Below are 72,089 nucleotides of genomic sequence, written 5' to 3'. Positions count from 1 at the left end.
CTGCATGCAAAAGAAAAATCTGCTTTTTGAAGCCTGATCAGTGTGCTAAAATAAAGCTTATCTTTCCTGGTGCCCTATATGTTTGTCGATACTCCATCCTCAGCTCTGAAAAGCTCACATTAATCTGAATTATTTAAGCAGACTCCCACAAGGTGCCAGCCAGGTGGAAATTCCTACCAAGATAGACCTAGAGTCTGAGCTATTTGAGAAGGCTGTGAAAAGCAGAGATTCTGAAGGGTAGAGTAGAGGGAGTTTCCAAAATGTAAGTGACCTTGTTCCATGGCTGCTGCCGCAGGTGACACCATCACAGAGATTTCTTTCTGTTTATCGAGGACATTTTGCTGCCCAGATCCTCCTTATTTGGGAGAATCTCATGCTCAGGAAGGAGATGGTACAGCAGTGCTTGTACCTCTCAGATCTCAGTTTCAGAAGCCATGAGAAATACTCTGCTTGAGCATATTCACTCAACTGAGTCCCTCGCTCCATGTCTTCACACAGAAGCCAGGATGAGGGAGGAAGTTGTACATGGTCCAATCAGCACAATACCCAGGAGACTTCTGGCATTGGTGTTGCTATCTACCCTTTTCAGGTTTTTCCCTCATCTATTCAACAAGCCAAATGGCATAGGTGTAGGGCCTGCTTTTAAAGCAATGTCCTTCCTGACCCAACAGTGGCCATGGCTCATAAGCCACAGCAATGCTTCTGTACATCCTCCAGGGCTATGGCTCTTAGCCACAATCTTGAGACACACGGTGCCTATCAGGTCAGTGGGAGAAATAGGGTTATGGTCAGTACCCCAGAAACTGCACATATCCACAGCTTAGAATAACTAAACCATGGCTATGCTGTCAAAACATCTGGTTTCAGGCAGAGGAGTGTCACACACTTGAATGCCACCCACTAAGTATGTTCTGGCAGAAGAGAGACTGTTCCAGGCTGTCCCTTGGCCCAAAATCATTTACTAAAGGTCATGGCTGGCCCAGGGCATTCAGGGCACTGGGAGTTCTGAGGGTAAGAATGAAGGCAGATTTCATCACCGTCCTTGACATCCCTATGCTCAGTCCAAGGAGGAGGACTTCCAGTGTTTTCCAGCCTCTGACAAAAGGAACAGTAGGGTTCCAGAGAGGTTCTTCGGGGGTTCTTGAGATTTCTATTTGTATGTATATGTGTGTGTTTATGTGTGTTGACACGTTGGAGAATATTCAGAATGCCTGTTCAAAATGTTAAATAACAGGTGACAATGATAACACCTGGGAGATCACCCAGCTCTCCATGTTCATCTGGGCTGTTAGTCTAACTAGTTTACTATTAACTGATCTAAATAGTAGATTGCAGAGTAAAAATTGTGTAACATCTTTGTGTGTATTTTTAACTTTTTAATCATAGTTATTGATTTAAGGGGAAATGTTATTTTTATCCTTATTGTAGCCTCATCTTTAAAATAATATCTTCCATCTCACATTCACTCCTTTCCAATGGAGAGCAAGTGAGTTGTCTGAGAGGTGAAATAGCAAGAGTTCTGCCTTCCTTTGTCTCTGCTTTTCTACTGTGCTCACTCTGGTTGCTGGAAGGATGTCTCTCTGTGGACCAAGTTCTATCCCAATGCAGGCTCCAAGGTTTAGACTTTGAGATAAATATTATGAAGTTCATTTTGGCAGTGGTACAAGTTACATTTGCCGAAGCTCTGATTTATAAACTCTCTGTCTTAAACCATTCTCTTTCTCAATTGTTTAAGAGTTTGGGAAGGAAAGGCATATGATTAATTAATTCTCTCAAAAATCCCAATATTACAAAGAGTGTGACTGTGTACAGAATTCACCCCACCATTTATACATCTAGTTATGTAAAATTTTATTCACACGAAACTGTATTACAGCTCATTGTATTAAATACAATACCAGATAAGTCCAGGTGCACCAATGTCTCATGATAAATTATTTTAACAGCTATCCCCTAGTGACATGGTAATATCATAGTGCAAGGCATTACTCATGTGTTTGTGGTGATGCTGGTGCAAAAAAACCTACCTGGCTCTCAGTTGCATAAAGGTATAGCACATATAATTATGTATAGTACATAATTCTTGATAATGATAATAAATGACTATGTTGTTGGTTTTTATGTATTCACTGGATTTTTATCATTATTTTAGAGTATACTCCCCTACTTACATAAAAAGTTAACTGTAAGACAGCCTTAGGCAGGTCCTTCAGGAGATATCCAGAAGAAGGAAGGCACTGTTGTCATAGATGGCAGCTCCATGCATGTTATTGTCCCTGAAGACCTTCCAGTGGGACAAGGTGTGGAAGTGAAATACAGTGATACTGATGATCCTGACCTGTGTAGAACTAGGCTAATGTGTGTGCTTGGGTCTTAGTTGTTAACAAAAAAGTTTAATTTTTTTAATTAGGAAGAAAACTTTACAGAATAAGGATATAAGAAAGACAATATTTTTGTACAGTTGTACAATGTGTGTTTTAAGCTCCTATTACAAAAGAGTAAAAAAGTTAAAAAAATAAAAAGTTTATAAAGTTAAAAAGTTATAGTAAACAAAGATTAATTTATCATTGAAGAAATAGATTTTGTATAAATTTAGTGTCCCCTAACTGTATAGTGTCTTTTTTTTTTTTTTTTTTTGAGACGGAGTCTCGCTGTCGCCCAGGTTGGAGTGCAGTGGCGCGATCTCGGCTCACTGCAGGCTCCGCCCCCCGGGGTTCACGCCATTCTCCTGCCTCAGCCTCCCGAGTAGCTGGGACTACAGGCGCCCGCCACCTCGCCCGGCTAATTTTTTGTATTTTTAGTAGAGACGGAGTTTCACCGTGTTAGCCAGGATGGTCTCGATCTCCTGACCTCGTGATCCACCCGCCTCGGCCTCCCAAAGTGCTGGGATTACAGGTGTATAGTGTCTTTAAAGTCTGCAGTAGTGTAATTTCCTCGGCTGTCACATTCACCCTCCACTCACTCACTAACTCACGTAGAGCAACCTCCAGTCCTGCAAGCTCCATTCATGGTAAGTGCCCTATACAAGTGTACCATTTGTATCTTTTATACTATATTTTCCTGTAAATACACTGGTGTATATACAAACTATATATATATACTGTATATATATAATTTTTATATATGCTATATATTCCCTGTATATATAATTTATATATAGTGTATATATATATACTATATGTACTGTAGATATATTTACTGTACCGTTTCTATGTTTAGATACAAAAATACTTACCATTGTGTTACTACTGCCTAAAGTATTCAGTATAGTAACATGCTGTACAGGTTTATAGCCCATGAACAATAAGCCAGACCATACAGCCTAGGTGTGTAGTAGACTACACCATCTAGGTTTGTGGAACTATGCTCTATGATGTTCATACAACGACGAAATCACCTAAAGTTGCATTTCTCAAAATGTATCCCTGTCCTTAAGTAACACATGACACTACTACTAGAAAAAAAGCCTGTTAAAAATGACATGGTATTGGTACTGCAAGAAGGATATTAGATGACCAGCTGATTTAGAAGTACAGTTAGGAGCATTTGCTGATAAAGAACTTCAGAAAGACTGCAGCATGACAACAACCTCACTTCATGAATTATTCTAAGGTTGAGATCGTGAAATATTTATAATAAAACTGAACAGGAGTATGCCTATTGAGAATATTTCCATTTCGCTTATTTTTGTACAATATGGTTAAGCAAGTCAATGGAAAGATGACTGACACATGCGCAACAGAAGAAAACTTTAAATATTGAGATCAGCTTTTTAGCATATTATTGAATAAATCAGCACAATGGGATGTTTATACTGACATTGGAAAAGCAATGACAAGAAAAATTGTAGAAACTATGTTTTATATAGACATTATTGCTAAAGTGTGCTTAAGTAATTGTGTGTTGCATGAAAAACAAATGAATTTAAGAAGCTGCAGATATATTGCAAAATGATGTCTGACAAAGCCATTCATAAAAATTGGCTTTAAATTTTCAGCTTTTCAGTGTTATTTGTATGAAATGAGAAGACATGGGATAAGTCCTGGTCACCGGCAATAAGGAACAATGTCCTGGCAAAGATATTTCAAATGAGATAAGAAACAACCATTTTTTGTTGCTAAACATCATTATGTTGATAAATATCTCATAAACATATCATAGTTACAACAGCTGGAAATTTTTGTTGATTTGTTTAATAAACTGAAAAAGCTTGTCATGTGCAATATTGCAAGGTCAATATATTTAAAGCAGCAGATAAAGTGTAAATAATCAAATGAAAACTGACAACACAGAAAATAAATTCAGCTTTCTGAAACACTTAATCACTATTAATTCATTAAATAATTGTTTATCAAGTGCTTTTTATGGGCTAGACATTGATCTGAGAGCTGAGGATATGGCTATAAACAAAAACAGTTCCTACTGTCATGGAGTTTAGTTTCATGGAGGCAGCAGACAATAACTACACAATGGCTAAATATATAACATATTACATGGTACTAAATAGTATGGAAAAGAAATAAAGGAAGGCTGGGGGAACAGACAGTATGGGTGCAGGCCTGCTAGTTTATACAGGGTGGTTAGGGAAGGCTTGTGTGATCAAGTATTCTTTCGTAGGAAGTGAAGAAGCAAATCACATAGATATCTGGAGAAAGAGCACTGTTAGGCAGAGAGCACCAGGAACACTAAACTCAGTCAGGATTGTGCAAGATGCTTCGGAGGCACAGCAAAGAGGTCAGTGTGCCTGGAAGGAGGGAGTGGCTGCCTGGATTACAAGGATAAGTTGGATTCAATCTGTGAGGACCTTATGGGATTTGGGCTTTTACTGTGGATGACATGGGTATGCATTGGAGGGTTTGGAGCAGGGGTATGCCACTACCTAAGCTATGGGTTTTTCACTTTTATTATTTTTAATTGACACATAATAATTTCACCTATGTATGAGGTACAGTGTAATAATTTAATACATGTATACAATGTGTAATGATCAAATCAGGGTAATTAGCATATCCATCACCTCAAACATTTATCATTTCCTTTTATTGGAAACATTCAAAATCCTCTTCTAGCTATTTAAAATATACAGGGAATTATGAATTATAGTCACCCTATAGTGCTAGAACACTGGAATTTACTCCTCTTATCGAGGTCTGCTTTGCATCTGTTAACCCACCTTTGGCTACCTCCCCTTCTGCTTTGTTGAGGAAAGACTAGAAGTTAAGTGCAGACCAGGGTAACCACATAGGAGGCCACCACAGTAGTCAAGGCAAGAGCTAATGGTGGCTGGGACCAGGGAATTTGTGGTGGAAGAAAATTTCAGATTCTAGATATATTTTGAAGACTGAAGCAACAGGATGTATGGGTCTATAAGAAAAAGAGGACTCAAGGATTGCTTTCATCTGGGCAATGGGAAGGATACAGTTGCATTTTAAGAGATGAAGACTTTAGGAGTAATGAGTGTTTTTTGAGGCAGGAGGGAAGTTTTGTTTTATATGTGAGATACCTATTTCCTGTCCAAGTAGGAACTTTAAGAGACAAACTTGGATACTTAAGTCTGGAGAGAGAAGTTTGAGAATTATCAGCATATGTTTGAGACAGGATGATATCACCTAGAGAGGAAATACAGATAGAGAAGACAGGATATACAATGACTCAACCCTGGGACACTCCAATATTTGGAAATCAAAGATATGAGAAGTAAGCATCAAAGAAAGTTGGGTGGGGGGTAGTGATCAGTGAGGAAGGAGGCCATCTATCTACAAGGGAATAGGGGCCGAGCAGTCAGGTGAAGAAAGTACTGCAAGAAAGAGGTAGTGATTATGCCAGTCACGTGCTGCTGGTGGTGTCAATCACATCCATTATATCTGGCAAAAAGCAGATCAACAGTGACTTTGACAAGAGCATTTTAGGCAAACTGGTGGGACAAAAGCTTGACTGACGAGGTTTAAAGCAGGATTGGAGACAAGGAGTACCAACAACTTAAAAAAAACTTTTGAGGAATATAATGCTTTAAAAAAATAGATAATTGAGTGTTGACTTGAAGTGGTTGTGAGACCTAGGGAGAGAGAAAAGGAGAGAGAGACAGACACGGATTTTTTTTTAAGATGAGCATTATAAGTATTTTTTAGATGGAAAATATAACGTTTTATGTGCTGATGAAACAATCCAGTATAGAGAGGAAAAACAATTATGAAGGATGGAGAGGGGAGAATTGCTGGTATGATACTCTTGGGTAGATGAGAGGGATGGAATCCAGGTCACCAATGGAGGGTTGTCCCCAGATAGGAGCATGGACAGGTTACACATGGTAGCAAGAGGGACCACAGTAGAAAGGTAGGTGAGTAAACAAGACTATATGGATGTTCTCTTATAATTGCTTCTGTTTTCTCAGTAACATAATAAGTATGCTCATCATTGAAAGGGAGAAGAGTGATGGAAATGTTGGAGATTCGGGGAGAGAGACAGAGGGGCAAGAGAGACATGGATGATGCAAGCACATGATTTTAATGATAGTTTGTGGAGCTTATACTGGGTAAGAAGAGAAATGAAGACATGAAGGAGATATTGGCCAGATAAAACATTGTGGTATCAATGAATTGTAGTTTCCAGCATATTGAAAAACTTCTCAGAGTGGGATACCAGAGCAAGTAAGTTGGAAATACAGGAGGTTAGTTTTGGGAAATGGACTATTTGAAACTCATTTTACAGAAGGGTTGTAGTTGTTAATAATAATGACTGGTCTAGGCTGGTATGACATGGGAGTAGATGAACGTTAGGATGAAAGACAAACCAGTGAGAGGTGCAGAGTCAAAGAATTGTGAAGTAAATTATTAAATGAATCATTTTTGTGAATATTCAAACCACCAAAGACCATGACAGAAAGTCTTGGATTGAGCAACAGTGAACAGGGTGCCAGATACTTACCTGGGGATTTGCAATGAAGAGAAGCAGTGGTTGGTGTAATGGATGCCTAGCCCATTCCTCGGCCCAATGAGTACAAAGGCATAGGCAAGAAGAAAATGGCCAGACTATGAGAGGACTATGCGGAACTCAGGTTTCACTTAGGGCAAGAAGGTGGAGGTGGCTTTGTGAGAAGAGTTGGTTGATACAGCACATTTTTTCAATGTACAGCCTTGAGTCTTGAGGGCTTGTGGGGGGTTTGGAGCGCTGGAGAAGGATGGAAGATGGAGTCCCATTGGGGATTGTGCAGACCTATGGGGAAGGGAGGAATCCTGGTGATGGCAGGCAATTTGGGAGTCCTGAGCTTCTGCTGGTGACTGAGACAAACAGGCAGAGGGCATGACCAGTTAGTGCTGAGTGTCATCAAGGCAGAATGAGGGAGCAGGCTGTGAGTGCTGAGGAGGACCCAGGAGGATGAGCAGAGTCCTGTCCACTCCCACCCCCACTCCCATTCCTCACCACCTCCATTCCTACTGGCTGTGGCTGGATTGCTTTTAAAAAGTTCCAGTCAAGGACTGAGGAATCTTAAAATGTTAAGAATAGCATCAAGGATTGTCTCACATTATAGATGTGCAAGTAATACATTACATTGCTTTATATAATGTCATATATCTCATCAAGTCATAGCATATCAAATAGTTCTCTATTCAACACTTACATTATCTGACATAGTTGTTTTTTAAAAATTATTTTGTCATTAAACACTTTTCAGTCAAGGAATGTGAACAGTTCTTAGACATTTCTGCTGATTGTCTCCAAATCCTTTATAACTATTTTTTCAAATATTGAGGTTAATCTAATAGAAAAATATGCTGAAATTGTAAAGTAAGCTGTTGAAAACCAAAACAAAGCAAGAAACAAATCCTGACAACTGTCTAACAGCAGGTGCTGTGACTGGTGCTCCCTGAGTTGTGGACTGCACAATCCGGACAGCTCCAAGCAAAGGCCCCAAGGACCATTTGCGAAGTAACTATTATTTTACCATTACTGCCCAACCAGAAAGAAAAAATACAGAAAAACAGTGGATGCAGAGACTAATTAATAATACTACAACTATCATCTGCATTTCATGAATTGAGTTTTGTATGTTCATCAAAATAACCCAATTTTTCTTAATTAACTAATTGATATAAATTTTAATGTAAAAGATAAATTGAAATAAATAAGCTCTTATCTGTTTTATGTATAGTGGTCTCAATGTAAGTTGCTATTAGACAAATGTTTGCAGTTGTTAAAGTATTTGAAGGCTCTCAGAGACTATTAGAGATTCCATGCTTTGTTAATAGGTGTTCTGTGAAAATAATAATTGCAAGTGGTAATTATCTTCACAAATGTTGTAAACAATATAAGTATCGTTGTGATAAAAATAACACATACTAATTTTATTCTTAGCATACAATCTGCATTTAAGAAAACAACATGCCTAATCAGAGAAGGCCAGAAAGTCACTGACAAATTATCTGACCTGGGAATACATCACCTTTAACTTGGGCATGAATTCGCATGCAGAGTTTCTGGTTCATCCTTGCCTTGATGTATAGTGTCTAATGGATGGGAAAAACTCATCAATGCAATTTATCTTATTTTTCAATATCAGCATATACTTGAGATACTATTCAACGTTAGTAAATATAATTAACCTTACTACACACATGTATTCTGCTTTGATGTGTTACTGAGAAAATAAATTTGTGAGACCTTTGCATTTTTTTCTCAACCGTAATACAAAGGGGCCGTTATCTGTATTTCTCGAACAAAGTTAAATGTATTATTTCATTATTAAATTAAAAATATGACATATATTGTGTTCAAATAATTTTGGGAAATGTGGTTCTAGAGCAATGTTATTCAAGCCTCTATTAGTAAGCAATGTGTATACTTTTATTTATTAATGAATTATCTACACGTATTACCATATAAATTTTAAGTACAATATAACAGAAAACAAAAAATGAAAATTTTAAAAGTTGGGAAAATAATTAGAAATACTACTTTGAGTCATGGTGGACACCTTCCCGTGTCATGTAGAGTCTTCTTTGGGGACCAAAGTTGGCTTAAATGAAAACAGAGCAACAATTACCAGAGCTAAACCCTCTGCAGGGCTTGGGGCCAGCAACATGGTTTGCATAGTATGAGGTGTTGTTACACACCAGACCACAAGAGGGCAATCGCGGGAAGACCACAGGATCCACGGGGAGATGAGGCCCTCCAATCTACAAGCCAGCAGTGTGGCTTGGAACACCTACCTCTACGAGCCTCATCTTAGACGTTTGAAAATGGAAACAACATCAACAAAGACAACAGACACTAAGTTGATCTATTTTGAAGGTCAAATAAGGTAATATATTTGAATTTTTTCCTAAGTTGTAAAGTGCTGTATAAAATGTTTATTTTCAATAAATTAGAAGACCGATGAATATCTTGCCTACTAATCTTATTAATCTTATTGCCTATCGATTTCTTGGATTTTGCTTCATGTGTCTATGTTCACATTTCTTGCTACCTTTTGTTCTCTCTGGCATTTTCTTGGCTTATTTTTCTTTTCTGACCGTTTTTCTTTCCTCCCTTTCTTTCTGTCTCTGTCCCGAGTTGGTCCTATGTAACTGCTCGCAAACTCTACCAGCACTCTTCAAGGAGCTTAATATGTTCTATCTCATTTAATCCTCACACCGACTGCATAGAAAAGTACTGTGTCCATCCTCTTTTTATAGACCAAGAATCTGAAGTTAAGAAATGTGTTCAGGCCGGGCGCGGTGGCTCACGCCTGTAATCCCAGCACTTTGGGAGGCCGAGGTGGGCGGATCACGAGGTCAGGAGATCGAGACCACGGTGAAACCCCATCTCTACTAAAAATACAAAAAATTAGCCGGGCGCAGTGGCGGGCGCCTGTAGTCCCAGCTACTCGGGAGGCTGAGGCAGGAGAATGGCGTGAACCCGGGAGGCGGAGCTTGCAGTGAGCCGAGATTGCACTACTGCACTCCAGCCTGGGCGACAGAGCGAGACTCCGTCTCAAAAAAAAAAAAAAAAAAAAAAAGAAATGTGTTCAAAGACGCAGAGCTGGTAAATTATAGAACTAAGCTTTGAGTCTAAGTTATTCCACTGAAGCAGCAAGTCCAATCAGGAGACAGAAGCGATGGAGTAAGTTAGACAGAGGGAATTTAATATAAGAATTAGTAACAATAATAAAAGAAAGACTAAACTATAAGACGTAAGAAAAAAGCTCAGGGAGGGTACCCAAAGAAGGACAAAAGTAGAAGGGGTTCTTACCTATTGGGAAAGGTGTGGTTCAGCCACGAGTCAGCAGAGAAGTGCTCTGGCTTAGCTAGATGGGGTGGGTCTGGAGTTTAACCCTCCAATAGGTGGCAAACAATAGGTCGCCTTCCCAATGCAGGGCAAGGCTGACATTGGGAACCATGTGGCTTGGATATGTAGTGGGAGTCCAGGCTTACCTTCAGAGTACGTGGGCAGCAAGCAGGCTTGCAAAGGGGGCCGCAGCTCTGTGTGGACTGCCCCTCCCCCACCTCCATACAGCTGATATGGGCAGCTCAGGCCATGGAGGGGCTTTGGTTTCAGGATGAGAAGGCTGTGAAAAGGTCATCCTCACGCCAAGGCTGCAAGGAGGCAGAGGGATCTCGTTCTGGGCCCTTGTGGCGGGCACCACCGGACTGCCACACACTCCCCCCTGCCTGCCTCTTCCAACTGCAGTGTCCCTCCAGCGCCCCCTATGGAGAAAGTTTAGCATTGTTCTCACTTTAATGGAGAAAGGATTCGAGGGATTACATTGTTTGTCCCAGAGCACAAATCGAAGGGTGTGTTTGGAGCTGAGAGATAATAAATTGGTAACTGACACGCTGATTATCTCGCTTGCGCGCGCACACACTCACTCGCACATACACAGTACCATGGAGACTTTTGGAATTCATATGTAAGATAAATCAACTAAAGAGGAGTCATTGCTCATTCTTCAGGACTGTTACGGATGGCTGTGTTTTCCACCAGGAGGCAGCAAAGCCAAGACTTCACCCAGACTGCAGCAGCGATGTGCAGTCAGGAATTACCTGAAGGTTCTTATACTTATCACCTTGATGGGTATTCTTGTACTGATCACCTTGATCAGGCCTGAGGAGAAAAAAGAGGACCACAGTTACCTCCAGGAATAGTTATTTCTAATTGAAGTTGGGATCCAAGATGTAGAGTGTAGTTAGGAAAAGGCTGTGATACTTCAACCTCTTGAAAGCAGAAGCATGACAGAGAGGACCTACTCCCAGATCCCAAAGGAGGACAGTTTAGGGCTTAGTTGAAGCCTGCAGCTTTAATTTTCGTTCCAGTTCACCTGGTGGGACACAGGAGGTACTGCTGGTCACCTAGCTACTCTATTTCAGGCTTTTTACAGACCACAAGAAGCTAATGCAAATTCAGAAATTATTTACAGATTGTTCAGAATATTGAGGACCCGAGATGGCCCTGTGCTTGTTCAGATCTTGGTGGCAACTAGCCCCAGAGGTAAATAACTCACTAGATGGGCCCAGGGATGGCTCGAGAATATATGCACGACTTAGGGACAGCAATCAGAGCAGGCAAGGAGAGCAGCCGGGAGGCTTGCCTGAAAGCAAGCACCTTTGTTTTTCCTTAGATTATTCAGTGACAGTTCTGTAAAACAGCAAAGTTTGTTAGTCAGGTCAGTCTTCTTACAATATTGAGAATGTTGCAATTGCCCATAGTGAACACAAAGGTGCCTCAGCAGAGACACAATCTCTGATTTTAAATCCTTACCCTGAAGAGACAGCACCCGGGAAAACAAGTGTTCCTCAGGTCTAAGGCCCATGGGAAGGGACCGCGACAGATGTGGGAAGCGACCGCGACAGATGTGGGAAGCAAGGCAGCACTTCTGGAAGCATTGGAGATGAATCATATTCACTTCAGTGGGCAAAAGCCAAGCAGATGCAGGGACAACCAGACCATAAATGGAAGGAGGGTCTGAGTCTGACAAAGAGACAACGTGCACCCCTTTGTAGAAGTTCACTAAAACCTGACCAAGAGAAAGCTCAACTTCAGAGCCTTTCTGCTTTTATTGCCAGAGATAGCTGTAACTTTGCCAGTGCTACCCTTGCTAATTCAGTTCCTGGAGCTCTGTGGTGGAGAAGTTGTGCAGAGGGTTGTCATTCTATTTCCTGGCTTAGGTGGTAGTCACACAGATGTTTTACTTTGTTTAAATGCATTGGCTGAAATGCATTGGGCTGTATTCTCGATGCATGTATGTTACGGTTCAATAAAACCACATTAAAATAATACACACAAATGAATAAATATAAAAATATCCAGGACAATTCTTAAAAATAAAATTCATGTGTAGGAGCTAGTTCGACTAGATGTATAACATATTATAAAGCTATTATAGTTAGACAGTTTGTACTGGACCATGAATATACAGACAGATCAATAGAGCATGATAACAAGTTCAGAGCCGGGAGAAAATATACAGAAGAAGCTAGTACATGATAAGCACACCCTCAAATCTGTGAAAAAAGATCAGTTAATAAATGATGTTGCTACAACTGGGAGGCCATTAAGAAAATAAAAACTCTCATCTTATACTAGGATGAGTTCTTTAAGGGTTAAAACATTAAAAGTTAACTCTTTTTTCTTTATTATACTTTAAGTTTTAGGGTACATGTGCACATTGTGCAGGTTAGTTACATATGTATACATGTGCCATGCTGGTGCGCTGCACCCACTAACTCGTCATCTAGCATTAGGTATATCTCCCAATGCTATCCCTCCCCCCTCCCCCCACCCCACCACGGTCCCCAGAGTGTGATATTCCCCTTCCTGTGTCCATGTGATCTCATTGTTCAATTCCCACCTATGAGTGAGAATATGCAGTGTTTGGTTTTCTGTTCTTGCGATAGTTTACTGAGAATGATGATTTCCAATTTCATCCATGTCCCTACAAAGGACATGAACTCATCATTTTTTATGGCTGCATAGTATTCCATGGTGTATATGTGCCACATTTTCTTAATCCAGTCTATCATTGTTGGACATTTGGGTTGGTTCCAAGTCTTTGCTATCGTGAATAATGCCGCAATAAACATACGTGTGCATGTGTCTTTATAGCAGCAAGATTTATATTCCTTTGGGTATATACCCAGTAATGGGATGGCTGGGTCAAATGGTATTTCTAGTTCTAGATCCCTGAGGAATTGCCACACTGACTTCCACAATGGTTGAACTAGTTTACAGTTCCACCAACAGTGTAAAAGTGTTCCTATTTCTCCACATCCTCTTCAGCACCTGTTGTTACCTGACTTTTTAATGATTGCCATTCTAACTGGTGTGAGATGGTATCTCATTGTGGTTTTGATTTGCATTTCTCTGATGGCCAGTGATGATGAGCATTTTTTCATGTGTTTTTTGGCTGCATAAATGGAAGAATCAATATCGTGAAAATGGCCATACTGCCCAAGGTAATTTACAGATTCAATGCCATCCCCATCAAGCTACCAATGACTTTCTTCACAGAATTGGAAAAAACTACTTTAAAGTTCATATGGAACCAAAAAAGAGCCCGCATTGCCAAGGCAATCCTAAGCCAAAAGAACAAAGCTCGAGGCATCACACTACCTGACTTCAAACTATACTACAAGGCTACAGTAACCAAAACAGCATGGTACTGGTACCAAAACAGAGATATAGATCAATGGAACAGAACAGAGCCCTCAGAAATAATGCCGCATATCTACAACTATCTGATCTTTGACAAACCTGAGAAAAACAAGCAATGGGGAAAGGATTCCCTATTTAATAAATGGTGCTGGGAAAAATGGCTAGCCATATGTAGAAAGCTGAAACTGGATCCCTTCCTTACACCTTATACAAAAATCAATTCAAGATGGATTAAAGACTTAAATGTTAGACCTAAAACCATAAAAACCCTAGAAGAAAACCTAGGCATCACCATTCAGGGCATAGGCATGGGCAAGGACTTCATGTCCAAAACACCAAAAGCAATGGCAACAAAAGACGAAATTGACAAATGGGATCTAATTAAACCAAAGAGCTTCTGCACAGCAAAAGAAACTACCATCAGGGTGAACAGGCAACCTACAAAATGGGAGAAAATTTTCGCAACCTACTTATCTGACAAAGGGCTAATATCCAGAATCTACAATGAACTCCAACAAATTTACAAGAAAAAAACAAACAACCCCATCAAAAAGTGGGCGAAGGACATGAACAGACACTTCTCATAAAAGTTAACTCTTAAGAAAATCTGGGGGTATTCTTCTACACTTTCAAAATGGGGATCAGTTTTATAATTATAATACAACAAACAAGAACTACAAAATAAAAAAATTTTAAAACATGTTTACATAATTATCATTTTCTATATGGCTGAAATATAACAAAGTCAAAGATCAAAAAACACAGAGGAAGAAATTTAGTTTCTCAAGGCACAAAAATAACTTAATTTCTCCAATATTATATAAGTGCTACAAATCAATAATAAAGTCATCAAGAATACAATTAAGTATTAGGTAAGTTATGTCATCAGGCAGTTCCCAGAAAATGAATGTTGTGGTTCACTAAATGTAATAAAATATAGTTGAGCTTAGTTACTAAGAGCAACTCAAAACTACTCTGAGATCCCATTTTTAACCTACCAGATGGGCCAAGAACAATTAATTTAAAAATACATCATTTTGATGAGTTTGTGGGGAAAAAAATGCAGTCTTATACATTGTAGGGAGTGAAATAAATCAGTGAAACTCATATGGAAGAAACTGGAAATACTGATCAAATTACAAAAGTATTTAGCCTCTGAGTCAGCAATTGCACTTAAATAAATATATTCTATCTCCTGAGGAATGATGTATAAATAATGTGTTCACTGCAGCATTGTTTACAAGAGCCAAAATTGGGAACTGCTATATATACATAGGTTATTATCCAGACTGGGAAACAAAGAGAGAAAGTCTTAATGCACTGAAGTGGAATGCTCTCCAACAGATGCTGTTGTGAAAAAAGCAATGAGCAAAATGATGTGGAGTTACTCTTATTTCGTTAAAAGAAGAAAAAATATACATGTTTGTGTGGGGTTTTTTTTGTGCAGAAAATAACCCTGAAAGGATATTTCAGAAATTGATCTCTGTTAACTGAAGTAATTGGAGTCGCAAGTTGGGGATTTCACTGTGTATTCTTTGTAACTTCTGATTTTAAGCCCAAGTGAATGTGTGATAATGATCACTATTAATAATATTAAAGGAGATGGGCCATGCTCCGTGGTGCATGCCTATAATCCCAGCAGTTTGGGAGGCCAAGGCAGGAGTATCTCTTGAGCTCAGGAGTTCAAGACCAGCCTGGGCAATGTGGCAAAATCCCATCTCTACAAAAGATACAAAAATTAGCCAGGTGTAGTGGCACGCACCTGTAGTCCCAGCTACTTGGGAGACTGAGGTGGAAGGATCGCTTGAGCCCGGGAGGTCAAGGCTGCAGTGAGGCAAGATCACACCACTGCACTACAACCTGGGCAACAGGGTGAGACCCTGTCTCAAAAAAAAAAAAAAAAGGACCAAAAAAAAATTTCATTAAAGGAGACCTGCAGGAAGCAGAGCCTCAAATGCTGGAACCCAGGAAGACAGCACCATAAGAACTCGCTCCGCTCCGTTACTGGAGCTAATCACATCATTACATTAGCAAATTCCTGCAAACTGGCCTCAACTTTTCTCACCACCAATTAACATAGCCCATGCAGCAAAGAAAGATGGTAATAGTCTTCCCCACTTTTGATAACAGAGGCAGAAAAACATAAGGAGGTAGGAGTGGGGCTGCCGCAGGACACATTCTGCTAGTTTGGATGATGCATTGAAAACAGCCTTAAAAAATGAGTTCCCCAATTTGGACAAGCAAGTTGGGAGTTATCGGCAGAAAAAGTTTGATTTAAGAAAAAAAGACCAACAATCACCATTCATGCATTCAACTAATATTTTTTGAGTATTTACTATGTATTAGGAACTATTCTGACTGACAGCCTGAGATATATCAGTAAACAACATTTGCCTTTTTGGCAATGACATTCTAATGACAGAAGACAATACATAAAACTATAATAAATAAAAATTAGCTCATTTTAGTGTTATGAGATACTGGTCTTTATATTATACTTATATTATATTGTATGTGAAAAGTACTACCAAAGGAAAACAAAATAGGACTGTGTAAAGGTGACTGGAGTGAGGGCAAGTGTGGAAGATTGTCATTTTAATTAGGAAAATCCATGTGTACCTCACCGAGAAATTGATATTTAAGCAAAGACTTGAAATACAAACAAAAGACCCTTAGTGGCATGCTTGTGCATTCGTATGCATGTGCACATCTGCACACACCTGGCCTGCTGCAGGAACAGCAAGGAGGTGAGTGTGGCTGCAGCAGAGCAAGTGACAGAAGAACAGTAGGAGATGAGGTCCAAGGTGTGTGTGGAGTTGGGGGTCAATAATGCAGGGCCTTGTGAGCTATTGCGAGGACTTCAATTTACCCAGCAAGGCATGGAAAGCCACTTCAGGTTTTTGAGCAGGAGAATTACATGATATGACTTATGTTTTAAAGTCCACCCCAACTGCTCTGCTGAAAACAGACGATAGTGGACCAAGAATAGAGCAGAGATACCAGTTAAAAGCTGATTAGAAAAGTCAGCAAGAGATCATGGTGTCTCAGAGTAGGTTGGCCACAGTTACAGATGGATTCATTTTGAAGTTAACAGAATTTACTGATATTAACTGAGTGTGAGTTATACAAGACAGAAGCCAAGGAGGACTCAAAAGTCTTTAGCTTGAGCAAATGGAAGAATAGAGTTAGCATCTTCTGGGCTGAGATGTCTAGGGGTAGAGGATGTTTTCAGGAAAATATCAATAGCTCAGTTGTGAGCACATTAAATATGAGATGTCTATTAGATATCCATGTGAGAATACTAAATAAATAAGCAGTTGGATATGAAAGTCTGAAGTTCCGGAGAGATTTCTCAGCTGTTATTAACAAAATAGACACCATCATCATTGACATATAGATGGCCTTCATGGTCAGAAGACTGAATGTTCTAACCAAGAAAATAAGTATTGATGGAGAAGAAAAGAGAACCAAGGACTCCAGCAGGAAGTAGCCAGGCAGAAGAACAGGAACACAAAGAGTTCCAAGTTAATGTACTGGTTAAATTATTCTTCCATGTATTTATTTACTAAATGTGGACTTAGTACCTAGGATGTTCCATACATTGTGTTGGAAATAGAACTTAAATGGTGAGCAGAAAGTATATCTATCCTCACCTTCTAGATAGCCTTCATTAGCTTAATTTTAACAAACTAACATGCATCATGGTTAAAAATTCAAACAGTTTGTGTGTATTTGATTCTTCTAAGAAAATATTTATGTATACTAACATATATGTTTATGTTATTTTGTATATATCTCTATATATACATTCTTTTTATAAGAAAAGGAATATACTAACATATTGTTTACTGGATTGCTTTCTTTGATTACATAGTTGGGAGAATTTTTCATAGCATCATCTACAACTGGACTCTGTGTTTTTATTAGCTATATACTATCCTATTACATGATTGTAAAATGAAATCTCATTAACAGAATATGAAAATACCTGTTTCTCAACGTATTCATTAACAACTAATGTGATCAAAATATCATATTTGTTGCCAGACTGTCATAGAAAAGCCAGTGTCTCATTGATCTTCTGGTTTGCATTCCTTTAGTTGTGAATAAGCATTTCTTCATAGATTTGTTGGCCATTTCCACCTCTCTCTCTCACTCTACCTCTCTCTCCCTCTCTGTACTCTTCCTAGAAATAACTTAATTCTTATAGATTAAGGCTTTGGTCCCAACTACAATGTTAGAGACATTGGGAGATGTGAACGAGAGCAGACATTTTACTGAGAATAAACTTTAGAGATAACTATAAGCAGGAAGACCTGAAGAAGACAAGTAAAAGAGAAATACTTGAATAGGCTATTATAGAATGAAAAGCACAATTCACATACTTCCCAAGAGTGCTACCCTTTGGCCGAGCTGGTTCTGTCCTGGACTTCAGACTTTAAAGAGTCCTTCTCTGGCTCTCCTCCAGCCATGACCCACCCCCATAGGATGATTTGATAGGTCCAGGGTACAGGCCCAGAGCTGCTGTCTCCCTCACTCCAGCTATCCAGGACCCCAGAAATCTCTGTCAGATGGCCCTGAGATCACCTTTATGTGTCTATCCTCTTGAAGACTCAAACAGCCAATACTGTGCTCACTTCTAGGTCTCAATGACCAAGAGAGGGGCAGTTTGAGAGATCCATGTATGAAAAGAACATGGGCGGTATGGACTAGGATATTTACACTCATGCACGCCTGAGGTCCCTCGTGGCACAAGATGAAGCCAGGGAGTAGGAAGAGAACCAGGGGTGAACCACAGGGGTCAGAAGCCTCTGTTTGTGCTCTTGCCTGGTGTCCTACAAATGTTTATGGCAGGCGTGCTTCCCAGAAGAACAGAATTTCCTAGTCACTGTCCTCAAAGAGGCCATGCTACAGGAAGAAAAGGAAAGAGTAAACATAATGAAATGCTTCTCTCTTATCATTATTTTAGTCAATTCACTATTCAATTGATTCAGTTTCAGAATCTTTTATGTGCCAATTGCTCAGCCAGACACTGGGAATATCAAAGTGAATAAGATGGGTCCTGGCCCCTAAGGCATCCCAGTTTCTCCCCTGTTTAAAACCTTTCAGTGGTTCCCATTGTCCTCAGGATAAAGTCCAAACTCTTTTTCTTATGGCATAAAGGTCCTCACCAACACAGCCTTACCTGCCTAGGTAGGTGAATCTCCCCCTTCTCCTTACTCCCCACTCTGCTCCAGCCACACTGAGCTTTTCCACCAAATAGCCTATACTTTCACATTTCTGGATCTGAAAATGTCCTCCCAGACACACCCCTATGTCCAACTTCCTATTTCCAATTTCCAAGTCTCAGCTTAAATATCACTCCCTCCAGGAAGCATATTTGACCCCCAAACCTGACCCCTGTGCTTATCCTACCATCATTATTATCACATGGTATTGTTGGCTATTGACTTGCCTCCATATTGAATTAGATCTTTGAGAATGGGAACTACATCCCATTGAGCTACACTTCACTTTTTAGGACACAGCCTGGTAGATAGGAGACAATCAATACAGATTTGTGTTTTAGGTTATTGCATGCTTATGGGTTAGCTAGGGAGCTTTCTTTTTATCTTTCAGGAAAGAAACCAGAGACAGACTCTCAAGCAGGCAGGGGGCGCTAGTGAGTGAGCTAGGCACAGAGTCCTGTGGAGAGAATTATGGTGTCATAGAGGCTTAGAATCTTGGCATTAGCAGGGAAGGGAACCCATCTGGTTCAGGAGGCTTTGGCTTCTGATAGTCATGGACTCACTAGGCTGCTGAGGAAGATCAATAATATCTACTGGAATCAGTCATGAGAAGTCAAGCATGGAAATTGTGAATTGAGAAGGGTGTGGCCAGACCAGGTAACACAGAGAAACCTTGTCTTTTGGGTCCTCTCTCCATGGCTTTTTCATGTGTTCATTCGTTCATTACGTATTTACCTACTGAGACCCATGAAATGCCATTCAGTGTGTTGGATGAGAGGATTCCAGGATTCATCCTATCTTTCAGGAAAAAGCTCCTGCTTCTATTTAAGAGGAAGACATGGGAGCCACTGGGGGTGGGCATAGTGAGAATGTCTGTGCTCGTGGAACTAACAGACCACAAAAGTGAGACAATTGGGGAAATAATAACCACTATAAAAATGTAATGGGAAGTACAGGGGATCCAAGAAAGCCTTTCAGGGAGATGGAGGCTTTGGGTTAAGGAAGCTTTCCTCGAGGACTGATGTGTAAGCAGATACTTCAGGTTTGAACGATATTCAGTGAGCATGTGGGGACAGAGACCCAGGAAGGGTGGTTTAAGCTGGGAAAGAGCACATTCAAATACCTGGAAAGAGGTGAGAAAATTCAGCAGGTGTCTGCTCTGAGCCAGTCTGGTGCCTGAGGGAACAGTGGTTGGACATGAGGCTGGGCCGGTGGGCAGAGGGAGAAGGTGCCTTGCCAGGGCCCTCCTGGTGGTTTGGGCTCTGTATCAATCCTCTCTGAATAGAGCAATAAGAGCTAGCAAGATGGCCCTGGCCTTGGACCACAAGTGTTTGACATGATTAGGCAGATTTCCTGAGGCAGGCTGTGCACAGCATGGTTGGGAAGGAAGGGAAATGGAGCTTGGAAAGAATATTTATTTATTTGTTTATTTATTTTTATTTATTTATTGAGATGGAGTCTCACTCTGTCACCCAGGCTGGAGTGCAGTGGTGAGGTCTCGGCTCACTGTAACTTCTACCTCCTGGATTCAAGCGATTCTCCTGCCTCAGCTTCCCAAGTAGCTGGTATTACAGGTGCACGCCACCACATCCAGCTAATTTTTGTATTTTCAGTAGAGATGGAGTTTTGCCATGTTGGCCAGGCTGGTCTCAAACTCCTGACCTCAAGTGATTCACCCGTCTCAGCCTCCCAAAGCACTGGGACAACAGGTGTGAGCCATTGTGCCCGGCCAAGGAGAGAATCTTAAGAAGAAACTCTTGCAGGAGGCAGAGGGGTCCAGAAGGCGGGTTTATTGGACAGGAGCCAGGGTTCTGAAAGTGGAGGATATAGATACTATTCACCAGGCAGAAGAAAGACAGTGGAGACAGCACTGGCTCAGAGGGGCAGGACCTGCATCCACAGGGGTGAGGTTGCAGAAGGACTTGATGTTGCCCTCCCTATGCTACAGTCAACAAGACTGGTTTCTAACCTGCTGTCCTTCTCTGATATTGCACAACCTCCACATTCAGGACCTATTCCCAGGATCTGACTATGGGGGACATGCTTGGAGTGGGGACGTTGGTGGGACTGGTGAGGCAAGCCCCTGGACCTGGGCTCCAGGTGCCTCTGATGCCTCTGCACCTCTGATCACTGGAATGAGAATTGCTTCTGTAGAAACAGCTCAGTCTGGACTCGTAAAGATGGACACTAACAAACTGGACTTCCAAGTGGTGATGAGACTCTGCACTTTGGTCAATTCAGGGCACTGACCTTCAGAGTAGAGAAAGGTAAACCAGAGACAAAAGACAGAAAGATAGAGACAGGATGAAAGACCAGAGAATGATAGAGAGGAAGAGAGGAAAAAAAATAGCAAAAGGCAAAAATAAACACAGAGAGGAACAACAGAAAATAAAAACAGAAGGGGCTCACTCCTCCCTCGTCCCTCTCAAAACCTAGTCTTAGGTCTGACACCTAAGGGAGCAGATTCAAACAACAAGGAGATACGGACAGATACTGGGCTCCCTGCATACCCCGGCACACCCAAATTCACCACAGTACAGCTGCAGGGGCACCCAAGTGTGTGCTTGTGTGTGCGTGTGGACACACCCACACACTTCCTGTCAAACAGCTTTGAACACTGCAAAGGTGGTAGAGAACATGGCCCTGTACTCTCTCACCTCTTCCCTATTTTTATACTGGTCTGTCTCCGCCTTATTTCCATTTTTGGTGTGCCTCTCCATTGCTCACCTCTCTCCTTCCTGTTCTCTCGGGCAAGTCAAGGCATCGCAGGGCCTGTATCTGCCACCTCAGCCTCTTTGCAGCTTCCTCTGACCTAGAAGGAGCAATGGGGTGACTTGTCCCCACCCCCATCCTTTAGGAGTCTTTGCTCCAGTGTCTTCCTCTTAAATGGAAGCAGGGGACTTTTCCTGAAAGATAGGATGAATCCAGGAATAACTGGCAGAGATAGAGTCATGACTGAATTAAAGCCAACATCCTAACCCAAGTCACTCTCCCCTTTTTAGGTGGGAACTGCCCTTGCCCCAGTTCAGGCTGCAGCCATATAGCCAGGGACTTAGGATCATGAAAGGTTTATACCAGGTGGCAGGGCCTTAAGAGATAACTCTTCCTTCCCAATCTTCTCTCACCCTAATGCTCTAGTTCAGGAGATTCAAACATAGGGGTCCTTATAAGAGGTAGCACTGTGCTCCCCTCCTTCCCAGAGAAAGTCTCAGGATTTCTCTGTGGGAAGGAGGCCCCTGGCATATGCCCGAGCCTTCTCAGGCATATGCCAGGGGCCTCCTTCCCGCAGAGAAACCCTGAGATGAGGCTCCAACGGTTCAGAAAGTGGAAGTGAGGAGAGTCTGGGCTGGGGCTGGGTCCAATGTGTAAGTCTGAAAGTTACTGTTTCTAGTGGGTAGCGCTGTCGGCCACACCTGGCTCAATGGGACCCAGTTTGTACACTATGAACTGGATTTAGGTGAATCCCCAGATAAAAAAGGGTTGAGTCTAAGAGCATGTCACCCATCATTCAGAATAGCCACAGCCCTGGGTCTTCTATAAAGTCACAAGGGTGATTCAGATAGCAAAGTAGGTCATCTGACAGGTGTCCTTTAGCAACCACCTGACTGGAGAATCCTGCACACCTTCAGGAGAGGATGATACAGATTTTTGTCCTACTGGGGTGGATTAGTCCATTTCCACACTGCTATAAAGATACTACCCAAGACTGGATAATTTATAAAGGAAAGAAGTTTAATCGATTCACAGTTCCACATGTCTGAGGAGGCCTCAGGAAACACAATCATGGCAGAAGGCAAAGGGGAAGGACTTTCTTCACATGGTGGTGTGAGAGAGAAGTAAGAACAGGGGAAATGTCAGATGCTTATAAAACCATCAGATTTTGTGAGGTACATACACAGAGCCAAACCATATCATGGGGTAACCCCCAGAAATTATTTTATTTTATTTTATTTTTTTACTTTATTTTATTTTTTGAGATGGAGTTTTGCTCTTCTTGCCAAGGCTGGAGTGCAATGGCACGATCTCATCTCACTGTAACCTCCACCTCCTGGGTTCAAGCGATTCTCCTGCCTCAGTCTCCCACGTATCTGGGATTACAGGCACCCGCCACCATGCCCATTTTTGTATTTTTTGTAGAGACAGGGTTTCACCATGTTGGCCGGGCTGGTTCTGAACTCCCGACCTCAGGTGATCCGCCTGCCTCGGCCTCCCAAAGTGCTGGGATTACAGACGTGAGCCACCGCGTCCGGCCCTCCCCCAGAAAGACTTTAATGTGAGGAGAGATTTGTAGCTACTGTCCCCAGGAGTCCCTCTATCTACAGGACACAAAAGAAGAGGACAAGACAAGAGATGTGGCTTTCTAAACATCAGGGAGAGTGTTTGGAGCAGGGCTGTGGGGAAGCAGCCTGACAGTAGGTCAGGATAGGATGGAGGGCAAGTAGGGAGCACCCAGCAGGAGAGAGAAGGCCAGGACAGAGGCTGGCCCCTACTAGGAGCTATTCACACTGGCTCTAACTGTAAAGACTCATGAGAAAGTTCAAGCAATCTCAATTTGTTAAACAGCCATCATCACAAACCTCAAGTTCTTCTCTCCATGTACCTATAATTATGCATGGACACATGCCTACATGCACTTACGTGCACACACACATACACACACACACTCTCACAGAGATATGGGCATGTGTGTGCTTAGTGGAAAGCCCACAGCAGTAACTGGCTCAGTTTAAAAAACAAGTTTGGGGGCTGGGACATTGGCTCACACCTGTAATCCCAGCACTTTGAGAGGCTGAGGTGGTCGGATCACCAGAGGTCAGGAGTTCGAGACCAGCCTGGCTAACATGGCAAAACCCCATCTCTACTAAAAATACAAAAATTTGCTGGGCATGGTGGTAGGCATCTGTAATCTCAGGTACTCCGGAGGCCGAGGCAGGAGAATGGCTTGAACCTGGGAGGCAGAGGTTGCAGTGAGCTGAGATCGCACCATTGCACTCCAGCCTGGGTGACAAGAGCGAAGCTCCATCTCAAAAAAAACAAAAACAAAAAACCACTAATTTGGGCCAGAGGCTTTTCTCACAATCCCAAGGATGCCAGAGGCTGGAAGGTGGTTGCCACCTCACCTCAGCAGTTGTCACTCCAAATCCCACACCCATCCTCCCCTACCAGTGACAGGGCTCTGACAGGCCTGGCACCTCCCTGACATGGGTTTGTGGCTTTGTGAGCTGAGTCCCCAGAGGGGGTACAGGCTCATTTCCCCTGCTTTTACATTTCCTTGAGGAGGCTAGATAACAACCTGCTCACTGTCTGCTGTTTCCTGGCCACTTCTAGACTCTCTATTCTGCTCTGGGACCACAACCGTGGCGTTCATCCTCTCATCATGTGCCATAGGAGGGACCAGGGCGGAAACCATTAGGGGCTTCTCCAGGGGCTGCGTACCTGTGCTGAGGCCCAGGGATGTTCCCAGGAGAGCTTGGACTTCCTGGGAGGAGGAAGGTGGGTAGATAGAAGTAAAGCAAGAGTTGTTTGGATTTTCTCTATACCTGGAAGAATCAGGAAATTATAAAACTGCTGAGTGTTTGAGTTTGAGGACACCTACCAGGTCCAGTTCCCCCTTCCTCACCCCCACGACTGCCCCTTTATAGAGGAAGAGGTACAAGCCCAGAGATATGAAGAGAACTGCACAATCCCTTAGGCTTGGGAGTTGCAGAACCAGGCCTGGAACTCAAGTCCTGCCATGCCAAGAGCACTGTACTTTTCATTTCATCTTGCTATAACCACCACAGTGCTCCGTGCTTGGGACAAGATGGTACATTCAGGAAGCGTGTGACAGTTGGTCACTCTAAGTGCAAGAGTCTCATTGCACCTGGGTCCATGGGTGCCACATTAGAGACAAGAACAAGCACATGCTCTGGAGTGGGATAGAACTTGGCTTGAATCACTTACAAGCAACTGAGGTGGATTTTTGAACTTCAGTGGTCCTCATATGATGTGAAGTGGACTAAAAATGTCTACCTCAGGCTGGTAGCCGTTATAACATTAGCTGATGTTTGTGAAGTGCCTGACACTTGACTCAGGATCTGGAGACTGAGGGTCAAACTGTTTGCTCATTAGCTAAGGGACCTTATTCACATTGCTTACATATTCTGGTCTTTTGATTCTTTATCTGACAAATCACTACCTAGTAAGAAACAAACACACTGGCATATGCAAAGGTAGAATTATGGGGCTGGCTGGCCTCTCTGAGGGATCCAGCTCTGCTTTCTCAACCCTGGTCTGAGTCATTATCCTGAAGATGGATGTATGTGGGTGTCAAGAAAGGAGGAAATGAAAGCAGGCACCCAGATTTCCTTCTGATGAGAATATTCTTTTCTTTTTCTAGTACCTCCAAGTGTTCAGAAGATGTGTGACCAGCCAAAACACAGTCAATGCTGCCCAGCAAAAGGCAATCAATGCTGCCCACCAAAGCAGAACCAGTGCTGCCAGTCAAAAGGCAATCAATGCTGCCCGCCAAAACAGAACCAGTGCTGCCAGCCAAAAGGCAGTCAATGCTGCCCACCAAAACACAATCACTGCTGCCAGCCAAAACCCCCATGCTGCATTCAGGCCAGGTGCTGTGGCTTGGAGACCAAGCCTGAAGTCTCACCCCTTAACATGGAGTCTGAGCCCAATTCACCGCAAACTCAGGACAAGGACTCTCAAACCCAGCAGCAGCCCCATAGCCCACACAATGAGTCTAAGCCAAGCAAATGACAGCAGAGGTCAAACAAAGAAGAAGTCCCTGGGGCCATGCCTTTCGCTTTATAGGGTGGGGGATTACTGAGAGTCAGGCTAGACCTGTGTTTAGAGAAGCAGTTTTCACAGTGACTACCATTTCCACCCAATGAGAGGCTCCTATTTCCCATCATAGCTCCCTACCCTAGGGAGGCCTCCATCTGGAAATGGGAGGATGAAGAGGCTAGAATCATCTTTCCTAGTGATCCTGACATTTAGACAGCACAGAAATAAAGAGCAATAAAAAGAACATTGCCTCCCTTTGTTCCTTTACTTACCTGTGAAACCATCTCACCAGCCTGGCCTAGAGCCCAAGAAAATATTATGGGCATGTTCTGGAGGTCCAAGGAGCAAGAACTAGCATCCTGAAGAACAAAACCTCTGCTGAGCTGCAGTGTAGTTGACTGACTCATCTTGGTTTTAAAATGAAAGTCCTGTATTCCAGGAACCCCTTCAGTCCTTATTAAAGAAAAAAAAAAAAAAAGATTATTGGCCACTCAAAGTGCAAGAATCCTAATTCCTCTGGGTCCCTGGGTACCACATTGTACTCCAGACCAAGCAAAAATATGTAAGTCCCTTGGAGTGATTCCACCCCCGCATCCAGAGATTTTAGATGGAGGTAGAGTCCCCAGGACTCAGCAAAGCACAGTGGCTGGCGGCAAAGAGCGAAATGTTCCAGGATCAGCACTGGCTCCTCAGTCACAGAGTAGCAATCTTAAAGCAAGTGGTTCAGTGTCTCTGAGGCTCTATTTCCTCATGTGTAAAATGAAGACAATGGTACTTCCCTCAAAGATTTTTTTATGAGAATTAAAAGGGATAATTCATTTAAAGTGCCCGACATAGGGTCCGACACCGAGTGGCTATTCAGTGTGCATAGTTTTCAAACTCCTCTCAGCCACAAGGCCCTATTTCCCTCTAAAGAAGACATCATCCTCCAATAATTTGTCCCCAAGCACACCCCCACTAGTCCAGGTAGACAGGTAGAAATAGAGAAATCAGCCTCATTAAGCACACTTGTCAACTTCCATTTTTACTGCTTTTTGATGTGTAATTAACATACCACTTTTAAAATTTTTCGAGTGCACTTCTGTACTCTCTCTCTCATACTTCTCCCTGTCCACCAATCCCCAGAAAACTACTGGTCTACTTTTGTCCCTTCAAATTAGTGTTTTCAAGAATTTTATCTAATCACACAGTAGGTTTGTTTTTTTATGCTGAGAATTTATTATTTCAAAGCAGGTCTTCCCCTACCCACTAAACACTGCATATAAGAAGCAGCTCAAAACTGCAGTTTCTATTTTGGTACCATCTAGGGTCTATGAAAGTCGTTTTCAATTACTTGGAATTTCAAAATAGAGATTCCCTAGCAACAATGCACCTGTGGCACACAAAATATTCCTGCACTTTGTTTAGTTTGTGGGAGAAATCGGAAGAATTTCATAGTCCTACAAAGGTTATGTTGGAAGCAGTTTATTTTCCCCTCTAGGAGGGCAGGCAGCCATCTCTCCAAAGTTTTTGTGAATGCTAAGATTCAGATTTCAGAATGTAAACAGATTTTCACGAAGCATCTAAAATGGGCCACTCTATTTCTATTCTGGGTCATGGCAACTCTGAGTTATTTTGTATTCCCACACTGCAAAGGGCAAAACCCCATTCCTTGCATGTAAACTTTCAGGAGAAGTGATGCAGCACAATTTAGGAGTTTCTTGAAGTAGCTAGCCACCTGCAAGTTCAGGTCATTCCAAGAATCTGGCCAGATGAGAGAAATCTTGAGATCTTGGGCTCCTGAAGGCTTCCACGTGCCCCATCCAGCTGGTCCTGGGGGATTTGTGGTTGCTACAGTAGTTGGAGGGTTGCTACTCTTCGCAGCCTGGGTGGTGGGTGCCCTGCTCTGCACCCTGGGAGCCTCCACTGGCTGTCATGCTCCAGGGACTACTGGGGTTCCAAGGTGAGACCTCTACCCTCCCATGGCACCAGCCTCCAATTTGGCATCGCCCCCCAACTCATCGGTGGAAGTCAGTGAGAGTCCTGCTACACTGGGCCTCACCACCATCCCCAGGCCCAATGCGGCTGGGCAAGATCTTGGCAGAGCTGGGGCTTTGGGATCTGCACCCTGTGCAAGGACAGCCGAGATGAGCTGATTCACCCGCCTTTCCCTTGCTGGGGTCTGGAGAAGCCAGCGGTAATTACCCAACCCTCTGTGAAAGGCAAGGCTATGGGTCTGCAGGAATAGTGGGAAGACCCTGCCCAGCCTGGAGACTCCAACCTTCATCCCCGCCCCTTGCCCTACCCCAGTCCCACTCCGTGTCCTCTTCCTGAGTCTCCAGGCAGCTCTCTGAGTTGGCCACCCTTCGCGGGATGCTCTGGCATCAAGTCAAGTCCCTCCTCTGCCACTTCCCAGCCCAAACCACTGTGCATTCTTTTATGCCTGGCCCCTTTCACTCAGCTAAGTTAGACTGAGATTCAAACATGTTTTTGCATGTATCCACTGTTCATTCTTTTTCATTGCTGAGTAGCAAATACCCTCATTATTGTGAATATGTTGCTTTTGTTTATCAACTAATCCTTTGATGGGCATTTGGGTTGTTTCCAATTTGAGGCTATTACAAATAAAACTGCTATGAACATTCATGCACAAATCTTTCTATGAACATATGCTTTCATTTCACTTCAGTAAAGACCTAAGAGGAAAATGACTGTGTTATATAATAGGTGTATGTTTTACTTCTTAAGAACCTGCCCACCTGTTTCCCAAAATGGTTCTACCATTTTACATTCCCGTGAGAAGTGTATGGCAGCTCCAGTTGTTGCATAGCCTTGCTGATTATTTGTATGCTCACTTTTTTTAGTTCTAGAGTTGCAGACATTTTAATAAATATGCAGTGCTGCTTCATTGTGGCTTTAATGTGCATTTTCTTAATGGCTAATGATACGGAGCATCTCTCCTTGAGCTCTTCTGCCTTCATATATCTTCTTTGGTGAATTTTCTGTCCAAATATTTCCTCCATTTTTTTACTATTTAGAGCTATTTGGAATTTTATTACAGGATTTTAAGGGGATGTGTATATACATATGTATATGTGTGTATGTATATGTGTATATATATATATACACATATGTATGTGTGTGTATGTACACATGTATGTATGTATATATCTGTGTGTATGTATGCATATATGTATATATGTATATTCTTGATACAACTGTCTTGTCAAATAAATGATTTAACATATTTTCTCCAGACTGTGGCTTATCATTTTATTCTCTTAAAAAAATTTTTTTAATAGCAGAAATTCTTAATTTTGATAAAGTCCAGTTAGTTGTTTTCTTATTATTTTGTTTTATTTGTCATACCCAAGACATCTTTGCCTGATTCTAGGGCACAAAGATTTTCTCCTATATTTTCTTCTAGAAGTTAATTTTTGTCCAGGCATACCTTGGAAATATTGCCGGTTCAGTTCCAGACTGCCACAGTAAAGTGAGTCACATATTTTTTTACTTCCCAGTGCATATAAAAGTTATGTTTACACTATACTATAGCTTATTAAATGCACAATAACATTATGTCTAAAAACAATGTACATACCTGAGTTAAAAATACTTTATTGCTGAAACATGATAATCATCAGAGCCTTCAGCAATTGGTAATCTTTTTGATGGTAGAGGATCTTGCCTTGATGTTGATAGCTGCTGACTGGAGTGGCTGGTACAGTTCCTACTTTTTTTTTTTTTTTTGAGACAGAGTCCCGCTCTGTTGCCCAGACTAGAGTGCAGTGGTGTGATCTGGGCTCACTTCAACCTCTGCCTCCTAGGTTCAAGCGATTCTCAAGGTACACTTTTTTGCGATAAGACAACAATCAAGCTTGCTGCATCAATTGACTCTTCCTTTCATGGAAAATTTCTCTTTAGCATGTGATGCTGTTTGATAGCATTTTCCCACAGTAGAACTTCTTTCAAAATTCGAGTCAACCATCTAAAAACCTGTCACTCCTCTATCAACTAAGCTTACGGTATATTCTAAATTCTATGTTGTCATTGCAACGATGTTCACAGCATCTTCACCAGGAGTAGATTCCATCTCAAGAAACCAATTTCTTTGCTCATCCATAAGAAGCAACAACTCATCTGTTCAAGTTTTATCATATGATTGCAGCAATTCAATCACATCTTCAAACTCCACTTATAATTCTGGTGCTCTTGCTATTTCTAACACACCTGTGGTTACTTCTGCCACTGAAGTCTTGAATCCATCCAAAGTCATCCATGAGGGTTGGAGTCAACTTCTTCCAAACTTCCCTTTAGTGTGGATATTTTTACCTCCTCCTATGAATCACAAATATTCTTAATGGCATCTAGAATGGTGAATTCTTTCCAGGGAGTTTCAGTTTACTTTGTCCATCAGAGGAATCACTATTTAAAGCATCTATGGCAGCTATAGCCTTACAAAATGTATTTCTTAAATAATAAGACTTGAAGGTGGAAATTACTTCTTGATCTGTGGGCTGCAGAATCAACATTGTGTTAGCAGGCATGAAAACATCAATGTCCTTTATATCTCTATCAGAGCTCTTGGGTGACTAGGTACATTTGTCAATAAGCAGTAATTTTTCAAAAGGAATCTTTTGTTCTGAGCAGTAGGTTTCAACAGTGGGCTTAAAATATTCAGTAAACCATGCTATAAACAGATTTTCTGTGAACCAGGCTTTGTTGCTCTATTTATAAAGCACAGGAATAATAGATTTAGCATAATTCTTAAGGGCTTTAGGATTTTGGGAATGATAAATGAGCATTGACCTCAAAGTCATCAGTGGTATTAACCCCTAACCAGAGGGTCAGTCTATTCTTTGAAGCTTTGAAGCCAGACATTGACTTCTCCTCCCTAGCTATGAAGTCCTAGATAGTATCTTCTTCCAATAGAAGGTTGTTTCATCTACACTGAAAATCAGTTGTTTAGAGTAGCCACCTTCATGAACTATCTTAGCTAGTCCTTCTGGATAACTTGCTGCAGCTTCTACATCAGCACTTGCTGCTTCCCCTTGCATTTTTATGTTATGGAGCAGACTTCTTTCCTCAACACCATGAACTAACCTCTGCCAGCTTCAAACTTTTCTTCTGCAGTTTCCTCATCTCTTTCAGCATTCATAGAATTAAAGAGAGAGTTAATTCTATGGATTGCTGTGGATTAGGCTTCAGCTTAAGGGAATTACGTGGCTGCTTAGATCTATCCAGACCACTAAAACTTTCTTCATATCAGCAATAAGGCTGCTTTGCTTTCTTATCATTCATGTGTTCACTAGAGTGGCAGTTTCAATTTCCCTCAAGAACTTTTATTTTGCATTCACAACTTGGTTGTTCAGCATGAGTCCTATCATTTGGCCTATCTCAACTTTTGACATGTCTTCCTTACTAAGCTTAGCCATTTTTAGCTTTGGGTTTAAAATAAGAGACATGTGACTCTTCCTTTTACTTGAACACTTAGAGGCCATTGTGGGGTTATTAATTGGCCTAATTTTAATAGTGTTGTGTCTCAGAGATTAGGAAGGCCCAATGAGAGGTAGATAAATGGGGGAATGGCTGGTTGGTCTAGTAGTAAGAACACACACAATATTTATCAATTAAATTTGTCATCCATCGTCTATGGGCACAGTTCATGGTGCCCCAAAACAAATGCAATAGTAACATCAAAGATCAACAGTCACAGATCACCATAACAAATATAATAATAATTTTAAAGGTTTGAAATATTGCAAGAATTACCAAAATTTGACAGAGAGACATGAAATGAACACTTGCTGTTGGAAAAATGCTACCAATAGAATTACTGGACATAGGGTTGCCATATAACTTCAAACTGTAAAAAATTACAATATCTGAAAAGTGCAATAAAATGGCGTATGCTTATTTACGGTGGAAGGTATGAACAAAGGTTCATTGTTTGTTTGTTTGTTTGTTTGTTTGTTTGTTTGTTTGTTTGTTTTGCTGGGGGAGAGGCAGAGGGAAGCATAGGGATATCCCATTGTTTTATCACTATTTATTAGAGACTGTCCTTTCTCCAGCCTTTGCATTTTGTCAAAAATCACTGCCATGTCATATTTGTTTAACTCTTTTACATTGATCTATTTGCCTGTCTTGACACTAATGTCTTATTTACTGTAGCCTTATGCTAAGTGTTGAAGTCAGGTAATATGTCCTCTAATTTAGTTGTTTATCAAAGTTGTTTTAGCTATTCTAAGTTCTTTGCACTTTCATATTAATTTTAGACTAAACCTGTCAATTTCTAAAACTAAATGCTGGGATTTTTTAAATCTATGGATTATATTTTGGGGATGGAAATGAACATCTTAACCATATTGAGTATTTTGATTGGTGAACATGGATTATCTCTCCATTTATTTACGTCGTCTTTAATTTTTTAAAGTTTTATGGTTTTTGGTGAATAATTTGCATGCATTTTGTCATATTTCCCCTAAAATTTGCAAGCATTTTGTCATATTTCCTCTGTGTTTGATATACTTTGATCATATTATAAATGACATTTTTATTTTGGTTTCTAATTATTCAATTAATATACAGAAATGCAATTTTTTTGTATATTAAACTTGTGTATGGCTTTTCCTTCTTTCTTTTTTTTTTTCTGAAATGGATTCTCAGTCTGTCACCCAGGATGGAGTACAGTGGCACAATCTGGGCTCACCACAACCTCCGCCTCCCAGGCTCAAGCGATTCTCCCACCTCAGCCTCCCGAGTAGCTGGGATTACAGGCGCATACCACCATGCCAGCTAATTTTTGTATTTTTAGTAGAGACAGAAGGTCACCATGTTGGCCAAGCTGGTCTTGAACCCTTGACCTCAGGAGATCCGCCAGCCTCAGCCTCCCAAAGTGCTGGGATTACGGGCATGAGCCACCGTGCCCAGCCTGTGTACTGCTTTTTAGTTTTTACAGCTTTCATGTAAATGCCATAAGATTTTCTACACAAATGATCATGCCATCTAAGCACAGATTTGACTTTTTTCTTTCCAATGTATTTTATCGCTCTGTTTTGCCACTTGAAGATGATCCTTCTTTTTCTACTTTGTTGAGAGTTTGTAATAGAAATGAATGTTGGATTTTGAAAAATGTTAGTTCTACATCTATTGAGATGAACATATGGTTTTTTATTTTTAGTCTGCTAATGCAGTGAATTACATTGATTTTTGAATGTTAAAAGAACCTTGCATACTGGAGATAAGCCCTCTTTGATCAAGTTGTATTATCCTTTTTATATTCTTGGATTTGATTTGCTAAAATTTTGCTAAGAAGCTTTGGCTTTATGTTAAGAAGGGATATTGCACTTGTTGGTAGTTTTCTTTTTTGTAATATCTTTGTCTGATATTGGTACCAAAGTAATGCTGTCCTTATGAAATGGGAGGTGTTCGCTTCAATTTTCTGGAGCAGTTTGTGGAGAATTGGTGTGATTTCTTCCTTAGACATTTGATGGAACCCAGGTGTAGTTATCTGTTCCAGGAGGTTTCTTTGTGGGAAGATTTTTAACTGAAAATACAATCTCTTTAATTGATTTTAGTTTTTCAAATTATCTGTTTGCTTTTGAATGAATTTTACCACTTTTTGTCTTTCAAGAAAATCATCTATTTCATCTAGGTTTTAAAATTTATTGGTACAAATTTATTCATGAGATGCCCTTATTATTTTTAACATATATGGAATCTGTAGTAAGCTTACCTCTTTCATTCCTGTACTGGTAATTTACATCTCCTCTCTGTATTTCCTACTTAGTTTAGAGAGTATTTTCACCAGTTTAATCAATCTTCTCAAAGCCCTGGCATTTTGTTTCATTAGTTTTTGATGTTGTTTTTGGTTTTCTATTTCATTTATTTTTACTCTGATCTTTATCATTTCCATTCTTCTGCTTATTTGGGGTGTAATTTGTTCTTTTTTCTAATTTTTTAAGGTGGAAGTCGAGGTTATTATTTTGAAATATTTTCTATTTGATATAGGTATTTAATGTTAGAAATTTTTCTTTAGGCATTGTTTTAGCCACAACCAAAAAAATTTTGGAATGTTGTGTTTCTGTTTCTAGTTCAAAGGAGTTATTATGTTCCCTTTTGATTTACTTTGATCTGTGGGTTAATTAGAAGTGTTTTTATTTATTTTCAAAATGCTGTGAGATTTTCCAAGAGATATTTCTGTTTTTGATTTCTAATTTTATTCCTCTGCAGTCAAATAACATACTTTATATGACTTGAATTTTTTAAAATTCACTGAGATTTCTTTATGACTCAGAATATGCTCTATCTTAGTAAATGCTTCATGTGCCCTTGAAAAGAAAGTGTATCCTACTGTTGTAGGATGGAGTGTTCTGTAAATGTCAATTAGACTAATTTGTTTGACCATGTGATTTGAGTCTTCTACATCTTTACTTATTTTCTGGTTACTTGTTTATCAGGTATTAAATGTATAGCATTGAAAAGTCTGACCATAATTGTGAATTCTTCTATAGTTTCTTTCAATTTTAGCAGTTTTTGCTTCGTGTATTTTGAGGCTCTCTTATTAGAAGCATAAAGATTTAAGATTTATTGTATCCTTTTCGTGAATTGCCTCTTTATTATCACAAAATTACCTTCTTTATCCCTGGTAATATCTTAGCTTTGAAATCTACTTTGAAGTCAATATATCCACATTTGCTTTCTTTTGATTAGTATTAACAAGACATTTTCCCCATTATTTTGCTTTTAACCTACTTATGTCTTTATGTTTAAAGCAGGTTCCTTCCAAGCAATATATAGGTGGGTCTTTTTTATTTGACCTGATAATTTATGCCTTTTAATTGGAGTACTAAGATCAATAGTGTTAATGTGATTAGTAAATATGGTCGTGTTTAAATCTGCCATCTTGCTGTTTGTTTTCTGTCTCATCTATTTTTTGTTTTCTTTTGTCTTATTCCTTTTTTTGAATTGAGCCTTTTATACAACCCCATCTCATCTCTTTCATTGACTTAATCTCTGTAACTTTTTTTGTGTTATTTAGGTAGTTGCATTAGGATTCTATTGTTTAGATTTTTAACTTTGTATAGTCCACCTTTATGTTATACTACTTTGCTTACGGTATCAGAACCTGTAAACTATATACTTCCATTTTTCTCCTTCTGATCTTTGTGCTATTATTATAATACATTTTTATTTTACATATCTTAAAAATATTCATAATACATTGCTCTCAATTTTGCTTTAAATAGTTATTTATTCTTCCAGTAGGTTTGAATTGTAAGAAAAAAAGGTTTTGTTTTATCCAGGTATTTACCATTTATGGTGCTCTTCTGTTGTGTAGATTCATAGTCCCATTTGATATTATTTTCCTTCATCCCGAGGACTTCCTTTAATTTGTATAATTCACAGTCTGCCGGTGTGAAATTATTTCAGCTTTTAAATGTCTGAAAAAATCTTTATCTCATTTTAAAAATGTATTTTGCTGGATATAGAAATCTAGTTTTCCAGTTTTTTGTTGTTGTTTTTTCCGTTTGTATTTTTTCTTTCATTATATTAAGGATGTTGCTTTGCTGTTTTCTGGCTTGCATTGTTTCTAGTAAGAAATTTGCTCTCATTTCTTTCTTTTTCCTGTCATCATGTGACTTTCCTCATGTGACATGTCTATTTATCTCTGGCTATTTTTATGACTATTTTATGATATGTTTGAAGCAATTGTATTGTCCTTGTGCCTTGGTATAATTTTCTTCATGTTTCTTGTTTCTTGAATTTGTGGATTTAGAGCACCCTGCCAATTTTGAAAAATTTTGGTAATTCCCCATCTACCCCATTATTCAAGGATTTCACCTGTTCTTATATTAGGCTGCTCAAAATTTTCCCACACCTCACTGATGTTCTCTATTTGAGTTCTTTTGTTTGGTTGGTTTTTGTCTTTTTTCCTCCTCTCTGTGTTTTGTGTTAGGTAATTTCTATTGCGACATCTTCAAGTTCACTATATTTTCTTCTGTACTATCTAATATACTATTAACCTCATCCAAGGTATTTTTTTATTTCAGACATGGTAGTTTTCATCTCCACAAATTTAATTTTAAAATATATATATTTCATATATTTACTGAATGTGTGCAGTATTTTATCTAGCTTATTAAACATATAGAATGAATTTATAATCATTGTTTCAATGCTCTTGTCTACAAATCCTGTGTCTTTTCTGCGTTGCTTTTATTTTTCTATCATTATTGATGACATTTTACTATTTCTTTGCGTGCCTGGCAATTTTTAATTGGAAGTCAGACATTGTGAATTTTGTCTTTCTGGGTGCTAAATATATTTATGTCCCTATAAATATACTTAAGCTCTGTATTGAGATACAGTTAAGTTACTTGGCAGCAGTTTGATTCCTTCAGATCTTTTTTAAGACCGGAAAAACATTTAATCTAAAACTAAATTGTACCCACTACTGAAGCATAACCCTTCTGAGTATCCTATCTGAAGCCATGTGAATTACACATTTTTCCAGTCTGGCTAGTAGAAACAGAAAGTATTTCTGGCCCTGTGGGCTCCAGGGATTTTCCTTCTTAATTCTTTGAAGTTATTCTTTCTCCTGTCTCATATGATTTCTTCACATGAATGTGCCTATTAGTACTCAGTTGAAGACTCAAGAAGAATCTTCTGCAGATCTACAGAGTTCTCTCTGTGCACAGTTCTCTTCTCTCTGGTGTTCTGCAAACTCTAGCTGCCTTGGCATCCCCGCCTCCCAGTTCTGTCTTCACTCCGGGGAATAGCCAGGCCCTGTCTGGATTCCCCTTCTGCACAGCAGCCTGCAAACTCTCTGAGAGTAAGCTGGAGCAATCAGGTCTCACCTCATCTGTCTGTCAAGGTTCACTGTCCTTCGTTGCCTGGTGTGTCTAGTATCTTGAAAACCACTGTCTCAGGTATTTTTTTCTTTTTTGGTGGAAGGGTAAATCTGGCCCCTTTTACTTTATCTTTACCAGGAGTGGTAGTTCACTTTGTTTTACCAACTATTTGTTTGAGCATCAAATAACTGCAAGGCCCTATGTGATACACTTCAGACATGGAAATAAATAAATCAAGTCTGTTTTGTGATGCTTACAGCACAGACAGCAAGACAGGAAAGCAGATACAAAGGTGTATGTGTTGTGATGGTAGGAAGCATGTTTTTTTCTAACTCCAACAACCTAATCTTTCCTGCCCATGTATCCTTTCTCCAGGAGTCTCCTTGGACTCCTCCCTGACTGCATCCTCATGGAGTGAAAACCAAAGACAGGTACACTTTGCTGAGGCTCCAGTGGATATGAATCTGGTTGTGGGTTCGGTGCAAAGACTGAAATGGCTCTGGAGGCTATGAATAGGGCTGGAGGTTTTAAAATACATGGTAAGAAAGCTCTTTGTCCCTTCACTAAATACTAGTGAGAAGCCATGGTGTGGTGGAAATAAATATTGAAATTCGGGATGGAGAATCCCTGAGATACAGAGCTTCAAAGCTGCCAAACTGCTGCTGAAACAGAAGACAGCAGCTCTAATATTAAGACAGTGATGCACTCTACTCTAAGAGGCTGTATGCAGCGGGAAGTGAGGGAAGGAAAGCCAAAGAAGCACTTCATATAAAGGGGAATAATTTCAATGACAGAAAACTCAAGTTACAAAGGTGTCTCTGGAAGTCCAATACAACTAGTTCCTCCTGCACTCAACACTGGATCAATTGATCTTTGCTTGGTTAAGCACTGGATGAAGTGGTTATGTTTCATTTAGAACAAAAAATATAAATTCTGTTTTAAAATATCGGTATAATGATTCACAGAGCAGAGATGTTTCTGTTGTGCAAGGCCGAGAGGGCTGCAATACCAGGTCAAACACAGAAGATTGGGTCCTTGAGCCTTGGCCTGACAAAATGTTCCTCCTTCCTCATGTAAAATCACACTGCAAACCCCCTGGGTGCAGTTCCCCTCCCCCTCCACCTTTGTCTACCTCCTGGAGGTGGGCACAGGGCAGACTCCTCAGGAGAGCTGGTCTGTCTTAGCTGTATCAGCCAACCAGGGCCTGTGGAAATGCCAGGTCTCCCTTTCCTTGCCTCATCCCTACATGCAGACTTCCCATTCTGTTTGGCCTCATGGCCAGTTAGCCAGTTGCTCGGAGCTGCTTAGAAACAGGAGTAAGGAATTGTTGTAATTTCTTATGTCACGGAACCGGAGGAGAGGAATAAAGGGGTGAAACTCTAAGCACAGGAAACCCACCAACCAAGTGCCAGGGCAGATGAAGGAGGAAAGAATTGGGTCTTGTCTTTGTTCTTGGGAGCTTGGGGCTATTAGTGAGGAGAAAGGGATGTTTACAAAATCATATGATCACCATTGCCAAAAAATGGAGAGAGTACTTAGGAGGATGAAATTCTGGAATACCACAAGGCCATCTTTTCTCTCACACGAAGCTTCCTGAGAGGCCATCCCATCTAGTCAGCAGCACATACTACTCAGGGGAGGGTCTAGAGCTGGATCCTCCAGACAAAGACTCTTAAGTTTCTAAGTAGGCTTTGGGGATTTATTGCAGAGATCTAAAAGTATATGCTCTCCATAAAGCAGTCTTAAATAAATCTCCGGTAAGGGGAGAAGGAGCGGGAGAGGAGATTCTACATTGCATGAGGTAAAGCCAGAGTTGACTGAGTTTACTAGGAGTTGAGTACATTGTTTTCTGCAATCAGGGATAGTGACTGGATATTAGAAGTTAAGTTTATTTACGGGAAAATGCATTTATATCTTTTAGACAGGAGTACTCATTTCTTCAACAAACATTTAGAAAGGTGTCATAATGGATGTATTGGAGAGACTATGCATCAAGCACAGTTCTAGGTGTTGGGGAAGTCAAGAAGCCAAATACAGTCAAGGACCCCACTCTCATGAACTTAACATTCTAGGGAGGCAAGAACACAACAAATAACACAAGCTCCAATAGTGGTGAGTGCTATAATGAGATGAAGAAGGGCATGGGGTAGAGAATCAAATGTAATTGCGATTTTGGATTGTGAATTTCAAGTTATTATAACTAGGCTCAAACACATCTTTATTAATCAAAATAGGAACCACTGACAATCGACACATTTTTGCCAATGAGAAATAAGTTTACTTTTTCCTGTAGCATTAAAATCCATGGTTCAGGGTTCAACAAACTCTTGGAAAGCATTTTCTTCATCCTGCTGGTTGTGGAAGCATTTTCCCTGCAAAATGTTGTCAAGATGCTTGAAGAAGTGGTAGTCGGTTGGCAAGAGGTCAGGTGAATATGGCAGATGAAGCAAAACTTTGGAGCCCAATTCATTCAACTTTTGAAGTGTTGGTTGTGTGACAAGCAGCTGGGCATTGTCATGGAGAAGAATTGGGCCCTTTTTGTTGATGAATGCTGGCTGCAGGCATTGCAGTTTTTGGTGCATCTCATGAATTTGCTGAGCATACTTCTCAGATGTAATGGTTTCGCTGAGATTCAGAAAGCTGTAGTGTATCAGACTGGCAGCAGACCACCAAACAGTGACCATGACAATTTTTTTGGTGCAAGTTTGGCTTTGGGAAGTGCTTTGGAGCTTCTTCTAGGTCCAACCACTGAGCTGATTGTCACCAGTTGTCATATAAAATCCACTTTTCTTTGCACGCCACAATCCGATCAAGAAATGGTTTGTTGTTGTTGTGTAGAATAAGAGAAGACCACGCTTCAAAAACAACTATTCTTTTTTCTACTCAGCTCATGAGGGATGCACTTATCGAGTTTTTCACCTTTCTAATTTGCTTCAAATGCTGAACAACACAGAATGGTCAACGTTGGGTTCTTCAACAACTTCTTGTGTAGTTGAAAAATAATCAGCTTGGATGATTCCTCTCAATTGGTCGTTGTCAACTTCTGACGGCCAGCCACTACACTCCTCATCTTCAAGGCTCTTGTCTCCTTTGCAAAACTTCTTGAACCACTACTGTACTGTATGTCGGTTAGCAGTTTCTGGGCCAAACTTGCTATTGATGTTGTAAGTTGTCTGCACTGCTTTATGACCCATTTTGAACTTGAGTAAGAAAATCGCTTGAATTTGCCCTTGTCTAACATCACTTCCACGGTCTAAAATAAATATAAAATAAACAGCAAGTAATAAGTTATTAGCAAAAAACATCAAGTGAGAAGTGTGCATTAAAATGATGTATAACATAACCACATTTACTTAAGAATGTATTCCGATATCAAATGGCAAATTTCAACAATGCAAAAGCCCCACTTACTTTCACATCAACCTAATATTTTAGAGAGGCTAAAGGAACCATCTCAGAAAAGTGACATTGGGGTAGAGATCTGAATGACATGAAGAAGTAATTCACTGGGATATTTGCAGCAGAGCTCTCCAGAAACAGAGAACAAGTGGAAAACCTGCAAGGCTGGATCCAAACCCTCCGCAAGTAGGAGCTGAGGAGTGGGGAGGTGAGGTGGAAATGAACAGGGGCTGTGGAACCGTCAGGGCATCATGGGCTTTGGTGTGTCAGTAACAGCTTTATTGGGGAGGAAGGGTAGGGTAATGAGCAGAGTTTACAAGGAGCTGGAGAAAGAGAGTCAGCACTGGCTATTGCCCCATTTATCTGCTTCTCTTAACAATATTTTTAAAAATGCTCTCTATCCTCGCTGTTCCCAAGCCCTCTCTTCTCATTCTTTCTTGAATCCACCCCAGTCTGGCTTTTGTCCTTACCACTGCCTTAGACTGCCAGTGTCAAGGTCACTAATGGCCTCTGTGTTGCCCGATCCAATGGGCATTCTTAGTCCTTATCTTTTCAAACATATTTAATTGACAAAGATTGTATATACTTAAGGTATACAATGTGATGCTTTGCCATATGTGCACATTGTGAAATAATTGCCACAATCAAATGAATTAACACATCCATCAGTACCCAGGCTGTACCTTAGATCCCCAGAACTAAGTTCATCTTATAGCTGAAAGTTTGTACCCTTTGACCAATGTCTCCCCATTTCCCCAGCTCCCCCCACCAGTTCCTGAAAACCCCTGCTCTACTCTCTGCTTCTATAAGTTTGACTTAGTTAGATTCCACATATCTGTATAGCATTTGTCTCACTGTTTATCCCTCCTCCTTGGCAATGTGTCCATTTGTCTTCTAGAACACCACATTATCCTACCATGTTTCTTAACTCTGTCTGCTCTTTCCCTTCTCAGTTTTCCTGAACTTTTTCTTCATATCTCCCTGATCATTCAACACTAGAGTGATTCAGGGGATCATGCTTGAGCCTCTTCTCTTTCCTCTCCATATTCATTCCCTTGGTGATTTCATCCTGGCTCATGTCTTCAAATGTCATTTATATGCTGATGATTTCCAAATGTATTTCCACAGCATAAACCTCTTTCTGAATTCAGAACTAGTATCTCTAACTGCCTACTTGACAACTCTGCTTGGATGTCTCAAGCTTAACATGTCTCAACGTTCACCGCTGACATTTTCCATAAAACCAGCCCCTCGGCCAGACACAGTGGCTCAAGCCTGTAATCCCAGCACTTTGGGAGGCCAAGGCGGGTGGATCACCTGAGGTCAGGAGTTTGAGACCAGCCTAGCCAACATGGTGAAACCCTGTCTCTACTAAAAATACAAAAATTAGCCAGGCGTGGTGGTGTGTGCCTGTAATCTCAGCTACTCAGGAGACTGAGGCAGGAGAATCGCTTGAACCCCGGAGGCAGAGGTTGCAGTGAGCCGAGATCACGCCATTACACCCCAGCCTGGGCAATAAGAGTGAAACTCCATCTCAAAAAAAAAAAAAAAAAAAAAAAAGCCCCACCTGTGGTCTTCCCCATCTCTGTTAATGAATCTTTATGGTCATTCAGGTTGTTCCCCACTGATACTCTACATCTTATTTTATTTGTAAGATATAAGTCTTATTGGTTCTAGGATCCAAACATATCTATATTCTGCTCACTTCTCTCTGCCTCTACTGCTACCACCCTACTTCCAAGCCATCGCTAAATTCCTACAGTTCCTCTAACAGTTCAACTTGCTTCCACTCTTGCCAGAGAGAGCCTTTAAAAACTAAGTCAGATAATGTCATTGATCTGCGGCTTCTCATCTCATTGACTATAAAGCTAAAGTTGTTACATGATTTCTCCCCACCGCCTACCTCTACCCAGACCTCCAACCTTGTCTCTCTAAAATCTTTCCCTCATTCACTCAGCCCCAGCCACACCAGCCTCCTTATTGGCTCCACAACACTCCTGCCTCCGGGATGCTGCCCCTGTTGGGCCCTGTGCCTGCATTCATCCTCATGCTGACCTCCTGGTTTTCTCCAGGTTGCTGTGTGAGGCCTTCCCTGGCTACCCCATTTAAAATAAATGACCACCCCCTCCTCCAGCACTCCATAAATCTCTTCCTTGCCACACTTTTCTACACAGAATTTCTGAACATTTAACTTGATTTAAATTTCAGATATGTGTTTATTTTGCATACCTTGATTTATATTTCAGGTGTGTGTTTATTTTGCATAACTCCTCCACCCCCCCCCCTCCGCCCCCCACTGGAATGAAAGCTCTAGCAGGGCAGAGATTTTTGCCTGTTTTGGTCGATGCTATACCCTAGGTCCTAGAACACAGGCACACAAAGAAACAGTCCAGAAACAGCAGGTAAATAAAAAATCAACCAATAGGAAAGAAGGTAGGAAAGGCATTTCTAGCAGACAGGAAGGATGGAAAGCACCAGGTCCACAGACCTGGGACCTGGAGATCTGCCCTGCCTTCCTGGGTTCTCCTCTTGAGATTATGTCATCCTCTGTAAAGCGAAGGTTGAACTCTGTGCCCTGAAGCCCCCTCCAGCATTAGAATCCCCAAACTTGGACCCTAAGCGGGGTAGAGAGGTGGCCCTGGGGTTACTGGGCCTAGGGCTCCTAGCAGAGGTAGGGGATGTACGGAGAGAAGGAAAGGTAGCTGGAGCTGAGCATGCAAGTACTAGCCTATGAGAGGAAATGGGCTCACCCTTCTTTCCCATAGCACTCTGACCGCTCTCTCCCCTTCCTGCCCACTCCACCCCAAGCAGGCTTTCTAGTAAAACCTGAGTGGCAAGAAAATAACTTTGCAGCTACTCCAGCAATTTCCAGCACACCTGTCTTCTGACTTGCAACTCCCCTGTCATCCCCTATGGAAGCCCTGGGCTCTCTCTTACTGGGGCGTACCAGGATTCAGTGTCTATTGCACACGGTGGACATCTCTGCCCCCAGTGGAGAGGGTGGCTTCAGAGCACAGGGACTTGAGCTTGATCAACCTGCTGACTTTGAGAGCACTGGCCAGCTGCTACACTACTCTGAGCTTCAGCTCCTCCCCTGTAAAGCATAAAGGATTATTACATGAGAGTGAATGAGGGGTTGATGCACAGTGTCTACCAAACAGCAGGTTTGGAAGGCCTGTTCCCTTTGCACTTTCCTCTGCATTCTTTCCAGGGAGACTTTCCAAGCCCTGTTTCTGTTTATACCTGCATCCATGCAGGGTCTAGTTAGTTGAGTGCTCAATTGGCATGGCACTGAATTGCACCCACCACTCAGTTTCTGCACCTGTCTGTCTATCAGGTTAGGAGTTTGCTGAGGGCAGAATCAGGATCCTCTACTACATCTAGAGCATCCTGAGATCAGGGGTTGTATCTCTCTGTCAGACAGGGAGGATAGGCCAGGGCCCTTCCCAGCACACTGGCTCAGCTGAGATCTCAGAGGCCTGCGTATGCCCTGACTTTCAGCACTGTGACCTAGTTTAATGTGAGACAGTAAGCAGGGGACATGTGTCTTAGGGAGGGAGGGATAGGCACTATTTTCTACTTTGGACCAGACCAATTCATCTAGTAGCCTGGAGCAGTCAGACTGCTTTGTGACAAACTGTCCATAAACTCAGACTAGTTCATGGGGGGCTCACCAGGGCCCATGCCAGGCAGGAAAATGTGGGCAGCTCACTTGTGTTGGTAAAGTTGTGAGCCACACACACACACACACACACACATGCATATGCACAAACACATGCATCTGAGTGGCCTCTGCAACTGCTTTTGGGAGTATTTGTAAGAGCAATTATGCCTCTCAGGAGGCAGCTGATGCAGGATCTGGTGTCCCCACCAGTCTCTAATTAGCAGGGGCAAAAGAAGGAGTGGGGAGCGATAAATCAGGAAGCTGGGCAAAGTCCTGGAAAATCCCTGATCCCCTACAAGTGTCTGACAACTGAGGACACTTTGGAGGGAGGCTTCATGGCTGGACTTGGTCCCTGCGCTCCCCTTTTGTTCTGTGACTGTCTCTCTCCCCTCTGAAGTGTCCCTCCCCCATTCCCTGCACCCAAAGGCCCTGCCACTGCTGGCTGCCTTCAACCAAACTGTGCTCCTCACAGCCCTGCCTTCTTTTTCACACAGCCCTGTGAAGTCTTACCCCTTATGGTATTTTGCCTATCATCTCCATTCCATGTGCTTGGCTGAAATCGTACCTTCTACCTTTGACTTGATGGGCTGTGACTGTATGTACACTCCTCACTCTATTGCTAGATTCCTTTTTCCAGATAAAATTTTGTTCCAAACCACTGTCTGTCCTCTGCCCATGCAGATCCCAGGCCCCTCCATGTACCATCAAGCTCTAGAAATGCAAAGCCACCTTAATGTCCCCATGATTCCCACTCAGGGGAGCACACTCAGTGCACACAGGCCATTATCAAAGCACAAGACAGAGTCTCACGTCTTGGGCTGAATCGTCACCTGAGGCCCAGCAGCAGCAGACTGGAAGGAGCAGCAAATGGGAAGGCAGCCTGGCTCCCCTCACCACGCTACTTCCATGGACTGTGTGACTGTGGGGCTTCATGTTTTTCGTGGGCAAAATGAGTTAGTTAAAGCCGATGAACTTTAAAGAACTTACATCCTTAAAACTATCTTTAGGTAGGTAATGCACTGTAATCCATCAGCAAACCTTTGCAATGGCCCCCAGCAATAAAATAGCCAACTTCCTGAGTACAACCTATGTGCTAAGCACATATATTCCCTCACCAAATTCTCACATAATTCTAAGGAGTTGTTAGTATCCCCATTTTACAGACAAGGAAACTGAAATTCATAGAGGTGAAATGTCTTGTCCAGATAAAAAGATGTGCAGGTGCAATTCAAACCCAGGCCTGTCTGACAGCAAAGCCAGTGCCCACCATTGAACAGTAGCATTCTTTCAGATTGGATTAGGCTGAAATAAACTTAAACACCAGACCCAGCCAGGAAGTGGAGCTCCCTATTCCAGGACCAAAGAGGGTCATCCCAAGGGCATTTTGGCTGAATGAGAGCCAGAGAAAACTGACACTCCCTCCAGAAAACCCAGAACTGGCCATGTTGGGGTAAGTGACTGACTCACAGAGCTGGAATGTGTCTTTGATGTCACCTAGTGGAACCTGTCACAGCCATCACATGCTCAAGCACCTAGCAAAGCAGCCTGGTGGGGAGGAGAGCCCCTGACCAGAGGTCAGGACACATGGGTTCCAGCCCAGCTCTATCACAGCCTCGCTGTAGGCTCTTGGGCAACTCATGTTCTCTCCAGACTTCAATTCCTGTCAGAAGACAGATGAGCCCCAATGGTGAGAAGTAGGCATAGGTGTGTTAAGAAGCACCTGCATTCTAAGCTACTTGAAGGCAGGGACTGTGTGTTTTCTATTCATAACCCTATCTCCAGTGCCTTGCACATAGTAGAGGCTCAGTAAGTGTTGGCTGAATGAATACATCAATTATATTAACAACTTTACCTTGTGACCTGGTATTAGGCAAAGGCATTACTTCTTTTTTTGTTGAGGTACAATTCATATAACATAAAGTTACCATTTTAAAGTGAACAGTTCGGTGGTGTTTAGTACATTCATATATTATGCAACCACCAGCTGTATGTCGTTCTATAACATTTTCATCATCCCCATTAGCAGCTACATCCCATTCTCTCCTCCTCTCACTTCCTGGCAACCATCAGTTTGCTTTCTGTTTCTATGAATTTACATATTGTGAATTTAAGTTATTATTATTAGTTATTATTAGATAGATAAATAGAGAAGCTCCTATGCACCAGGCACAGTGTAAGGCATTTCCCATGCATTCTCTGAGGACTCCTCCATCTCAGACATTCTGCTGCTGGACAGAGAATCAACTGTACAAAATGTGATTTCCCTAACAATGAGCCCAAAGGGGAGGGAATTTCCTTTAGTTGGAGAAGAGGGAACTGAGTGTCTCTTTTCTCTACTACTGGCAGCCTTTATGCCTCTGCTCCTCTTGCTGCCACCAAGAGCAGAGCTGTGGCTGCCCTTCCACAGCTCTCAGATCCAAGAACAAAGGCCAGAACTGGTGACTGAGATCCAGTGATCCAACAAGCCCAGGAGAGAAAGCTATAAGAAGATGTAAGAGAGAAAAGCAGGTCAGGACAGACAGATCCACCCAGAAGCCCAAAAAGGATGAGTCAGCCCTCTTGGCCCTTTCTTGGTCTCATCTCCCTTCCTTGAACAGCAGACGGACACAAAAGGTGAGAGAAGAGCCAAGGTCAGGTCCAGGAAGCAATGGAGAAAGACGAGGAGGATTCAAAGTTTGTGGGGAAGGTCGGGCACCATGGCTCACGCCTGTAATATCAGCAATTTGGGAGGCTGAGGCGGGCAGACCATGAGGTTAGGATTTCAAAATCCTATAGCCAGCCTGGCCAACATAGTGAAACCCCATCTCTACTAAAAATACAAAAATTATCCAGGCATGTTGGCACATGCCTGTAGTCCCAGCTACTCAGGAGGCTGAGGCAGGAGAATCGCTTGAACTGGGGAGGCAGAGGTTGCAGTGAGCCAAGATTGCACCACTGCACTCAAGCCTGAGAGACAGAGTGGACTCTGTCTCAAAAAAAAAAAAAAAGGAAGTGTGTGGGGAGACAACTAGTGCAGGTTGGCAGGTTGAGGACTGAGAGCCGCTGGTGTAGGAGACAGTGCCCTGGGGAGAGGAGGTGGCCTGTGAGATGGAGAGGAGGCTAGCAGCCTCAGAGCATGGGGCAGTGCCATACCAGGAAGCAGACGAGGCATGGCTATCCAAGATGAGAATGCATGATTTTCTGGCCCAAGTCACCTTCCAGGACCATCTGCCATGACCCCTATGGCAATCTGTTAAGAGCTGTCCTCAGCATCCCTCCCAACAGGGCATTGAATCACCATAACCAATTTCTTCTGCCCCCTACCACTAAGCAACAGTTCAAATAGGTTGCCTCACTCAGGAGAGAGACAAACTAGCCAGCTTCTGCCTCCAAATTTGAAATAGCCAGTGCATCCTTGGGCTGGGGCAGAGTTGGGGCCAAAGCTTCTCCATGTGTCATGGGATATGAGCTCATCCTCATTATGTTGGGAGGGGGTTGGACAGTTACCCAGACTTGTCATGTGGACCTGGAGCTTATGAGGTCATTCACACAGGCAGTGAAAGAACCTCTCCTATATACATGAATGCCTGTCTCCCAAATGGGGCAACCTGTGGGCAGAATAAGGGACTTCTCAGCCCTAGAATGTTGAGGTTTCCCCAACCCCTCCCTTGCATACACACACACACACAAACACTCCCTCAGCTTTATCCACTGCCCTCTTTCCCACACCCTAGCTTTGCCCAGCGGTCAAAGGCTCACACATACCATCTTCTCCTTAAGGCTCTTATTATGCTGTGAGTCAGAGGGCGGGAGGCAGATCTGGCAGATACTGAGCCCCTGCTAACCCATAAGACCGGTGTGACTTCCTTGATCTGAGTCTGCTGCCCCAGACTGACTGTCACGGGCTGGGAAGAGGCAGATTCCCCCCAGATGAAGTCAGCAGCAGAGCACAAGGGCATCAGGGCCAAAGTAAGGATGCTTGATTAGTTCTTCAAGGCAGAGTGGGTTGTGCTTCCTCTGCCCCAGAAAATGGCACAGTCCCTGTTCTATAGGAAAAAGCATGTGAGGTCCCTGGGTGGGCTCAGGGAACAGAGAGGTCATGAGGAGGCGATAGCACTGCAGAAACCAAGGGTCCCTTGTGAGTCCTCCATCTGTCTTTTTAGGCATGATCCAGGAACATGAAAAAATTAGTGCTTTAAATAGATTTACTTGGGGCTAAGAGAAAGGTGCCTGTCAGGAAAACTATGGGGAATCAGGACACTTCTCAAAATTAGCCCCACTGAGTATTGTCTTTATAATTCCTTCTTTTTGGATTAGATTGTAAAAAAGAGAGTGTAAATGAATGATGTCCATATAATAAGTTATTAACCAACCATTAAAAAGAAAGGGAAGAAATAAATCAGTTTTGTTTTTACACACACATACAGACACACACATATAAACATTGATCAACACTAAAATGTTTAATAGTCATTATTTTCAGGTGGTAAAATTCACTGTTCTTCAGTGAATACTTGTAGAGCACATATTATATGCAGTGGTTTTGATAGGTTCTAGGGGCATAGTGGAAAACATACCAGGTATACCCTGCTCTTAGCTTATTTTCCAGTGGGAGAGATAGACAATAAGCAAGTGAACAAATGCAAATAAATTACTCTAGATTGTTATAAGTGAAATGAAGTACCAATCCTTTAGATATGGTACACAGAGAAGGATCTCTGACAGACCCCAACATTGACACTGAAGCTGAAAGGCATAAAAGAACCAGAGACCTGGGGAGGGGCCTGTGGGCAGAAGGAGAGCAGGTGCCAAACCCCCAGGTGGAGAGCTCTGGGCTCATCTCAGGAACTGAAGGCCCTCAGTGAGGTAGGAATATACCTCTCAGGGAGAGATTGACATGAATTGGGGCCCCAGAAGAAGGCAGAAGCTAGGTACCCAGGGTCTTTTAAACCACGGCAGAGAGTTTGAATGTTATTTCAAGTGTGCTGGTGCACTGTTGGCACTGGAGAGAGACGTGCTCAAATCCCCACTCTGAAAGATTTCTTAAGCTATTTCTAGAGTATGGTTTACAACAGGAAATGGATGATTTGATTCTGATCTTTATACCTTCATGCATTTAAAAAAGTACTTAAGAAAGTAGTTTGGTTTGTCGTTATAAAAAGCAATACTTATTTTTATATTGTGTATATTCAATCCTGTTTCCTTGCCTAGAGTGGGCCATGCTTTGGAGCTCTTATGAGCATGGCATTCCTGAGAACTTCTCTAACTGCAGCCTCAGGCATAGAGGCTGGGCAGCAAGTGGCAGCAGCAGAGGACTCCTAGAAGCCTTCTACTTGACTCTACTTGGCCTAAAGTCAAACTCCCCCCACCAAAGACAGAGTTTATTTCCACATAAGATGGAGTTAAAAATATATTCTGAAAGAGGAAGGGCTTGTGGCCCAAGAGAACACCCCAGAAACACCACCCCTTCATGGGAAGTGACTCTGTCTTCAAACATATAACCCAGCCTGGACATCCCCGAAAGACACATAACTTTCCATTTCATGCCCTTGAAAGTGAATCTTTCGGCCTAATAATGAGAACAAACTCATTTTGAAAGTGGAAAAATTGAGATTCAGAGCAGAAGTTTGACTAAGGTCACAAAACATTAGGATGCCTCACTCAGCTCCCTGTGCCTAGGTCAGAAAAGCATCACAGGAATAGTTGAGCTCTCAGAATCCTCTGGCCAGGCAGGAGCTGTGTGTCCCTGGGAAATGGGGCCCTAAAGGGTTTGCTGCTTAAGATGCCTGTGGTGAGTCAGGAAGGGGCTAGAGGAAGTTGACCAACTAGAGTGGTGAAACCTGTCCATCACCTTCAACCTGGAGGGAGGCCAGGCTTCAGAATGATATAAAGAGTGCCCTGACTCCTGCTCAGCTCAGCACTCCACCAAAGCCTCTGCCTCAGCCTTACTGTGAGTCTGGTAAGTGTCGGACGGTAGAACCAGGGTTGGGACTTGGGACCTCCAACAGCATACGATGTGGTGGGGGTGGGCAGCCTGGGTGGGGTGGGCATTACTCTGGGGCTGGATTCAGCTGGACTTTCATTCTAGGGGGACTCGAGTCAGAGTACTGAGAGAAAAGTGCCTTGGCACAGAAGTGCAGAACAGAGAGTAATCATCCTATGTCCCATCTTTTCTTGTGACCATATTTTTGGATTTGTGTGTGAGAGAGAATTATGGAAGGGAGGAGGGGAATAGCATTCAATTTCTTTCCTAAACCTCTTGGGTTTTGACAGACCATCATTTTGCCTTCTTTATGGAGGGAGAGGTTCAGGGAAGAGCTTCTACCTTTTGGCTATGCTGCACAGACGGATGGCAGAATGGGGAAACCTTTCTATTTGGAGAAACCTAGGCAGAGCTGGGACAGGAAAACTCAACTTAGAAGTATAAGACTTGGAAGAACAAGCTCCAACTCTCAGCAACCTTCCAGCTCCTGCAGCCCCACCCCAGACACAAGGACTGCAGCTAAACCTCAGAAGGTCAGGAGAGAAAGCGCCCTGGGGTTGAATAGGCCAACCTGCTGGCTTTACAGAGGGGAAAACCAAATCCCAGGAGACTAAGTGACTTGCCCAGAAACACACAGCATTCCAAAGGGAGATGCAGGCCTAGAGCATGTCCTGTGGCTCCAGTCTGGAGCTCACACCATGACCTCTTGGATCCTCTCTGGCATGGCCTATTGGTTTTCTAGGACTTGGTGTTCTGCAAGAGACCTTTCATTCCCTAAGGCCTTACTCCTCACTGTGACATAATCCCAGAACGCATCTCTGCTCCTTGGTCAGTGAAGCGATGAGGGTGGACACAAGGACTAGACAAGAGCAGACAGTGAGCTGGCACCTGACCCACCCTTGCAGAACAGCCCTGCAGACAGATCTCCTTGTTGGCTCTCATCTGGGAACAAGGAGGCTCCTAGGAGGACCTTTCTTTGCCCCTCCACATTTCCGCCCTTCTCTCTCTGCTGCTTTTGGGAAATGATAGTCCAGAGGTGGTAAGACAGTACCCTGCCCAAGGGAAGAGGGGATGCTAAAAAACCAGATACTTCCGCAGATTTCCAAGGTTTCATCTATTTCCTTTGCCTTCAGCCTGTGCATCAGACCTCTTCTGTCTTTCAGGTTGACAGCAGCTTCTAAGATGTCCCTGCAACATACACTGCCAGTGACCCTCTCCCCTGCCCTCAGTCAGGAGCTCCTCAAGACTGTTCCTCCTCCAGTCAATACCCAGCAGGAGCAAATGAAACCGCCAACTCCACTGCCTCCCCCATGCCAGAAGGTGCCTGTCAAGCTCCCAGTGGAGGTCCCATCAAAGCAAGAGGAAAAGCACATGACTGCTGTAAAGGGACTGCCTGAGCAAGAATGTGAGCAACAGCAGCAGGAGCCACAGGAGCAGGAGCCGCAGCAACAGCACTGGGAACAGCACGAGGAACATCAGAAAGCAGAAAACCCAGAGCAGCAGCTTAAGCAGGAGAAAGCACAAAGGGATCAGCAGCTAAACAAACAGCTGGAAGAAGAGAAGAAGCTCTTAGACCAGCAACTGGATCAAGAGCTAGTCAAGAGAGATGAGCAACTGGGAATGAAGAAAGAGCAACTGTTGGAGCTCCCAGAGCAGCGGGAGGGAGAGCTGAAGCACCTGGAGCAGCAGAAGGGGCAGCTGGAGCTCCCAGAGCAGCAGGAGGGGCAGCTGGAGCTCCCAGAGCAGCAGGAGGGACAGCTGAAGCACCTGGAGCAGCAGAAGGGGCAGCTGGAGCTCCCAGAGCAGCAGGAGGGGCAGCTGGAGCTCCCAGAGCAGCAGGAGGGGCAGCTGGAGCTCCCAGAGCAGCAGGAGGGACAGCTGAAGCACCTAGAGCAGCAGGAGGGGCAGCTGGAGCTCCCAGAGCAGCAGGAGGGACAGCTGAAGCACCTGGAGCAGCAGAAGGGGCAGCTGGAGCTCCCAGAGCAGCAGGAGGGGCAGCTGGAGCTCCCAGAGCAGCAGGAGGGGCAGCTGGAGCTCCCAGAGCAGCAGGAGGGACAGCTGAAGCACCTGGAGCAGCAGGAGGGGCAGCTGAAGCATCTGGAGAACCAGGAGGGGCAGCTGGAGGTCCCAGAGGAGCAGGTGGGGCAGCTGAATTACCTGGAACAGCAGGAGGGGCAGCTGAAGCACCTGGATCAGCAGGAGAAGCAGCCGGAGCTCCCAGAGCAGCAGGTGGGGCAGCTGAAGCACCTGGAGAAGCAGGAGGGGCAGCCTAAGCATCTGGAGCAGCAGGAGGGGCAACTGGAGCACCTGGAGGAGCAGGAGGGGCAGCTGAAGCACCTGGAGCAGCAGGAGGGGCAGCTGGAGCACCTGGAGCACCAGGAAGGGCAGCTGGGGCTCCCAGAGCAGCAGGTGCGGCAGCTGAAGCAGCTAGAGAAGGAGGAGGGGCAGCCAAAGCACCTGGAGGAGGAGGAGGAGGGGCAGTTGAAGCACCTGGTGCAGCAGGAGGGGCAGCTGGAGCACCTGGTGCAGCAGGAGGGGCAGCTGGAGCATCTGGTGCAGCAGGAGGGGCAGCTGGAGCAGCAGGAGGGGCAGGTGGAGCACCTGGAGCAGCAGGTGGGGCAGCTGAAGCACCTAGAGGAGCAGGAGGGGCAACTGAAGCATCTGGAGCAGCAGCAGGGGCAGTTGGGGGTCCCAGAGCAGCAGGTGGGGCAGCCAAACAACCTGGAGCAGGAGGAGAAGCAGCTGGAGCTCCCAGAGCAGCAAGAGGGCCAGCTGAAGCACCTGGAGAAGCAGGAGGCACAGCTGGAGCTCCCAGAGCAGCAGGTAGGACAGCCAAAGCACCTGGAGCAGCAGGAAAAGCAGCTAGAGCACCCAGAGCAGCAGGACGGACAACTAAAACATCTGGAGCAGCAGGAGGGGCAGCTGAAGGACCTGGAGCAGCAGAAGGGGCAGCTGGAGCAGCCTGTGTTTGCCCCAGCTCCAGGCCAGGTCCAAGACATTCAACCAGCCCTGCCCACAAAGGGAGAATTATTGCTTCCCGTAGAGCACCAGCAGCAGAAGCAGGAGGTGCAGTGGCCACCCAAACATAAATAACCACCCGCAGTGTCCAGAGGCCCTCAGATCATCTCATACAAGGAAGAGAGAGCCACTGGCTCCACTTATTTCGGATCCGCTAGGTGGCCCGTCTCATCTGTGAACTTGACTCTGTCCCTCTACATGTCTCTTTAATGGGGTGGGGGTGGGGGAGAGAGGGAATTATTGTCCAGTGCCACCCCCAATGACCCCAATCCCAACCTCAGGGGAGCAGAGCCTCTACTTGAGGGACTATTGTTACTATAGGAATCCTTACTTCCCCAGTATTGAAGCTGAATCAGTGAGTGTGTACAATGATACATAATAAATCCTGGAAGTCTTGGGATCCTATATTCTCTTTAGCATTTTCTTCTCTCACACCACATAAAAACCTGTGTATGGGTCAATGGCTGCAAGAGACTCCCATGGCCCATTCTCAAAGGAGGACAGACCCTTTTTAAATTTTGGTCCTCAAACCACTCAATAGATCTAACAGCTCCTGAAAAAGAAACAACCCCCCACCCCCCGCAAAAAAAAATCAGCTTCACTTAATGTACTTGAAAACAACACTTGCCAGCCATGAAAAGGGGATACGTTGTTCTGGTTGCATCTCAATCCAACACTACCTTCCACCACAACACCACACCCAACCCCTGGCAGAGCCCACCCTACACTTCTGCTCCAGACTCAGCTCCTCTCAGGAGGGGGACTGGGAAGATGCTAGGAAAGCTTGGGGGTTCCATCTGGGTTCTAGTACCTTCCCTGGAAACATTTCCAGGCTCTTCTTCTTGGGTTTTGTCTCTTAGAAAATCTCATGATTTCAAAGTCTTATGGTCTGCCTGCTTGGCTGAGGAAGACTTTAGCAAAGCAATAGAAGTAGAATTGGGCAAGGTGGGAAGAGGAGGTGTTCCAGATTGTCTCTGAGGGAAAGTGACAGCATTATTAAAGTAAGTACAGGTTGGACCAGCAGCAGTCATGGAAGCCAAAACTACTGACTAAGCTGGAGAAATACAGACCCAGTCACTGCAGGTGTCACCCTCCTGCTACCTGGCTCCCTGACATTTCCATAGCCTTTACTGCCATCAATCATATCAGGACCTGGGGCTCTCCTTTCCTGGGAAAAGTGCTGCCTTTAATTCTTCAAATTGCTCACTTTTAACTATTTGACCACAGCATTTTAGGCAGGCTGTCTCAAGCTATTTGAAGCTATTTTACTGCAGGCACTTAAGGATTTATCAGGGACTTCCCTGCTGAAGTGTCCAGAGACACTCAAGTTTAATAGATCTGCACATCATGGCACTTAGCATTCCTTCCTCCCCACCCAACCCCAGCAACACCCACTGTGTTTCCTCCTTAGGTGTTCTCTCTTTGAGTTAAGAAAACCGCCATTGCCATCTGTGTATTCACAATCATTCCTCATTCTTCCTCCTCTTCCCTACCCCATCAAGGATCAAGTCCTTGCTATCTCCACCAATACCTTCTGAGCTCGGCCTGAAGTCGTTTCTCACCTGAACTGTTGCAACACCCTTCCAGCTGGTCTCTCTTGCTCTCTATCTCCACATACCCTGTGATCCACTCATCACCCAGAGCACAGGGTGTTCTACTTAAAATTCGAATCTAACCACATCCCTCCTTAGGTTAGCACTTGCCAGTGGTTCTCATGACTTAGACCATGAGAAGGCAGGCTCAAGCTCTGGGCAGGGAGATTGGGGACAGAAGGTACAGTAATCAGAAGCACCCAGCGTGTGTGCACATTTTCCAGTTGATTTTTTAAAAATAGACATTTTAGGACAGTATCAAATTTGTAGAAAAGTTAAGAAAATATTAGAGTTATCATATATTTCACACCATTTCCCCTATTATTAATATTTTACATGAGTAGGGTACATTTGCTACAAATTATCGCAGCTCAATACGGTGTTATTGGCTGAAGTTCCTGGTTTATTCAGATTTTCTTAGTTTCACCTAATTTCTTTCTGCTGTTTCAGTATCCCATCCAGCATATCACGTTGCATGTACTTGTCTCCTTAGGCTTCTCCCTTGACAGAGTCAGTCCCTCAGACATTTTTGTTGTTGTTGTTTTGATGATCTTGACAGCTGCGAGGGGTGCTGGTCAGATATTTTATAGGATATCCCTCAATTTGTATTATATTTGTCTGATGTTTTTCTCATGATTAGACTGGGGTATGGGTTTTAGGAGGAAGACCACAGAGGTAAAGTGTCATTCATTCTTACCACATCATATAAAGTATACGTATATCAGACATGACTCATCACAGTTGCTATTAAACTTGATCACTTAGCTGAGACAATGTGTGTCAGGTTTCTCCACTGTAAAGTTATTCTCCTCACCCTCCCCCAATTTCCCCTTCTATACTGTACTCTGGAAAGGAGTCACTATGCAAAGCTCACCATTAAAAAGTGGAATGTAAAGTTTCCATCACTGAGGATGGAGAATCTACATAAGTTCATAAGTTATTTGGAATTTTCAGTACAGATTTGTCCCCACCCTATTTATTTATATTAGTATGGACTCATGACTAGTTATTTTGTACTATGGGCTATAACCCAATAGTACTTTATTTATTTGTTTGTTCAAATTTTTCCAGCTTTGGCCATTGTGAGCTCTTTCACTGGCTCCTGTGTTCTTTAAAATATACTTCCATCAATATTTTTTTTAAATTTTATTTTATTTATGTATGTATTTATGTTCAATTTGTTTTTCTGTTTTTGTTTTTGTTTTTTTTTTTTTGGCACACTGCCCTGCTTTCTGACACTACAAGATACTCCAGGCTCATCTTGTATATTTCCTGCCCCAGTCCTAGAATTAATTTCTTCAAGGAGTCCCATTTCATTTTATCGGAGAATGGTATTAGAAACCAAGAACTTGGAACTGGGTATAACCATTACTCCTGGGGTATCATTTCCTTTAGGCCCTCTTAACTGGCAAAGGAAGTATATATGTGTATACTAACCTGTGTGTGTGGGCATTTATGTGTGTTTTCTAGTAATGATCTGTATCTATATTAAGCTAAACAGAGTTCATACTAATGTCTCCAACTATAATTTATTACTACTTGGATCTTTCTAGCCTCCTCCCATTTCTTACCTGAAAATTCTCACTCCAGCTGTGAGAAACCTGGCCCCCAATTGCCACCTGTTTTCTTAATTATTCATTTTCAGTATTCAGAAGTGACTGTACTGTTTTACATTCCCACCAGCAATGAGTTCTTCCTGTTGTCTGTTATTTTCACCAGCATTTGGTGTTAGCTTTTTGAATTTTAGCCAAATTTATAGGTGCATAGTTATATTTCATTGTTTCAATTTGCAATTTTCTTATACATGATGTTAAGCATACACTCATATGCTTTTTGCCATCTTCGTATCTCCTTTTATGAGGTGTTCAGATCTTCTGCCCACTTTTTTAATTGAGTTGTTCATTTTCTTTCTGTTGAGTTTCTAAAATTATTTTATATATTGGGATTATCAGATATGTGTTTGGCAAATATTTTCTCCTGGTCTGTGGCTTGTCTTTTCATTCTGTTAACAATGTCTTCTGCAAAGCAGCTGTTTATAATTTTAATAAAGTCCAACTTATCAATTTTTTTTCAAGAATCACACTTTGGTATTGTATCTAAAAACTCATCAACAAACCCAAGATCACTTAAATTTTCTCCCATGTTATCCTATAGAAGCTTTAATTTTACATCCTTCATTTAGGACTATGATACTATGAATTGATAGGTCTCAAATCATTATTTTGTATCTGGGTATCCAACTGTTTCAACACACTACACCTCTCTTTGCCCCCCACCTCAATTTGCCTGGTACTAAGTGTAAAAAAAAAAAAATTTCTCCCAACTCATGGTTTTTACAATGGAAAAAGATCAAGATGAACAATCAGCTTCCCCACAATCTTGGGTTCCATGGCAGGAGAACAGTCCCTACTTCAACCCATGGGAAACATCATAAATGCTTGAAGGGAGATATATCCCTGAGGACAGCCAGAACCAAAGTCGGGGGTGGGACTACCATCCCCAGCCCTGGAAATTCTGAACTGTAGCTCTGCCAAAGGAGATGCCAAATCAGACTGGCTGTTCGGCAGCATTGCACTATGAGAGGTACATTTCACAGGTCCCTAGGTCACAGGTTCCCATGTGTTGAAAAGATTGTTTCCATGGTGCGTTTATGTTTAAAGTGGGTTTCTTCCAGGCAACATATAGTCAGATATTGGTTTTTATCTATGCTAATAATCCTTGTCATTTTACTGATGTATTTAGACCATTCACATTTGAAGTGATTTGTGATATAATTGGATTATTATCTACCGTGTTTGGAGCTGTTTTTTCTTCATAGCACTTTTGTTCTTTCCCTCTTTCTCTGCTTTCTGTAGTTTTAATTGAGACTTTATTATTTTCATTTTATATTCTCTGTTAGCATATAATTATATAAATAATTATGTTTACTTTTAAAAATTAGTGGTTTCCCTGGAGTTTAAAACATACATTTACAACACATCTAAGTCCACTTTGAAGTAACACTATAGTGCTTTATAAGTAGTGCAGATAACTCATAACAGTATTGTCAACTCTTCTTGCTGTCATTCATATCATGTATTCATTTGCTATAATTATCCAATACATTATTACTTTGAATAGCTATTAGATCAATTAAGAATAAGAAAAATAAGCATGTTATTTTACCTTTTTTGATACTCCCTCTTATTTTATATAGGTCCACATTTCTGACTTATATCATTTTTCTTCTTATAACATTTTAAAAAATATTCCTTCCTCTTTTAACATTTATTGCAGCTATTAGGGCTTCTGGCAATGAATTCTCAGAATATCATTTGTCTGAAAAAATATTCATTTTACCTTCAATTATTAAGGATGATATCACTGATATAGAAGTATAGAGTTTTCCTTTCAACACTTTACATATTTTATTCAGTCTCTTTTTGCTTGTATGGCGTCTGACAGGAAGTCTGGTGTAAGTAATGCTTGCCCTTGCTCCTCTATATGTAAGGTTTTTTATTCTGCAGAATTTTCAGAATTTTCTCTTTGCCTTTTGTTTTGTTCAGTTTGAATAGAATAAGCCTAGGGGTAGATTTCTTGGTGTTCTCTGAGCATCCTAGATCTGTTGTTTAATGTATCACTCTTTTGGAAAACTCCAATTAGTACTTCAAATATTTTGTCTGCTCCATTTGCTATTTCATTTCCTCTGGTATTGCTGTTACATATATGTTACATCTTTCAAATTTGTCCTACATTCTTGGATAACTCTGTTGTTGATGTTGTTGTTGTTTTTAATTCTCTTTTTCTTTTTATGCTTCAGTTTGTGAAGTTTCTACTGACATGTCTTCAAAATCACTGATTCTTATCTCAGCTGTGTCCAGCCTACTGATGAACCCACCAAGGAATCTTCATTTCTGCCAGTTTTCTTTTTTCTAGTGCTTGACTCTTTCCTAGAGTTTCCATTTATCTACTTGCATTACCCGGATATTCTTGTATGTACTGCACTTTTTCCATTACAGACCTTATAATACTAATAATATGTATTTTAAATTATCAAATTTTTCTAGTGTCCTAAGTTTTGTCTCTTCTATTATTTTTGGGTGTCCCTAAGAACTCCTTAAATAGAATTTGCACAAACACAATTGATAAACTCCCTATTAGAGTGATCAAGGGAATAAAAGAGAGAACACACAAATGACCAAATCATGAATAAAAGAGGTAAGATCATTGCGGATTATTTAGATATTAAAATGATAATAAAGAATATATTCACTGAGTAGAACACAAATATCTTACCAGGACATCCTGATTACTTGATAATTTCTACTTATGATATTGTAATACATGATGCCATTAATATAGCACATTAGCATGATGTTTTCTGGAATGTTCAGATGATCAATGTCCTTCCATACTTAATGTGTCAAGAGCAAGAGAGTTAATACAGTTCTAAGGCAAGATCATAAATGTGTATTGCTCCCCATCCTAGATGAATATACCACTTCTTATTCTCCTGCCTCCTAGGTGTTGAACAGACTACACTCATCAGAGATATAGCTGCATATTACACACTAGAAGTTATATTGATCTGTTCTATTAAAAATTTTATATATTATAAAGGAGTTGCAATTGAGTCTACCACTTGGTTAAGTTTGTGGAAGTCTACCATTATTGTGTTAGTCAGCATTCTCCAGAGAAACAGAACCAATACATTGTGTGTATGGGTATGTGTGTATGTATGTATGTTTGTAAGTATATGTATATATACATATTGTACACACACAACTAGACATATATATATATGTATGCATACATATATAAATATATTTATTATAAGGAATTGGCTCACACTCATGCAATTATGGAGGTTGGCAAGTCTAAATCTGTGATGTGGGCTGGTAGGCTCAAGACCCAGGAGAACCAATGTTGCAGTTACATTCTGAAAGCCAGTAGCTGGAGACCCAGGAGAACTGATGGTGCAAATGAAGTTCCAAGGCAATCTGCTGGAGAATTTCCTTTTGCTCAGAGAGGCTGGCCTTTTCATTGTATTCATGCCTTCAGCTCATTGAATGAGGCCCATACATATTATGGAGGGCAATCTGCTTACTTATAGTTCATTTATTTACATATTAATCTCACCAAACTGATGGCATAGAAGAAAGCTGGCTTCACTCTCTACAAAAATACTAAAAAGGAAAAAAGAAAGAAAGAAGAGAAAGAGAGAAAAAAGAAAAGAAAGAAAGAGAAAGAAAGAAAGAAAGAAAGAAAGAAGAAGGAAAGAAAGAAAAAGAAAGAAAGAAAGAAAGAAAGAAAGAAAGAAAGAAAGAAAGAAAGAAAGAAAGAGAAAGAAAGAAAGAAAGAGAAAGAAAGAAAGAAAGGAAAGAAAGAGAGAAAGAGAGAGGGAGGGTAGAAGGGAGGGAGGGAGGAAGGAAGGAAGGAAGGAAGGAAGGAAGGAAGGAAGGAAGGAAGGAAGGAAGAAAGAAGCCAGGCATGGTGGCTCATGCCTGTAATTCCAGCACTTTGGGAGGCCACGGAGGGCAGATCAACTCCAGCCTGGCCAACATGGTGAAACCTTGTCTCTACTAAAAATAAAAAAATTAGCTGGGTGTGGAGGCTGAGGCAGGAGAATATCTTGAACCCAGGAGATGGAGGTTACAGTGAGCTGAGATTGTGCCACTACACTCCAGCCTGGGCAATACAGTGAGACTCTGTCAAAAGAAGAAAAAGCAAGAAGAAGAAGAAGGAGGAGGAGGAGGAGGGAGGAGGAGGGAGGAGGAGGAGGAGGGAGGAGGGAGAAAGGAGAGACAAAGATAAACAGCACAGAGATTATCACCAGCAATATCCCATAACTCAAATAGGAGAATGCAACAGTTGCTGTGGCCAAAGAGAAGTAAAAAATCTCTGAGCAGATGTTAAGAGAATTGGACTCCTATATTCATGATGCCCCCTGCTTCCCCCATGCTTAATTTTCCTGGTACCAAGTGTAAAAATTTTTCCCCCAACTCATGGTTTTTACAACGGAAAAAGTGAGATCAAGGTGGACAATCAGCTTCCCCACAATCTCGGGTTCTCTGGCAGGAGGCCTGTCCCTGTCTCAACCCATGGGAAATATCATAAATGCCTGAAGGGAGGCATATCCCTGAGGACAACCAGAAACAAAGGGGTGAGGGAAGGTGAGACTACCATCCCCAGCCCTGGAAATTCTGCACTGTAACTCTTCCAAAGGAGATGCCAAATCAGATGGCTGTCCAGCAGCATCACACTGTGAGTGGTACATTCCACAGGCCCCCTGGGAACAATCCTTAACCAGCCTTTCCACACTGCTGGGACATTCCTTTGAGGACCTCCTCCATTTAAGATAAGTAGTGCTCTGATCCTTGACCAGAACTGAGGCAAACCTGGGATTAAGTACCATCTAGTACCAAAAAGGAGGCAGCAACATAGCAGGCGGAAAAAAGGAAAAAAATCAACAGGTAAATTACAAAGAATCTCTAAGCAAACATATCCAATAAAAACCAAGACAAGCTGGACAGAGAAAATTGGAATAAATAGCTAATCTTTCAATTCAAAGACATACACATAAATTCAGAAGAAACATTAGCAAACAAGGAACTATGGCCTTCCCAAGAGGATAAAGCAAGAAACCAGTGACTGACCCTAGTAAGATGGCAGTATGTGAACTCTCTGACCAAAAATTCAAAGTAACAGTTTTATGGAAACTCAGTGATCTCCAATATAACACAGAAAAACAATTTGGAAATTTATCAAAGAAATTTAACAAAAAGATTGAAATAATTTTTTAAAAAATTAAACAGAACGCTTGGAACAGAGAAATACATTTGCTGAACTGAAAATTTTGTTAGAAGCTCTCAACAGCAGAATGGATCAAGCAGAGGAAAGAATCAGTAAGCTCAAAGACAGTCTGTTTGAAAATACACTGTCAGAGGAGAAAAGAAAATATTAATCTTAGCCATGATCACGCTGTAAGTTGACACACAAAATTAGCCATTACAATAATTCACCAAGATCCCTGGTTTTTTTTTTTTTTTCAAGAGCTGTAGCGGTCAATTAAATAGGAATGTATAATGGGGACTACTAAAAGAGTGGCACTGATCTCTGCCATTCTGCCCATGATATATTGTTTTCTATTTACTATCTTGGCTATTTGGGAAGGGGGTGCAGTTTTAAGGGTTTCAACTTGATCTTTCTACTATGATAGCTCTTACTCCGTGGATCAAGGAACAAGTATGAGAAAATTTCCAGGCACTAAATATGTTTGTCCTACAAGTATGCACCCAGAAACTGGGAAAATGGCCACTGGATGTGGCCATTGACTTTTTTATTTTTATTTTTTTTTTTTGAGATGGAGTCTCACTCTGTTGCCCAAGCTAGAGTGCAGTGGTGCGATCTTGGCTCACTGCAAGCTTTGCCTCCCAGGTTCACGCCATTCTCCTGCCTCAGCCTCCCGAGTAGCTGGGATTACAGGCACCCGCCATCACGCCTGGCTAATTTTTTGTATTTTTAGTAGAGGTGGGGTTTCACCGTGTTAGCCAGGATGGTCTCCATCTCCTGACCTCATGATCCACCCGCCTCGACCTCCCAAAGTGCTGGGATTACAAGCGTGAGCCACCTGACCGTTGACTTCTTAAACCCATAGTGAAAAGGACGACCTTGGCCAGAACTCTTTATCACTAACCCCAATACACTCATTCTAATGGGGAGGTCAAGGTAATCCCTGGAGACCCCTGATGTTAGTGTCAGTTCAAATTATATATCCAACAGCCCTCAAAGAACCTGGGTACTTCCCTTTCTCCAAAGTACAGTTGCTAAGGAAATAAAAGTTTGAATCACTACTGTATACACTTAATGTGGTGTTGTACAGTCCTTTCTCAATAGGACTTGAATCTCTTTCAAACAATGGGTTCTGGATCTGAGAACTGGCTCAGGACTAGATATTGGGTAAGAAATTGTGACTGATTTTTGAGGCAGCTGACATCAGCCACATAGGGATACACACACACATACAGATGGTCCTCAACTTTGGATGGTTTAGCTTACAATGATTTTCTCATGGTATGAAAGCAATATGCATTTGGTAAAAAGCCATACAAGTGCTTCGAGTATTCATCTAACCATTTTTTTCAGTTTAAGCATAGCATTCAATTAATTACATGAGATATTTAACACTTTATTATAAAATAGGCTTGCATTAGATGATTTTGCCCAACTGTAAGCTGATGTAAGTGTTCTGAGCACATTTAAGGGCAGCTAGACTAAGTTATAATGTTTTGTGGGTTAGATAGATTCAATGCATTTTCAAGTTGTGATATTTTCAACTTACAATGGGTTTATTGGGAACATGACCCCATCATAAATTGAGGAGCATCTGTAGGTGGCACGTGTGTGTAATGTCCCTAATGACTTCCCACCTATTTTGTCCCTAATAAGACCATATTCTACTATCCATTGCTCTAGACCCCTGTGGGTCAGGACATCTTAGTGATTATTCCGACATTCCAATTTTGTTGGCCATGATGGTAGTCACATCTACTTTGCCTCTGATGGTTAACTAACACAATCTACCCTCTGTTATTCCCTTATTGTCCTTTCATTCTCATTGACACTATGGAATCTAGTTCAATCAGCATTTCCTACCTCAGACCAAGGCAATAAAGGACAGCCACAATTGGGCCTCTCAATAATGATAGTACGGCCCACCCAATCACCAGCACATTTCTTGTAACTTTAATGAAATAAGTGTCTTCTGCGACCTCTTGAAAAACATACACAGTTTCTGAGTTTCAGGATTATGTAATAGATTTGTTCTTACACACCTGCCTCTCAACCTTTTTATCTTTATCTCAATATTCTGCCAAGATGGTTCTGGAATCTCCGTCTCATTTAATATGGGCCATAAGTTTTTCTGAGTTCCAAAAGGCATCCTGGAAGCATATAAAGACTTTATTTAGGAAACTGAGTCTTATGTATTGCCCCCATACCAGGAATTATTCCCCTAATCATTCTCATACTCCACATCATATGATTTAACACACTCAAGATCCTCTCCTAGGGCATCCCAACCTGTGCTGGTCCATATTATCCAGGCCCTGCAGATCCTTCAGTGAATAATTCTCTCCCTCAGCAGGACAAGTACTAACCCAATTGGCTCTGCTAAGACTTGAACCAATACCCAAGAAAGGAGGTGGGGCCAGATCTTGAGTTAGATAAGTATTGTCTTACAAGGCACCTGTTTCAGTTCAGCCAATGGGATGTAGGGATTGATATCTTCTATCCAAGAAGGACCACTTCTACAGGCTGAGAAAAATCAGGTATATCAAGCACATCCATGAATATATTCCCATCCCAAGTCTTGAGGTCCCATTCCTTCCTTATCAGGACCCTATGCCTTTGGCATAAGGATGCTGTAAAGTCAGCTTCCTATAAAGCTTAGTGTTAGTTCCTGTGCCTGGTGTTTAACCCCACCTTCCCTCTGCAGGAGGTGAAGTTCTCTTTAAACACTACTATGGAGCCCTTCTGACTTTCATATCTTGTCTTAAGATAGTAAATGAACGACTTGAGTTTGTCCTTTTTTTCTCTTTAAAACATCAAGAGCATCCAGAAACATTAGCCAAGCCCTTTGTCCATTTCTTCCATATCTCTCAAACGTCAAAGTTATTTATCAAGTCAGTGCACTGCCTTTTGCTGCATCTTGCCCTAAATCACCACAGGAGATCATAATTACAACACTACAACATGCCAAGGGCTATCACTGTTTCACTTACCACCAGCAAAGAGGTTCTTGTTTTCTTCTGTGGGGAGCCAACTCCAGAATCCCACAACTAGAATCTTCCTAGAACTGCAGCTAGGAAGTTCCAAAAACTTTCATTGTTTGGGTTCCCTGGAAGCACATCCTGAGATGAGGATTTATTTGCAGTATAACTTATTAAAGCAGTACTTCCAGGAGAAACTAGTTAGGGCATAGGAGTAGCAGGACAGAGAAGGAGAGGAAACCAGATTGTCATTTTGGGCAAACATGTGTGCAGGTAGCTTCATCCTGATTCTGCAAGAAAACTCTGGAATGTAAAAGAAAAGCTGTACTGATATGCTAGGCTGTGATACTCTCGTACCTGTAAGTCATTGGCTAAGGGCCACTCCAGGGAGACATAAAATATCTGGTACTTCAGGCTTTGTGCATGTGAGGACATAGCAAATTCAGTTGCCAAACACATTCATCTGAAGAAGCATCAGATAGAAACAAATGAAAGCAAAAGCATACCCAAACCTAAGTGGTGTTGAACAACACCATGAGAATGAAGTCAGCAAAATCGAGACTGAAAAACTCCATATGACAAGTAGTATGGTTTCTTTAATAAAAAATTGCAAAGGGACAAAAGAAATAAACTGGGAACCTTTAGATCAAAATAAACTTAAGAGATGTATAGATGTATTAATTAATAACAATGTATCTACATTATTTTGATGTCATTTCAAATAAGTCATTAGTAAATTAGTGATTTATAGCATAATTGGAAATGTGAACACTGAGTGGATATTTCCTAGTATAAAGATGTTAGCTAGTATTTTCAAGGTGTGATAATATTTAACATAACTACTGAAAAAAGTATTTATAGATATAAAGAGATGAAATGACATGAGTCTGCGATTTGCTAAAAGTAACACTGTAGGAGGCAAGTGGTAAGAGAGATAAAATGAACAACGTTGTCCATAATTTGAAAGCTATTAAACCTAGTTGATGTACACGTGATTTATTCTACAATTCTGTTCATTTATATGTTTTAAATTACCATTAAAATGTCTTTAAAATAATATAATAATTTTATTGAAGTCAACTAACATATACAGTATAAAAATTGCATCCTTTGTAACTACACATATAATTTAAAAAAATTAAGACTTCAACTTAAAAGTGTAACGAGCAGTGCAGAACTTTTAAAACATTTCAGAGAGCTGTCTTAGGTTGGTTCCCCGAAGAAGCACAGTCTGCGACAAGTGAATAGGCACAAGTAGTTTATTTTGAGATGTGACCCCAAGTAGCAGAAGTCAGGGCCACTAGGAAGAATAAAACAATAGAGAGAGAAAGTCAGTCCAATGGTGCGCTGTTGAGCTGTGTATTCCTGTGGATAACAGGCTAAACGGCACCCTGAAGTTTCCAAGGGCCATCTAGAACATATATTAGAACTGTTTGCTGGAGATACTGAAAAGAATGCTTGCTCTCTGTGTACTCCTATGTCTGGTAACCAGTGGTTGTCCGGAGGATGTTAACCTCCTCACGTTTCCACCCTGTGCTTCCACCAGCATGACTGAGTAGTCGGCTGTGAGTGTTCCACAGCCTGGCTGTCAAGAGCCCTGGGGCAGATGTGAGAGACACCTAGTGCAGCTGAAGTGAGGTGCTGTGGGATACTCCTCAGCATAGGTGGTTGCCATAGCTACAGCCTGGGTAAAATGGTGAGCTGAGAAAACAGGAGGTAGGGCATAAAAAATGTTAGACTGTAGACATCTAGAAAGTTTGACAGGAGATATTTATGGACCTTATAATCAGAGTGTCTTCCTATTGCAATGGTCCATTTCCCTCCTTGCAATAATCCTTTTGAATAAAGTCTCTCTACAGTAAGAAAGTTCAATAGCAACTGATTAATCTTCCTAATGTTTTTTCTTTCTCATTTAAGTCTGAGATTTATTATAAATTCAGTTCTTTTTGTAATTTCTGTTTTAATTATAGTTACAACCCTTTTTTAACTTTCCATATTAACTTTTTTCTCTTTTTTATCTTGGTCAACATTTTTAATTTTGACTATTTTTTTCACCTTTTCAAAGAATCAGTTTGGCTTAGTCAATTCATATAATATATCTTTGTTTTTTATTTTATTAATTTTTCATTTTATATTTAGTATTTTCTTACATATACTTTCTTTAGCATTTATTTTTTAATTCCACTTTCCTGTATTAGATCATTAATTTTCAGCCTTTCATATTTTATATAAACTTTTAAAGTCTTAATTCTCCTTACTTTTATTGCCTTTTCTGTATATCTAGTGAATTCTGATATGCAATATTTATGCTACTGTTTAGTTCCAAGCATTTAAAAATCTCCTCCAGACTGTCCTGTCCAGGAGTAAAAGTTACAGTAATGCCACAATATCCCACATAGGAAGGACAACATTGGCTCTTATCCCTCAGAAATCAACATTTGGACCATTCTGCTAGGTAACGGAAATAATAAAAATAATAAATAATTTATAAGCAAATAAAACAAGCTGACCAGGTGAGGCACTGCTGTGGAGGTTAAAAGGATGTCCGCTGGAGTCACACACTTGAGATTGAACCCAGCTCTTCTGCTTACATTCTATGTGATCCTGGGCAGGCTACATCATATCTCTGATCTGTTTCTTCATTATTAAAATGCAGACAAAAATATTGACCTTTCAGCATTGGTTTCGTTATTAAATAACACTTACAAAGTACTTAGGTTAGTGTCTAGCACACGAAAGGGGCTCAGCAAATGGAAGCAGTGGTTCACACAGCATATTTGGGATTTCAGAAGTTCCTTTTGTTTTCCTCTTTGCCTTTTACTCATGTCTAATTGGACCATGAAAACAGACTTTGCTTCTTTCTTATGTGTTAGGAATTTTTCAAAGCATTTTGCATTCTTGAACCCATTTAATCCCTTAAAATGAAACCCAGTAAAGGGCACATATTATGTACTAGGAAATCCTAACTGATTTTGATTAACTTACCAGCTAAAGCAAACTGTGTCTGTGGGGAAGTGAGGAGGTTACCCCAAAGGACTACAATGATAGGCTTTGGCTTGTTGCTTTTGGGATGTTCCTAGCACAAAGGAATAAAAATACAGTTTGAGCAAGAAGCTACAATGGGTGGCTCACCACTGGTAAAAGCTAGCCAAGAGGAAGAGCACTCAGGATGCCTGCCAGCCTTCCAAAGTATCTGTGATCTCTTGCTACCCTCTAGGGCTGTGATATAGAATTGCAGGACCAAGAGAAAAGGGCTTCACCTGAGGGAGGCTCCTAAATGCAAAGCTTGGGCATCCAGGGTCTGCGTGAGACACCTCCAAGAAAACGGTGATGAATAAGGAAATTTGTGCCCTGAAGGATTCAGACAGAGCAAGGATATGAAACAAATGCATAAAGGACTTTACTAACAATAACAGTGCCCCATTTATTGAGTGTTGCCACACGTCAGTCAGTGTCAAAGGCTTTACATGGATGATCTCAACTTTCTGGTGCAACAATGCCATGATTTGGTATGACTATCCTCCTCATCTGAGAGACAAGGACACTGAGGTTCAGAAGGACAAGTTGTTTGGTCAAGGTCACCCAGCTAGCCACTGAAATTCAAACCCAGTTGTCCGAATCCAGAGCTCATGCCTATACAATGCTTCGGGCACTGAGGCGGGAAATCCCACAGAGGCTTAGGGTACGCTCATGCACCTTTCTGAAGGAGATGGTATATGAACTGGGCTTTGAAGAATAGGTACTGGGGGATGAATACCAAAAGAAGATGGAGCATTGCCCCAGAGGGAACTGAGTTAGGCCTAGATGGGGTTGGAGGGACACTGTGGGTGTGATTGGAATGAATGGTTTAGTTCATTGGAGCTCAGGAAGCCAAGGGAGATAAAATAGAGATGCAGGCTGACCTTGATACTATTTTGTATCCACTATGTCCTTCCATAATTCTTTTGCAATAGGCATAAGGGAGATGAAAATCAAGTAAGTGGATGATTTCCAGCCTATGTGGAAAGACAGATCCTGCCAGCCTCATGCTTACTCTTACTGGACAGCAGGGCAGCACCAGATTGTTCAAGAACTCTGAGGGGCAGCAGAGGGAGAACAGGATGAAGTTCATGTTAAAATGCAGTAGGACTGGTCTGAGGCAGAAGCACTGCTAGGGAGACAGGCATCAGGAGAAAGTCCTCTGGCAAGAGGCCATGTGGCTACAGTGACCCTCTCCTCTGGACCTCACATGGGCATCTATGGTCTGACAGAGTTGAATGTGCTTAGATGGACAAAAACATACTTTTTAAATTGATGCACTTTTCCAGAAAAACCATGATGTACAATACATGGCAAAGAGATCTGCATTTGTCATCATTAAGTAGATCATAGCTATCTTACTAAACACTGGTTTCTTCTTGACTAAGTTTAGAATAAACATTTATAATATACATACGCATCCTGCTCCCCTCGCTGGGTTCTGATAAGGATCCCAGGTAAGGGAGAAGACAGGAGCCTCAAAAATTGCCTGGGTTCTACAAAATGGGAGAAAATTTTTGCAACTTACTCATCTGACAAAGGGCTAATATCCAGAATCTACAATGAACTCAAATAAATTTACAAGAAAAAAACAAGCAACCCCATCAAAAAGTGGGCAAAGGACATGAACAGACACATCTCAAAAGAAGACATTTATGCAGCCAAAAAACACATGAAAAAATGCTCATCATCACTGGCCATCAGAGAAATGCAAATCAAAACCACAATGAGATACCATCTCACACCAGTTAGAATAGCAATCATTAAAAAGGCAGGAAACAACAGATGCTGGAGAGGATGTGGAGAAATAGGAACATTTTTACACTGTTGGTGGGACTGTAAACTAGTTCAACCATTGTGGAAGTCAGTGTGGCGATTCCTCAGGGGTCTAGAACTAGAAATACCATTTGACCCAGCCATCCCATTACTGGGTATATACCCAAAGGATTATAAATCATGCTGCTATAAAGACACATGCACACGTATGTTTATTGCGGCACTATTCACAATAGCAAAGACTTGGAACCAACCCAAATGTCCAACAATGATAGACTGGATTAAGAAAATGTGGCACATATACGCCATGGAATACTATGCAGCCATAAAAAATGATGAGTTCATGTCCTTTGTAGGGACATGGATGAAGTTGGAAATCATCATTCTCAGTAAACTATCGCAAGAACAAAAAACCAAACACCACATATTCTCACTCATAGGTGGGAATTGAACAATGAGAACACATGGACACAGGAAGGGGAACATCACACTCTGGGGACTGTTGTGGGGTGGGGGGAGGGGGGAGGGATAGCATTGGGAGATATACCTAATGCTAGATGACGAGTTAGTGGGTGCAGCGCACCAGCATGGCACATGTATACATATGTAACTAACATGCACAATGTGCACATGTACCCTAAAACTTAAAGTATAATAATAAAAGAAAAAAAGGAAAAAAAATTGCCTTGGTTCAGCCTAACTTCCAGGAGCAATCAGAGCGACATTTCTCAAACAAAACTCAGATCAAGTCACTACAAGCTCAGATCTCTCCACAGCCCCCATACCCTGGGGGGAGTGGTTTCTGCTTGGCTTTGGGAAGTCTCTGCTCTTCATCCACCCTGCTGTAGTCATACAGTCCTTGCTGAACACACCAAGACCTGTCTGTCTTAGGGCCTTTGCACTTGCTCTTCCTCTGCCTTTGTCCTCAGACCTTTGTGTGACCATATTCCCATCATTCAGGCCCTGCTTCTGTGTGTTTGTCTCACAGAGTCCTTTTTGACCATCCTAGTTAAACATTACTACATCGTAGTTTCTTCATAGCCCTCATTACTCATCTGAAATTATGTTATTTAGTTTTTTGTTACTTGATCGTGTATGTGCTTATCATCTGTTTTTCCCCCACCAGGATGTAAGCTCTGGGAGAAAAAAGACCATGTGGGTTTTATAACATGTACCTTGTGTTCTCTGTGCCTAGAAAGTGCTCAATATGACGTAGTTCCATTTGTCTATTTTCACTTTTGTTGCTTGTGTTTTTGGTGTCATATCCAAAAAATAATTTCAAAGACCAATGTCATGAAGCTTTCCCCTTTGTTTTCTTTCAGGAGTTTTACTCTTTCAGATCTTACATATAAATCCTTAATCTATTTTGAGTTTATATTTGTGTATGGTATAAGATAAGGGCCCAGTTTCATTCTTCTCCATGTGGATATCCAACTCTCCTAATAACATTTATTGAAGAGACTATTCTTTCCCCATCATATATTCTTGACAACCTTGTTGAAGATTGGTTGACCATAGATGTGTGGGTTTATTTCTGGACCCTCCATTCTGTTTCATTGATATATATGTCTGTTTTTATGCCAGTAACACACTTTTAATTACAATAGCTTTGTCATGTATTTTGAAGCCAGAAAGTGTGATGCTTCCAGCTTTGTTCTTTTTTCCAAGGATTGTGTTGGCTAGTTGGGGTGCTTTGTGATTCCATATAAATTTTAGGACTATTTTTCCTATATCTGTAAAAAATGCCATTGGGATCGTGATAGCTATTGCAATGAATCTGTAGATTGCTTTGTGCAGTATGAACATTTTAACAATATTATCTTACAATCCGTGAACACAGATGTCTTTCCATTTATTTTTTGTGTGCTTTATGTATTTCATCAAATTAAAAAGCTTAAGCACAGCAAAGGAAACAATCAACAGAGAAAAAGGCAACTTACAGAATGAGAAAAAAATTTGCAAACAATATATCTGATAAGGGGTTAATATCAAAAATATATCAGGAACTCTTACAACTCAATAGCAAAAATAATAATAACTTTATTTAAAAATTGGTAAAGAACCTGAGTAGACATGCAAATGGCCAATAGGTATACAAAAAGATGCTCAACATTAATAATCATCAGAAAAATGCAAATCAAAACCACAACGAAATATCACCTAGCACCCACTATTTTCTTTTTTTTAATCAATCTTGCCTATAAACAACTTTATTTTGGTTTTTACATTCATTTATAATACATTTACAATTTACTTACATTTACATTCAGGTCACATCCATAAATGTAAAAATGTAATTTTCATAAGCCATCACCTTACTTTTGACACGTTTATGATTTTTTTCATATAGACTGTTTAGCTGTATAATCTTTTTTTATCTTTTGTATTTTTTGAAAGCAAAAGCACATTAAATTTTACAAAAATTATTTAATCTATATTACTCTATTGAGTGAATTATAAATTTACTTTTAAATAGTTTTTGGTAATTATACATATGATTTTTGTATTTTGTTTGACATTTACATTAAAAGAACAAATGGATGCTAAATGCTCAAGCTAAAAATCTCTACCTTAAAATATCAACCTTGTACTGCATTATCAATTTGTTTTTCTCTGTGTGACAGAAATATTAGCTGCCTTACAAGAATCTTTCTTCCTTTCTTTTTTATTAATAGAATATTGGTTTTGTTTAGGAAGTAAATGTGTCCCCTTAAAAATACTCATCAAGCCAGATTCCATTCTATCTAGTGGTAGTCATGTGAGGCAATTCCAGTGGTAGAAGCCTATCAAGTAAGACATTTGCAGGAGCTATTATTTCCTAATATAAGATGAACAAACTTCACTGGCATGTGATTTTTGTTCTCACCAATCCCTTTCTTCTGCCCTAAGCACATGCTTGGATATGAAGAAGTTCATTGCCTATGAGAGGTAGGGGGACTGTCCACTTGCTAAAGGTGGCAGAGCAGGAAGCTAGAATAAACTTGGTCCTTCATGATTTCCTTGAGCAACTACAAGGAAGGACTTCCTATGTCCTAACTTTCTGTAACATGATGAAAATAAAATCCTTGTTTAGTTGGATTTCTATTACATGTAAACAAAATGCAATACTGGCTGATAGCACTGGTTTCTTGCCCAGATCACTCTGATCTTTAAAAAGTTACATACATAAAACAATCAAAATATAAATATATATCCTTCCATGATATGATTTTAGATAACGAAGCACTTCAAATTTGTAAAGTTACTTTGATTTCATATAGCAAAGAAGAACCCATGCTTCCTCCTTTTTTTCTGACTCAAAAAATAAAGGTTAAAAATCATTTTATGTCACAATTAAGGATAAAATCCTTCTGAATATTTTTATTGTGTTATAAGGCACAAGCTTTAATTACACTACTAGATTTGTCTCTTTTCAAATGAGCATATGCTTCTTTAATTTCTGCATTCA

At 41.5% G+C, this 72,089-nt stretch overlaps 3 protein-coding genes across 6 annotated transcripts in view; all 3 read left to right on the top strand.

The window, feature by feature from the left end:
* The window catches only part of LCE7A (late cornified envelope 7A), a 535-nt gene extending 490 nt beyond the window's left edge, over positions 1-45 (top strand). Inside the window, exon 1 of the mRNA XM_055359464.2 lies at positions 1-45. This exon is cut by the window's left edge and continues 490 nt beyond it. The gene's annotated coding sequence lies outside the window, so the exon portion shown is untranslated.
* Positions 46-19,354: 19,309 nt separating this feature from the next.
* On the top strand, positions 19,355-25,875 carry SMCP (sperm mitochondria associated cysteine rich protein). 2 transcript variants are annotated; one of them, XM_055359469.1, is made up of 3 exons: positions 19,355-19,511; positions 24,183-24,347; positions 25,234-25,875. In XM_055359469.1, the coding sequence occupies exon 3, from the start codon at positions 25,254-25,256 to the stop codon at positions 25,602-25,604; it is 351 nt and encodes a 116-aa protein (XP_055215444.1). In that variant the 5' UTR covers positions 19,355-19,511; positions 24,183-24,347; positions 25,234-25,253; the 3' UTR covers positions 25,605-25,875. The 2 variants fall into 2 exon arrangements, with proteins under 2 accessions (XP_055215444.1, XP_004026748.2); XM_004026699.3 differs by lacking the exon at positions 24,183-24,347.
* A 23,370-nt stretch (positions 25,876-49,245) lies between these two features.
* On the top strand, positions 49,246-52,926 carry IVL (involucrin). Of its 3 annotated transcripts, none has more exons than XM_055359483.2 (2): positions 49,246-49,464; positions 50,652-52,926. In XM_055359483.2, exon 2 carries the CDS (start codon positions 50,671-50,673, stop codon positions 52,579-52,581), a length of 1,911 nt encoding a protein of 636 aa, XP_055215458.1. In that variant the 5' UTR covers positions 49,246-49,464; positions 50,652-50,670; the 3' UTR covers positions 52,582-52,926. The 3 variants fall into 3 exon arrangements, with proteins under 3 accessions (XP_055215458.1, XP_055215474.1, XP_055215466.1); XM_055359499.2 differs by having other exon boundaries at positions 49,449-49,464; positions 50,622-52,926; XM_055359491.2 differs by lacking the exon at positions 49,246-49,464 and adding an exon at positions 49,606-50,021.
* Positions 52,927-72,089: the final 19,163 nt, after the last annotated feature.

Source organism: Gorilla gorilla, chromosome 1, assembly GCF_029281585.2.
Source record: "Gorilla gorilla gorilla isolate KB3781 chromosome 1, NHGRI_mGorGor1-v2.1_pri, whole genome shotgun sequence".
Classification (NCBI taxonomy): Eukaryota; Metazoa; Chordata; class Mammalia; order Primates; family Hominidae; genus Gorilla; species Gorilla gorilla.
The sequence above is the reverse complement of the archived record's forward strand: the minus strand, read 5'-3'. Positions and strand labels throughout refer to the sequence as shown.

What these genes read in the sequence shown, in the direction of transcription:
- SMCP (XM_004026699.3), top strand. Translation starts at nt 25,254, where the DNA reads ATGTGTGACCAGCCAAAACACAGTCAATGCTGCCCAGCAAAAGGCAAT.
- IVL (XM_055359483.2), top strand. Translation starts at nt 50,671, where the DNA reads ATGTCCCTGCAACATACACTGCCAGTGACCCTCTCCCCTGCCCTCAGT.